General features: G+C 40.0%; 3 protein-coding genes across 3 annotated transcripts; 2 read left to right on the forward strand and 1 right to left on the reverse strand.

The window, feature by feature from the left end:
- Window positions 1–1,767: 1,767 nt before the first annotated feature.
- On the forward strand, window positions 1,768–36,309 carry LOC131428540 (uncharacterized). The gene is made up of 15 exons (XM_058592554.1): window positions 1,768–1,942; window positions 28,578–28,715; window positions 28,783–29,077; window positions 29,133–29,216; window positions 29,274–29,472; window positions 29,540–29,707; window positions 30,099–30,193; window positions 30,256–30,410; window positions 30,464–30,647; window positions 30,700–30,851; window positions 34,295–34,401; window positions 34,458–34,723; window positions 34,790–35,433; window positions 35,494–35,800; window positions 35,868–36,309. Exons 3-15 carry the CDS (start codon window positions 29,014–29,016, stop codon window positions 36,176–36,178), a joined length of 2,736 nt encoding a protein of 911 aa, XP_058448537.1. The 5' UTR covers window positions 1,768–1,942; window positions 28,578–28,715; window positions 28,783–29,013; the 3' UTR covers window positions 36,179–36,309.
- Window positions 36,310–45,809: 9,500 nt separating this feature from the next.
- LOC131428542 (protein PRRC1-like) lies at window positions 45,810–47,586 on the reverse strand. Its single transcript, XM_058592557.1, has 5 exons — window positions 47,012–47,586; window positions 46,856–46,958; window positions 46,626–46,796; window positions 46,378–46,567; window positions 45,810–46,306 (listed from the first exon to the last, which is right to left on the reverse strand). The coding sequence occupies exons 1-5, from the start codon at window positions 47,484–47,486 to the stop codon at window positions 46,154–46,156; spliced, it is 1,092 nt and encodes a 363-aa protein (XP_058448540.1). The 5' UTR covers window positions 47,487–47,586; the 3' UTR covers window positions 45,810–46,153.
- A 1,463-nt stretch (window positions 47,587–49,049) lies between these two features.
- On the forward strand, window positions 49,050–52,634 carry LOC131428543 (sorting nexin-2). The gene is made up of 5 exons (XM_058592558.1): window positions 49,050–49,454; window positions 49,977–50,098; window positions 50,160–51,048; window positions 51,106–51,258; window positions 51,326–52,634. Exons 1-5 carry the CDS (start codon window positions 49,335–49,337, stop codon window positions 51,374–51,376), a joined length of 1,335 nt encoding a protein of 444 aa, XP_058448541.1. The 5' UTR covers window positions 49,050–49,334; the 3' UTR covers window positions 51,377–52,634.
- Window positions 52,635–64,584: the final 11,950 nt, after the last annotated feature.

Below are 64,584 nucleotides of genomic sequence, written 5' to 3' on the forward strand. Positions count from 1 at the left end.
TTTCAGTTTCCGTTAACTGACGATTATTTGGTTTGAAACTTATCATGATTTCCTTTGACAACGTTAGAAATGTACAAATATAATCGTTGTTTTCATATTTTTGACACATTTCCAAATTTCATTACATACAAAATCTGTTTAAATTTCGCTCTCAATTTCTAAGTTAGCACAAAAGTGTTAAATCAATCACCAATCAAAATACAAATTATTTCTACGGTCGAAAAAAAACTTTATCTTTTCATCCCCTTTTCAACGCTGTATTCAAACGTAATGTGCAAAACTGGGCCAAGAAGTAGTCAAAATGCTAAATCCGATAATGTCAGCTGACTTCGCTTCCGTTTCTTCAAACTTCTGTTGCAAAAGAAGCTATTTTAAAACTAGCTCGCAGAGAAACACTTTCAAACAAGTGCAATAATCCATTTCATACTTATGCGATTATGTCGTCTCGTTTCGTTCGTACTTTTAACTTTGCCGAGCAGTACAAGCAGAAAGCCGCCAGTCCCAAGCCGTGGGAGGTCATATATCCCACCACCTGTTTCCGCTTTGATCTTCTTGATTTCTTATCTAAATAAACTTCCAACTAGTCATCATCTATGCCTCTCGTTTGTTGGTTATGTGCTCGGTGAAAAATTGTTTACATAGTAAAATTTAAATTACAATTTCGTCTACTAACGTGTACCGACGCTTCTAATGCGGTGTTTCGAAGATTATTTCAATGTCATACTGTTTCAAGGTTTAGATTATATATAAAAAATATTATACGTCTACTAAAATAAGAACTTTAAAAATCATATTTTTTTCGAATATTCAAACTACTTTTGACTAAATTTCAAATATAACTAGCGAATCATCCTCTGGCACACTCCGACTTAGCGTACAAGTCGGAGTGTTCGGCATTCACTTTCCATGAGTTGTGAATGTACTTCTTTAACGGAAATTAAAGACCACCTCACCGTGGAATGATTGCCGAAACATTCCGTTGCAATTACCGAAAAAAAATTGCAGCCAGGATGTAGATTTGCCATCGGAAAAAAAACATCTGAGACGAAAAGCAAAATTGATAGAAATATACAATCTCCTGATTAGGTTTTCCACCAGGCGGCTTGCTGGTGTTTTGTGCGAATGCTAGCGAATTTGCAGAAGAAACAGCACACGACATTCTGTAAGTGAATCAAAACTCAACGCTAAAGAAAATTTAATTTGCAAGATTATGCGATTATGGTGATGTATGCGAGTGGCAATCGTTTACTACATTCTTCAACGTTGCGGTATCTTGTAACGCCACGGGCCCGCACGGGATACATTTTTTCATGGTAAATAATGCGAAAAAGGATGTCATTCCGAACGGGAAAGCTGGAAATTCGCGTCTAGCGAATCGTTGAGCTCAGTATTCGCTACAATGTGTGATCATTCAAATGGAAACAGACCAGTGCACAAATGGACAAACTTCTTGAACCGGTAGTGACAAATAAATCTATTTAAATTGAGAACAGAAAAACCAAAATGGATTCTTTTGTACTGTTTTTTTTTGTTTGTTTATTGTGTAAAATACTTTTATTGGAAGGATGGTGATGTGGCCGCGTAGACGTTCATATTTATTGTTCAATACTGCTTCCGAAGGTTCAATTTACGAAGCAAAAGCAGACTCAAATAGCAATTCGTACAAGTTTTTGATGACGTAGATATGGTATAACCTATAATCTTGAGACAAAGATGGAAATGTTCATCCGACAGATAACGAGACAAGATATGAGAGGAACATCAACAGACGGTGACAAGTTCGTATTTTCGAATTCATTGTTCACGGCTAACTATGTGATTCGAAATTAACAGCATATACGATGGTGAAATCAGAATCGACTCGAGAGACGTAGCTGAATACTAAGTACCAGATGTTTCAGCTAATAATGCGAGATGTTTTGAATGGAAATACATGTTGATTGTAAGTAATAAGCTCCAGGTACTTTATTCAAAGTAGTTGTTTTAGAAAACTGTGCATTTTTTTCTACTAACTAACGAATACCACGTCGAAAGAGTCGTTCAGTTTTTGAGCGATCCAGTCGTGAAGCCAACCTTTCACAAGGTGTAACTAGTGAAGTGTTGCTCAGAAAGTTCGTGTGACATCGATAAAAACAAATGATAGTCGGAAAGGGCCTAGTCTGGGGAAACCGGTGGGTGGGGTAAAATTCCCATCTGAGTTCAGGAATGACGTTTTCGACCGTATTCGCATGGGCGAATGTCATACGCCATTCGATTCAATTCATCGAGGTTATAAAGGATGCGTGTATGTGACAAAATTTCTCTGGTATGGCTCATCCGATTTGCACAAACTTAGACTCAATTAAAAGGCTATACTGCTACTGAATTTAATCCGCATCCGACTCCCGGTTCCAGAATTACAGGATGATAAGCACCAATAATGGAAAAAAAATTGCACAGAGAAGACTGCACCCAATTTCTCCTAGTTTTAAATCGAAGGTCTTATGGGAACATAGCTATTGAATTTCATTGAGAACCGACTTCCGGTTCCGGAGTTACAGAGCAATATATGCTCCCCATTTTCTCAGAGTTGTTCTGAGTTGTTGGTCACTATTACCGGTACTGCCGGAACCACAAGCTTGGAACCGGTTTAGTTTTTTTTTTTTTTTCAAATAAAATTTTTATTAGGCTCATTTGCTTTAGCTTAACGTGGCCGATTGTCTTGTTGTTAGGGAGAGAGAAAGGGATGCCGTATTACGGGGCGGCATACTCCCCAGTTAGTAAGGGGACATAGGGAGGGTGGGACCTACACAGTATTGAATTGAAATTTGAATACATCATTGGTTTGTGGCATACATCTTTTAGACACATTTTGCGTTCGATGAATCTTCTTGTTTTTCAGCTTGTAGCAATTAAGAGATTATTCTGGATTGGGATGCTTCGTTGGTGTGTTCTGACGTTGATGTGACGTTTTTGGGTAGCTTCCAGCAACTCAGTCAGTTCAAGGCAGGTGCATGCTCCGAAGCATCGTTTACACAGGCCATACTTCCAGCAACGTAAAGAAGAGTGCGGTAGAGCTGTAGACGAGAAAGAGATAGGGAGAGCACTGAATTTGAGCATTGATAGTTTTCAAGAAGTTATAGATGAGAGTCATATAAGGAAGATTTCGAGTTGCCAAGACGTCGCGGACTGGTACGAAGGGTGGTATACCTCGGGCCCGAAGGGAACCTATGAGTTGGGACCTGGCATCACAATACTCGACACATGTCCAAACAACATGTTCGATGTCATGACAACCCTCACCGCAAACGCAGACACCACTCTCAGCGAGCCCCACACGACGGAGATGCGCGCTGAACATATAATGATTAGACATGAGCCTTGACATTACACGAATAAAGTCTCGGCTCACGTCCAACCCCCGGAACCAAGCTTTCGTCGATACCTGTGGGATTATTGAGTGTAACCATCGTCCCAGAGTTCCACTATTCCATGTATTCTGCCAGCTAGCTAGAATTTTCTGACGACAGCAACTGAAAAATTCATTGAAGCAGATTGGTCTTTCATAGATATCACCTTCTAGTGCGCCCACCTTGGCTAACGAGTCCGCCCTCTCATTGCCCCGTATGGAACAATGTGAGGGGACCCAAACCAAGGTAATCTGGTATGATTTTGCAGATAAAGCACTCAATTGTTCCCGTATTTTCCCCAGGAAATACGGTGAGTGCTTTCCAGGCTTCACTGAACGGAGAGCCTCAATGGAACTGAGACTGTCCGATACAATGAAGTAGTGATCTGTGGGCAGAGTGTCAATGATCTCAAGGGTATACTGAATTGCAGCTAGTTCTGCGACGTAAACTGAAGCTGGATCACTGAGTTTATAGGAAGCGGTGAAATTTACATTGAATATACCGAAGCCAGTGGACCCGTCTAGATATGATCCGTCAGTGTAAAACATTTTATTACAGTCGACTTCTTTAAATTTATTATTAAAAATTTTTGGGATCTCTTGAGGGCGTACAGGATCCGGGATTCCACGAATTTCTTCTTTCATGGATGTGTCGAAAAACACAGTAGAATTAGAAGTATCCACAAAATGAACACGATTGGGAACAAACGAAGAAGGATTTATATTCTGAGCCATGTAGTCAAAATACAAGGACATAAAACGGGTTTGTGAATTAAGCTCGACGAGCTTTTCAAAGTTTTCTATCACCATCGGATTCAAAATGTCGCATCGGATTAGCAGTCGATATGAGAGATCCCAGAACCTGTTTTTCAACGGTAAGACGCCCGCCAGCACTTCAAGACTCATCGTATGGGTTGATTGCATGCAACCCAAGGCAATACGTAAACAACGATACTGAATTCTTTCCAGTTTAATGAAATGAATATTCGTAGCGGAGCGGAAACAGAAACATCCATATTCCATTACTGACAATATCGTCGTTTTGTACAACCTGATCAGGTCTCCTGGGTGAGAGCCCCACCAAGTTCCGGTTATTGTACGAAGGAAATTGATTCTCTGTAGGCATTTTCGTTTCAAATACCTAATGTGACATCTCCAGGTACCTTTGGAATCGAACCAGACCCCGAGATATTTAAATGTGAAAACCTGAGCTATGGTTTCACCCCCTAGTTGAAGCTGTAATTGCGCAGGTTCTCGCTTCCTTGAAAATACAACCAGCTCAGTTTTCTCCGTAGAGAACTCGATACCCATTTGAAAAGCCCATGTCGACAAGTTGTCGAGGGTATCTTGCAATGGTCCTTGGAGATCGGCAGCTTTGGGTCCTATAATAGACACAACACTGTCGTCGGCAAGTTGTCTTAGCGTGCAAGATGTGTTGATACATTCATCAATGTTATTTACGTAAAAGTTGTATAAAAGGGGGCTTAAGCATGAGCCCTGAGGAAGACCCATGTAACTGAATCGCTTTGTCGTCAAATCACCATGCTCAAAATGCATGTGTTTCTCGGACAATAGATTATATAAAAAGTTGTTCAAAACTGGTGAAAGACCATGCTGATGCAACTTCTCAGATAGAACGTTAATGGAAACTGAATCGAATGCCCCCTTGATGTCGAGGAAAACTGATGCCATTTGTTCTTTACGAGCAAATGCCATTTGAATTTCTGTTGAGAGCAACGCTAGACAATCGTTCGTTCCTTTGCCCCTGCGGAACCCAAATTGTGTACCTGAAAGCAATCCATTTGTTTCGACCCAATTGTCTAGACGGAAGAGAATCATTTTCTCCAACAATTTCCGAATACAGGAAAGCATAGCAATCGGCCGATACGAATTGTGATCGGAGGCTGGTTTTCCAGGTTTTTGAATAGTAATAACTCTCACTTCTCTCCATTCGTGTGGGACAATATTACCCTCGAGGAACTTGTTGAATAAATTCAACAAGCGCCTTTTGGCAGAGTCGGGCAGATTTTTCAACAAGTTGAATTTAATTCTGTCTAACCCCGGGGCTCTATTGTTACACGACAAGAGCGCAAGTGAGAACTCTACCATCGAAAACGGTGTTTCGTTTGTATTCAATGTCGCGACGCGGGATATCTTCTGTTCCGGAACAGAATCAGGACATACTTTCTTAGCGAAATCAGATATCCAGCGGTTAGAATATTCCTCGCTTTCGTTCGCGTGATTTCGATTGCGCATGCGACGGGCCGTATTCCAAAGAGTGCTCATTGCTGTTTCTCTCGTTAATCCGTCAACAAACCTTCGCCAGTAACCGCGTTTCTTAGCTTTAATCAGACTTTTCATTTGAAATTCTAACGCCGCGTATTTCCGATAATTATCTGGAGTTCCGTTCCTTCTAAACGAGATGAAGGCTGAAGCTTTTTTCGTTTTCAGCTCTGAGCACTCTTTGTCCCACCATGGGTTGGGAGAACGCATACTAGTTTGCGCGCTAGGTACTCGTTTCGTCTGAGCTTGAATTGCGGTGTCAAGAATCAAGCCAGCCAAAAATGTATACTCTTCCTCCGGAGGAAGCTCCTGTGATGTTTCCAGTTTCTCAGACATCGAGCTCGCGTAACGTTTCCAATCAATGTTTCGTGTGAAATCGTACGAAACATTGATTGTTTCCGATGGTCTTCCACGGTTGGTGATAGAAACTATGATCGGCAAGTGATCGCTACCGTGAGGATCACAGATTACCTTCCACTTGCAATCTAACTGTAGCGAAGTCGAGCAAAGGGATAAATCCAGCGCACTTGGTTGTGCTGGTGGTCTAGGGTTCCGTGTCATTTCTCCCGTGTTTAGAATTGTCAAATTGAAGTTGTCACACAGATCTTGAATTAACGAAGAACGATTATCATCATATAAGCAGCCCCATCCTGTACCATGCGAGTTAAAGTCCCCTAAAACCAGCCGCGGTGAAGGAAGAAGTTCTATGATGTCTGCAAGCCGACGATGCCCTATCGAGACTCTGGGAGGAATGTAGATAGAAGCTATACATAGATCTTTGCCTTTAATATTAATTTGGCAAGCAACAACTTCAATTCCCGGTGTCGAGGGGAGGTTAATACGATAAAATGAATAGCACTTTTTAATCCATAAAAGTACCCCTCCATAAGAGTCTTCTCGGTCCAGGCGGATTATGTTGAAATTATGGAAGTCGAGGTTGATGTTAGAAGTAAGCCAAGTTTCACTCAAAGAGAATACATCGCAATTATGAGTATGTATTAAGTGTTTGAAAGAATCAAGTTTTGGGATGATACTTCTGCAATTCCACTGAAGCACAATGATCATATCTTCGATTCTCAGTGGTAAATTATCCATCAAAAGATACGATCGCTGCAAGGAGGGGCCATTGTTCAGTCAACTGTTTTAAAAATGTCCTTACTGTTGGCAGTAGAGCAGTTAGGAAGCTTTTCAGAGGATCAGTAATATTGAAGGCTGTTAATATCCAGTCCACGATATCAGAAAATTTCAATAATCCAGCGTTTGTTGGATTTTCTGGTTGTGCTTTGGGGTCATTCGGGTTTTTTGATGCCCCAGGAAGTGCTGGGTACTCCTTATCATCCCTAAGTTTTTTGAACCCAGGAGGTGTTTGCTTCGGTTTTGAGTCAGCACTTTTTGTTTCCGTTTGGTTCTTTTGTGACGAAGAGGACAGTCTGAGGCCTTTACGAGGAAGCTTGGGAGAAGCCAGATTTTGTCTTTTCCTGCTTCCTTCAACCTGTGTGTAGGAAGGTCCTTCGCCTGGGTCGTCAGAGGTATCCTCTTCAACTGGCAAGATTGCAAACGGGTTCTCAGGGGTCGATGGAGTGGTTCTTTTTAAGATTTCCGCATAAGAACGTTTGGAACGTTCTTTCACGGATCGCTTCAATTTCTCCGCACGCTGTATGTACGTAGGGCACACCGAGAGATCATGAGGATTCTCCCCGCAGTAGCAACACTTTTCCACTGCTCTTCTGCAGAGATCGTCCTCATGGGCCTCTCCGCATTTGCCGCATCGCAGTTTGTTGCAACAATAGGTTGCCGTATGACCTAGCTGTTTGCAGCTTGTACAATGCATTACCCGCGGTACATACAGCCGAACAGGTAGACGAACTCCACTCACTACCAAATAATTTGGAAGTGCAGATCCGGCAAAAGTCACGCGAAATGAGTCCGATTGGTAAAATTTACCATCTATCGATTTGGAGTGCAATTGCTTGCACTCCAAAATTTTCACTGGTTGAAGGTCGGGGTTTTTGAAACGGCCTACCCCGTCCTTCATCAGATCTTCGATTGTCAGACTTTCGTCACGGACCACACCGTCGATCTCCACCACATGAGACGGGACGTACACGCGGTACTCCTTCGTGAACAACTCGTTGGTAGCAATCCCGTTTGCTTGCTTCAGGTCGGACACAACAACGCGTAACTTGTTTTGCGAAACCTTATCTATTGTTTTTATTGCCGAGTAATGTTTTTCCAGGTCCCGAGCAATATTTAAAACTCTGAGAGACTTTAATTTGGGCCGGAAGTATACCACCCACGGACCCCCCGAGCCATCGTCTTGGTAAACTTTTTGGCGAGCAGGCAATATCTTAAAGGGAGATGGAGGCATCGGAGAGGGAAATGGCATCGGAGAGGGAGATGGTATCGGAGGGGGAGATGGTATCGGAGGGGGAGATGGTATAGGAGGGGTAGATGGCATCTCGGAAGCAAACTCAGCCTCTAATTGTTCTTCGTTCATTCGTTCAGCTTCGCCCTCCTCCGAGACACCCCCACTGTCATCAATATTCATATTTAAAGTGCGGGAGTAAAGAAGTCTCCCGCACTTGAAATGAAAAAGAAAGAAATAAAATGAAAAGAAAATATATGAATAGTAAAAGTTGAAAGAAAAAGTTTGAGAAAATACTTAACAGTATGTCACGGTAAGCTGTTAGGTGAGTTGCTCCTTCACTCCTTCGTTGTGCTTCAGCGTGACCTTGACTCAGGATTTGGCTGCTGTGATGCGGGTAGCAAACAATAGAAATAACTGCTGCCCGAGGATAGCACAATAGCGTCTACTGTCGATACTGATACAAAACCGGTGCACAGACAGAACTCACTTGCGGGGATGCTACTTTTTATCACTTTTATTTAATGCCTATACTACAGCCTCTGCTGTGATAGGCACCTTCGTCTTACCGATGTCGATTGTTAAAAAACGCGTGTGCTCACTTCGAACATTCGGTTACGAATGAACCGGTTTAGTTGAAACCGATTCGTTTGGCCAGCAACTAGTAATACCTATGAATTAAAACAGTTTTTAACCAAATGTAAAAGAACGTTTAAGTTTTTTGCCTTATCGCTCTATATGACAGGTTGCAATTTCATACACACTACTCTGTATTTCCGCAACCAGAGGCCAGATCTGGGTAAAATTCTACATCAACTTATGGAAACATAATATGTTCAATTTGATCAGCTTCTAACAGGGAAAACAGATTCAAAAAATGACATGCGAATGCTACTGTATAATGAAAGCCGCGAAAATTGTTATACCAATTAAACTACCCTGCATATGAAGAGATAGTCCAATTGGCTAGAAGAACCAAACATGCTTCGCTTTACTTGGCCACCACAGCATTTAATTATATAGCCCTATATCTGTGAAAACACATCCAACGGGAAACAATACACACCACATCACATCTATCACATCACTCTATCTTCAATTCTACTTTGGGTACCTCAGTAGCTACATACATTTGTGTTATACGCATGTATTTGTGATGGTTTTCTATGCTCAGATCACAGCATGCTGTGCGTTTGGCTGTCTGCTTTCGTTTGTTTACTTGTTTGTGCGGTTGAAATTCTGCGTTTTCAAAATGTCGCGTATTGACAAGGAAGTGAAAATTAAGGTTCTGGACATATGGCTAAGTGAGAAGGGTATTACTATGCGAAAATTGGCGAAGCGGTTTTGAATTTATCATGCCAGCGTTAAAACCATCATTAATAAGTTTGGGGAACATCATTCTTTGGATGAACTACCAGGAAGAGGCAGAAAACCAGGTTCTTCCAACCAGAAACTGGACCAGAAAGTGGTATCTCTAATCATTTTTTTTTGTTTCAATTATAGAGGCTTTAACATTAATGTCATTCGCCTCTTCGGGCCAGAAAAACTTTCTGACCCTATGTGCGGGGATGGGAATCGAACCCAAGAGGGCGGCGTGAAAGGCATCGACTTACCCATCACGCTATACCCGTACCCCTATCTCTAATCATGAAGATTTGGCCAAAAAAGCAGGAACGAGTATCGGATTGATCCAGCGTATCAAGAGGCGAAACCACCTGAAGACATACAAGCAAAAGCAGAAAATCTCGAAACAAAGTGTAGAACAGAAGAAGCGAGCAGCAACAAGGGCCCGGAAATTGTATTCGCGTCTTTTGCAGTGTCCGGATGCATGCGTTTTGATGGACGATGAGACTTATGTAAAGGAGGACTCAACCCTTCCAGGTCCACAATACTTTACTGTCGTCGTTCGGGAGGATGTGAGCGGTGCGGACAGGTCGATTCAAGTGAAGAAATTCGGTCGAAAGGTACTGGTATGGCAAGCAATATGTTCCTGTGGTTTGAAGTCAACCATTTTTTACACTACCTGAACTATAAATGCAGAAATCTACCGATCTGAGTGTCTCCAGTAGAGATTGCTGCCTCTTTTTTTTTTTTGCAAGGTGAAATGCATTTACGCACGGAGTGTGGGACTCTCCACAGGACTACCCAACTGTTGATTGGAACTACCCACTAAAACACCTTGGATCTCCAACCCTACCTCCCCGGCACCACCGCTAGGTATTACTTCGGGGTGGAAGACTATTGGTGCTCACAGCACCCTCCCCAGATTTATGCAGAATGGGGATCAGCATCCTGCTCTCGAGGGATCGACCAGTTGGATGACGAGGTCGGTCCAGTGATGCCGGCTGGAGGGTAACTTCCGGTTCACTGGCGCCTCGACGACCCAAAACTGATGCTACGTCGCGGAACTACTCGACTAGTCTCCGCCAAATGATCTAGTCTACACCGACGGAGGGTTCCCCGACGAGGGAAGTCCTCCCGAACCGACGCTTACGGTACGCGTCTACGACCCGACCGAAAGGATGCCTAAGTCGATCCAATGGCGCTCAGACGATCCTATCGGTACCACGCGACGATCTACTCATCTAGTCCCCGACAAGAGATCTAGACTACTCCGACGGAGAGTTCCCCGGCGAAGGAGAATCTCCCGACACCGAGTCTCTTACACCACACGGGACACCCGATGGAGTGCCGAGGTCGGTCCCGCGATTCCGGTTGGAGCATGGCTTCCGGTTCGCTGGCGCCTCGAAGACTCGAATCGGTGTTGTGGCGGCTACTCGGCTAGCCCCCGCCGAAGGATCTAGCCTACACCGACGGAGAGTTCCCCGATGAAGGAGGCCCTCCCGAAACCGACGCTTTCGATATCCGTCAACGCCCGACCGAGAGGATGCCTGGGTTGATCCAGTGATTCCGGTTGGATGATAGCTTCCGGTTCACTGGCGCCCCGACGATCTTAGCAGTTTTACGTACTACTCGTCTAGTCCCTGACGATGGATCTAGACTACTCCGACGAAGAGCTTCCCGACGAAGAAGGTTCTCCCGGACCGACGTTTATTCGCTGATCCCTCTTGAGCCTGCTACGGTACGCGGCTGACCTGTTGTTGATCCGCACTCAATTTCCGCTGCAATATGCCCGCAATTTTGGATGCCGCAGTCGACACTGCGTTCCAGTTCTCTATGCAGTGGCACATTCTCTGGATCAGGTTTTCCGGTGTGGTGTCCCTGCCGCATGCCTCCAGTAGCTCACTCCTTTGAGCCGCGAAACGGGAACATGCGAACAAGACGTTTTCAGCCGTCTCGATCTCGTCTGGACAGCCAGGACATACAGGGGATGTCGCGTGGCCGAACCTGTGGAGGTACCATCTGAAGCACCCGTGGCCTGTGAGGAATTGCGTCAGGCCGAAGTTCACTTCTCCGTGAGGTCTATCTAACCAGCTCGAGACCCTAGGTATGAGCCGATGTGTCCACCTACCCTTGGTTGAGCTGTCCCACTCTTGTTGCCATCTGCGTAGAGAAGCGGCTTTGGAGGCCCTACGGGCGTTCCTGTCTCCTCGCATGCTGTAGCGCTCCGCGTCTTCCTTCACTATCAGACCGATAGGCATCATACTTGCAACCACGCAGGTCGCATCCCTCGATACAGTGCGGTATGCACTGATTACGCGAAGACACATCAGTCTATGCGTACTCTCCAGCATCTGTGCGTTGCGTTCCACATTTAGTGCCGACGCCCATACCGGGCTGCCGTACCTGAGGATCGAAACTGCCACTCCTGCCAGTAACCTTCGTTTACTGGAGCGCACAGGCGAGCTGTTGGCCATCAAACGGGAGAGCGCCGCGATCGCTGTTGATGCGCGCTTGCAGGCGTATTCAACGTGCTTGCTGAAACTGAGTTTGTCGTCAAGCATCACACCCAATTGCTTCAGTGATCTCTTGGAGGGGATCACGCAATCTCCGGCATGTACCAGCGCCTCCTGTTCCAATTTGCGGTTGTTTACCACCATCACCTCTGTTTTGTGGTGCGCGAGTTGCACTCAGTTCGACCTCTTCGATGGATTCGCCGTAGACTGTCAGCGTGACGTCGTCCGCGAACCCGACTATCTTGACACCCGGAGGGAGCCTCAACCTCAGTACTCCATCGTACATTATATTCCACAGGATCGGGCCCAAGATAGATCCCTGTGGTACTCCAGCCGTGATTGGAGTGCTACGTGTGCCTTCGTCGGTCTCGTAGAGCAATACTCGGTTCTGGAAGTAGCTTTCCAGAATCTTGTACAGCCCTTCCGGTACTCCTAGTCGAAGTAGGGAATCAGCAATGTCTGCCCAGCAAGCAGTATTGAACGCGTTCTTGACGTCTAGCGTTACTACCGCACAGTAGCGGATCCCTCGTCGTTTGCGCTGTATAGCTACCTCCGCCGTGGTTACCACCGATTTTATGGCGTCCGCCGTCGACCTGCCTCTGCGGAACCCGTACTGTTGACTGGACAGTCCTCCTGCCTCCTCTATGAAGGGGGCTGTTGAGGATGATTTTCTCAAGGAGCTTACCCACAGTGTCTATCAGACAGATTGGTCTATACGCCGAAGGATCCCCTGGGGGTTTCCCAGGTTTCGGTAATAGTACCAACCTTTGTCTTTTCCAAATGTCTGGGAACATACGCTCTTCCAGACAACTCTGTATGACCTCCCTGAACATGTCCGGTTTTGTCATTATAGCCGCCTTAAGAGCCAAATGACGTGGTTTGTGGCCTTCTTCTTGCTCGCGCATAGCATGCAACGTGGCGTTCTTTCGCATGCATACGCCTTGTGCCCCTCGCCGCCGCAACGCTTGCAGAGGTTGCTCCGGTCTGGGCCTTTGCAGTTCCACGACTTGTGGCCAGGTTCGAAACACCTGAAGCACATGTCGACCTCCGGCGGTTGGTAAGCGGTCACTGGGCATACCGACCATCCGACCTTTAGCCTGCCCACTTTGAGGACCTTATTAGCATCCGTGGCCGATAGCTTAAATGTAGCTATCTGGGTGCCCTGTGGTCCTTTCCTCATGCGGATGGATTCCCGTGAGACATCCACACCTCCTTGCTGAGATTGCTGCCTCTATATAAGAAGCATAGTACACCTCTATTGTTTTGGCCGGATTTAGCGTCGGCTCACTATTCCAAAACCACTCTCAATTGGCTTGCGGAAAAAGGTATAAATTTCAATCCACCAAATTGCCCTCAGCTTCGACCCATCGAACGTTACTGGGCAATCGTGAAGAGGGTCTTCAAAAAGACTGGTGAGGCAGCTGGGAACCTGCAAGAGGTAAAAAAAAATTGGGCTCAAGCGTCCAACAAATGCGATGCAACACTTGTCCGGAACTTGATGATGAGCGTTCGTTCAAAAGTTCGAAAATTCGTGAAGAAATAACTAAAATTTCATCCGGTTTTCATTATGCTCAAGTTTAACCTCGTACAATAAAGGATCAATTTGTAGTTTGAATAAAATATCGTTTTTTATCATAATTTGAAAGAAAAATTTATTGGTTTGTCTGATGAAACTACCCTGGGTCAGTTTCAGTTTTCTCAAACGAAAACGACATTAGTTTGACCAAAATCGGCACAGCCATATCTAAGAACTCGACATCTGTCCATATTAAATATATTATCATATAAAAAAAACTCGACCCCTTCGTTATCAACACACTTACAGGCACACACACGAATATTTGCTCAGTTCGTCGAGCTGAATCGAATGGTATATAAAACTCGGGCGTCCGTTTCTCAGTAAATTTGAACAAATTCTAGGTCTATTGTAGTCATCACATTAACAGAGTCGCCATATTATTTTGGGATTACTCGTCTTTCAATCAACGAATTATGATAAAATCGAGTACTTTTTTTTACTCGGCTCTTCGGCTCGGCTCTAAGGCTCTAAGAAGCAATACCACAGAAAAAATAGTTTGAAAATTGTTCAATACTGCTGTTATAGCCGCGCGATAACTCGAAGCAAATGCATCTATTTTCATCTTGCCCGTGAGGTCAATCTATCGAACAGAGACAGCAGATTTCAATCCAACTAATGGTTGTCATTTATGAGATGAGTACTGGACCCGTTGCCCTATATCATATACTTCTCGAAGAGAGAACTGATTTTCCTTCTTTGGGACCCTGGAATAAATTAACTTGAAGACGCACTGGTGTTCCCTGGGCATGTGTCCACAAAAACTACTCGAGCACACGCGATGTGTAAATAAGCACTATTGTTTTTAAGTATTCCTATAATTAGAGATAGTATGACAATTTTTCGCCTTTATCTATAGACTTTCGATCGGAGCTTCGGTGACTCCTATTGTTATATACCATATGACTCAGCTTGGCAAGATCAGAAAATGTTTGCGGGTGCAAATAAGAGTGTATGTATGTGCGTGCACCTTTCATAGATTTTTCTCCGCTTAATTTGCTCAGAGATGGAGAAATCGTTTTTTACAAACTTATGTGCATTTAAAAGCTACTCTTGAGTTGGGAATCAAGTTCGCAGATCACTTGGCCGTCCTTTTTGGTTCCTGAGATATAATGATATAAATGAGGTAACCGACAAAATGATCAATCTGAATAACCACTAGTTGGTTTATGCAGAGGTGTTTTGGCGTTCTCATATAGAAAACATTCTGATATGTCATTCTTTTTAACAAATTCATAGCCATGTTCAGATCTATTTATTTATACGTATGAATGATATCGATAGTATCGATATTCGATTTCAGTCGATATTTCCCACATCTGATGCCAAGAAACCTTTTCTCAATCATCGCAAAATACTTATGAGAATATCTCTATTTAAACAAATAATCAAACGATAACAACATGCAGTAAAAAAAGGTTTTATTGATTGTATATACAATGTATCATGCATAAGGACATGAGTCATGTCATGTAAACTTATAAACAAAAACCTATTCTTAATCCATCTAATGGTGTGATAGTGCGTTTCTGTTTCATCGCCACAGTCTCATTGAAACATGTTTTACCTTTTTATTAAGATAATTTCTGACAATAATTTCAGCTCATTTTAGACACCAATTTCCTCAGATCGATTCGGGTAGTTCACAAAACTATGCCTCAGCGCGTATGTCACAAATTCGGCAGCATTTCTCAGACCAAACGTATCAGCAGCAATACAGTTGAACGTGATCATAGGTCACTATCTCCGGTGAGGTTGAAGGAAATCATAATGGTTCTCTTTCCCCATCACGACACGTCCCCCTGGCAGCCAGCCCCGCTACCAGCGAACGAAGTTGAAAATGTGACGAATGAGGAGTTGCTCACTGCGGCGATATCGCTCGATACAAAGAAAGCCCCGGGGCCAGACGTATTAAGTGTGCCCCAGGGACCGTTGGTACATGCCGGAGATTGCGTGATCCCCTCCAAGAGATCACTGAAACAATTGGGTGTCATGCTTGACGAGAAACTCAGCTTCAGCAAGCACGTTGAATACGCCTGCAAGCGCGCATCAATAGCGATCGCGGCGCTCTCACCATTGATGGCCAACAGCTCGCCTGTGCGCTCCAGTAAACGTAGGTTACTGGCAGGAGTGGCAGTTTCGATCCTCAGGTACGACAGCCGGGTATGGGCGTCGGCACTTAATGTGGAACGCAACACACAGATGCTGGAGAGTACGCATAGACTGATGTGTCTTCGAGAGATCAGTGCATACCGCACTTTATCGAGGGATGATGCCTATCGGTCTGATAGTGAAGGAAGACGCGGAGTGCTACAGCATGCGAGGATACAGGAACGCCCGTAGGGCCTCCAAAGCCGCTTCTCTACGCAGATGGCAACAAGAGTGGGACAGCTCAACCAAGGGTAGGTGGACACATCAGCTCATACCTAGGGTATCGAGTTGGTTAGATAGACCTCACGGAGAAGTGAACTTCGGCCTGACGCAATTCCTCACAGGCCACGGGTGCTTCAGGTGGTACCTCCACAGGTTCGGCCACGTGACATCCCCTGTATGTCCTGGCTGCCCAGACGAGATCGAGGCGGCAGAGCACGTCTTGTTCGCATGTTCCCGTTTCGCGACTCAAAGGAGTGAGCTACTGGAGGCATGCGGCATTAACACCACACCGGAGAACCTGATCCAGAGAATGTGCCACTGCGTAGAGAACTGGAACGTAGTGTCGACCGCGGCATCCCAAATTGCGGGCATATTGCAGCGGAAATGGAGTACGAAGCAACAACAGGCAGCCGCGACCACTAGTCGCGTGCAACCGTAGTAGGCTCAAGAGGGATCAGCAAATAAACGTCGGTCCGGGAGAACCTCCTTCACCGGGGAGCTCTTCGTCGGAGTAGTCTAGATCCTTCGTCGGGGACTAGACGAGTAGTACGTAAAACTGTTAGGATCGTCGGGGCGCCAGTGAACCGTAAGCTATCCTCCAACCGGAATCACTGGATCGACCCAGGCATCCTCTCGGTCGGGCGTTGACGGGTGTCGAAAGCGTCGGTTTCGGGGGAGCCTCCTTCGTCGGGAAACTCTCCGTCGGTGTAGGCTAGATCCTTCGGCGGGGGCTAGTCGAGTAGTCGCCACAACACCGATTCGAGTCGTCGAGGCGCCAGCGAACCGGAAGCCATGCTCCAACCGGAATCGCGGGACCGACCTCGGCACTCTTGCGGGTGTCCCGTGTAGTGTAAGAGAGGACTCAGTGTCGGAAGAATCTCCTTCGCCAGGAAACTCTCCGTCGGAGTAGTCTAGATCCTTTGTCGGGGACTAGATGAGTAGATCGTCGCGTAGTACCGCTAGGATCGTCTGAGCGCCAGTGAACCGGAAGTCACGCTCCAAACGGAATCATTGGATCGACTTAGGCATCCTTTCGGTCGGGTCGTAGACGAGTACCGTAAGCGTCGCACAGTGGTTCGAATCAATAAAAACGTGGACATAAATCAGTAGCTGCCAAACCGTTCTTTTAATGCATATAGTTGCTTTGAAGAAATTATTTACAAATATATACTGCGTAATTTGATCATATCATTAATTGTTCATGGCCTACTTTGACAACAAATGTAACCATAACTTTTTTATCTGAAGAGATAGAATTTTTTTTTCTTCTACAAAGTTTTAGAACTATTAAAAATAATTTACTTTGTCAAATATACCAAAAGTATAGGTCGCACCGTTTCGGATATACAAAGCGTTTTTATGGCAACCCCCTTAAAATCAGTTTTTTATTCATAAATTGTTTCGAGTTATTTTGTTATGCATACTTTGTTTGGAATAATTGTAGAAATTGTAAAATCGCATATTTTTGTTCAAGATAGTGCATAGGTTTGTTCTTTCCTGGCAAAGTTATGCAACATTTTACCATTTTTTTTACCTAGGATAAAACCTTGCACCGAAGCGAAATATGCAACTTTATGCAGCTGATTTTTACAAAATTTGTAGGAAAAGATGTGCCCAATATCATATAAAAAAATCTAAGTGGAACTCGGTGGAACTTTTTTTTTAGGTCTTTTCAAAGTTAGTTTTAATTACTGAATTAGGGCAACCCCCTTAAAACTACTTTTCTAGTCATAACTTGTTTCGTGTTATTTTTTATGCATACTTCGTTTGGAATAATTGTAGAAAATATAGAATTTCATAATTTTGTAGAAGCTAATGCATAAGTTTATTCTTTTCTGGAAAATTTATGCATAATTTTACCTTTTTTACCTAGGAAACCTTGTGCCGAAGCGAAATATGCAGCTTAATGCAGCAAACTTTAATAATACTTATAGGAGAACATGTACCTTATCCAATTTATTTTCCAATGAGTATATCTTGAGTACTCTTCGTGTGACTCATTTTCACTATGGTCATGCTGAAACCATGAATGGTTAAGAAACAGAGGGTGTCGAAAAAAAATAATTTTGTTTTTGACGAAAAATTTTTTTTTCTATCTCATTTCAAAGAAAAAAACATTTCAAGTATTTTTGCTGAAGATATGAATAATGTAAAAAAAAAACTTTTTTGAGATATTTGCTTTATTTTAAAAACAGTTTTTTTGGATTTACCTACGTAGAATTTATCTCTATTACCTAAGTATCTACTACAAAGTTAGCATTTAAATGAGTAACTTTTCCCAACACTTTTCACAACCTAATCAATCAACTAGGTAGTTAATGTTACCTAATAAATCATTACAATATGTCACTTAGTCGCATTGCATTCGATCAATAAGCATCAGTCACGCTATCGTCCGAGTTTTCCGTATCGCTAATTTCTTGTTCTGTTGTAAGTTCTAGCATATCAATTGCTTCCAGTGACAATTTCTTTCTAGTTTTGATAGGATAGTTATAAATATTCAAAATCAGTGGGTCAGACGCTACTAGGAGTGCCCAAGTTTGGATTTTTTTTATTTGTTTATTAATTTTTAACTATTTTCATTCAATAAACTATAAAGGTTGTTTTATGGAATCGCTTATTTGAAACCTAAGAAAAAACCGTACATTCATGCTTTGGACGAATTTTTGTATCTTTGTTATATTTTACAGGCTGTTGGAAAAGAGCTTTGTGTGTAATACCCCATGAATTATTACTATACATGCTATGCACGTATGCAAATATATGAAAGATATTTCTATCCTATTTCCGACTACCAGTCTGGACGCGCGTAAACACGTATAAACAAGTTCATGCTTGCACGCGCAACTTAAGCAAATTGTTGCGATTTTTATTTTGTTACTTTTTACAATTGACAATATTAGAATAAATCTAAGTGGAACTAGATGCAATTTTAGGCCTTTTCAAATTTAGTTTTAATTATTGAAAATCCGAAAAATTATCAAAACTTCAACACATATTTAAAAAATGGAAAAATGTTTTCTAGACAAAATATGATAAAGTATTGTTAAAGTACAAGCCTTTACGAAGAGATTTCATGTTTAAACGTGTAAATAAATTGAGTTATCGCGAAGCAACACGATTTTTAAGACGAGATGTTGATCGGGCGACGCTCACTGCAAAAGTGAGTTACAGAAATAGCAGACGCGTGACGCCCTCTGTTTCTTAACCATTCATGGTTTCAGCATGACCATAGTGAAAATGAGTCACACGAAGGGTACTCAAGATATACTCATTGGAAAATAAATTGGATAAGGTACATGTTCTCCTATAAGTATTATTTAAGTTTGCTGCATTAAGCTGCATATTTCGCTTCAGCACAAGGTTTCCTAGGTAAAAAAGGTAAAATTAAGCATAAATTTTCCAGAAAAGAATAAACTTATGCATTAGCTTCTACAAAATTATGAAATTCTATATTTTCTACAATTATTCCAAACGAAGTATGCATAAAAAATAACACGAAACAAGTTATGACTAGAAAACTAGTTTTAAGGGGGTTGCCATAATTCAGTAATTAAAACTAACTTTGAAAAGACCTAAAAAAAAGTTCCACCGAGTTCCACTTAGATTTTTTTTTATGATATTGGGCACATCTTTTCCTACAAATTTTGTAAAAATCAGCTGCATAAAGTTGCATATTTCGCTTCGGTGCAAGGTTTTATCCTAGGTAAAAAAGGTAAAATGTTGCATAACTTTGCCAGGAAAGAACAAACCTATGCACTATATTCAACAAAAATATGCGATTTTATAAATTCTACAATTATTCCAAACAAAGTATGCATAACAAAATAACTCGAAACAATTTATGAATAAAAAACTGATTTTAAGGGGGTTGCCATAAAACGCTTTGTATATCCGAAACGGTGCGACCTAGACTTTTGGTATATTTGACAAAGTAAATTATTTTTAATAGTTCTAAAACTTTGTAGAAAAAAAATTTCTATCTCTTCAGATAAAAAAGTTATGGTTACATTTTTTGTCAAAGTAGGCCATGATATGATATGATTAAATTACGCGGTATATATTTGTAAATAATTTCTTCAAAGCAACTATATGCATTAAAAGAACGGTTTGGCAGCTACTGATTTATGTCCACGTTTTTATTGATTCGAACCACTGTGCGTCGGTTCGGGAGGACTTCCCTCGTCGGGGAACCCTCCGTCGGTGTAGACTAGATCTTTTGGCGGAGACTAGTCGAGTAGTTCCGCGACGTAGCATCAGTTCTGGGTCGTCGAGGCGCCAGTAAACCGGAAGCTACCCTCCTACCGGCATCACTGAACCGACCTCGTCATCCAACTGGTCGATCCCTCGAGAGCAGGATGCTGATCCCCATTCTGCATAAACCTGGGGAGGGTGCTGTGATCACCAATAGCCTTCCACCCCGAAGTAATACCTAGCGGTGGTACCGGGGAGGTAGGGTTGGAGATCCAAGGTGTTTTAGTGGGTAGTTCCAATCAACAGTCGGGTAGTCCTGTGGAGAGTCCCTCATTCCGTGCATAAATGCATTTCACCTTGTAAAAAAAACAATTATGATGCGGATGTAAAAACAATGTCGATTACGTCACTTGTACGATTATATCTCCGGAACTTGCGCGGTAATGAGTTTTGACGTTTACAGAACCCTAAGTAACAGTCATCTGATCTTCAAACCTGTTCAATGAATCAATAGCAGTTTCCAACCAAGCCTATATTTGTTGAAATTGGCTCAGCCATCTTCGAGAAAATTGAGCGGTAAGAAATAGAGCGCAAATATAAATATCCAGAATCATAAATAACAGTCATTTCATCTTCGAACTTGATCAATAGTAATTTTCTAACGAGTTTGTTGAAATCGGTTCAGCCATCTTCGAGAAAATTGAGAGGTAATTCGTTGGCAAGTGCGCACACAAACATATACACGTTCACACATAAATTCTCCGATCTCGTCGTATATAACACTATAGGTCTCCGAGGATTCGTTCGAATGTCGGTTTTCCATGCAATTCAATAACCTTTTATTAGGCAAAAAGGGTCGAAAGTTTAAAAAAGAGTCCGCCATGTCCGCAGAATGTGAAACTGTTTTGCGTTTAAAACGTTTAGGGGGAAAATGATGTTGCGAGCCCTGGACAAATACATCACCAACATAAACACTTCAGCACTCGAGTTTCTAATTCAAACGGGCGATACTTTTTATCGCCCTGAATTCAATAGAGACAGAAACCATTGAACTTATCTTTCACTCTAGTCCTGCAAAGTCTTTTTCTGTGCAAGGAAAACGTTTCCAATTTACTTCTGCACGGACTTCTCACCGACCACTCAAGACAACAATACTGCTTAAGTTACAATCCATTTAATTTTCATTACTCGCTGAAGTTATGAAGAAACCATTTCTTGATGTATTTCATCGTAGAAATAAAAACAGGTAGCTAAATAGATATCAGAAGGTCAAAGTATTCAGCCTTACACTGCAGCCCCGTTCCAGAAGTAAGTCATATACTAGAATTAACTTTTTAAAACTCTTTCAAGTTTTTTCATTCATTACACCGAAATGCCGAAATTTATACAATCACTAAAAGCAACGTTCTGCACCAGAGAAAGCCGTCTGCTACATCGATACACTGTTTTTCTGTTCATTCAACATGCGCAACGTCCGACTGACCGACCGACCGTTCAAACCCAACCCTATACAATCATCCACTATCTCGTTGGGAAATTGCATGCGGCGCATTCCAGCTGCAATAAAGCATGAATGTTTATTGATTTGACAAGCATCCAAATGGGTTTTTAAGGGCAGCGAATGCTGATCGTAAACAAGGGTAATTTTTACTATCATACGGCACGATATGACCGAAGGAACAAGTGCATCCCAGAGGTCAGGGAACTTCCGACCGGCAGCGAATTTCAGTAGGGTAAAATTTATCTGCTTTTTTGCTGTTGCCTAGCTGCTTTTAGTTTGAATCGTGAAACCATTCTGAGATTGTTACACGAAACTAGTAATTACAGTCACAGTCAGGTCAACTCTAGAAGAGAGTATTTGCTGTCTGACGAATTAAAGATTCTCGTACTAATTTGTACCCAACTGAAAGTTATTTAGATTTCCGTTTTAGTTGTGGAGGTATACAGGATCATACATACATACAACACTTTCTTTTGTATGTATATTATTTTTATTGCTTTACTAATAATTAAAGAACTTTAAAGTAAAACAAATTCAGAGGGTAGTATTTACATCTGCGGAATTCCGTCTGAATTTGTCAAGTAGTGTCATGTCAACAAAAAAAGCTTCGACAAAAACCTATGGTCGCTGTCATGGAAAATCCAAGCCACTGAACATCTGGAAATCGACAATTCGACCATGTTCCGCGTGGTAAAATCGCTCAAAGAGACTCAAAAGACCCAGCGACGAAGAAATGCAACCCCTGAACACAGGGATGGTGTTTGATTACTTCAAGCGCAACCTCGACACGGTACAACCAATAAGCTCAATTTTTCCGCCTGATTTGTCAAACAGAAATTGAAGCGGATCGGATATTACATCTTCAAGATAAGAAAGGCGTCTAACTGAACCTATGAAAATAATACGCTAGACAAACCCCGGCGGAAAGTTGTACCGCGAGTGAATGCATTGTAATAGATAATGAGACGAAGCTTTTGGCAAGAAATATTTGGTATGGCAAGCGATCTGTTGATATCGCAAGGAAGAATGCATCCAGGAGTACCTCTGGTCCAACGAAATTGACACTCTGTTTAGACTGGATTAGGCAGCGTGTCATTACGCGAAACCGGTGGTAAAATGATACGAAACCGATGATTTGTGTGCCGAAGGAAGCAAATCCGGCAAACTCACAAACATTTTCCTCAGAAGAAAAATTCTAAGCGATTACGGAAGTCTTGAGAAACAACGAAGATTTGAATAAAGAGTGGATGAAAGTGGGTGAGGGCTCAAGTTTTTCATAGAATTTTAGGGATAGCATTAAGTCCAATGAGAATACATTTATCCTGAGAAAGAATATTGAACAAACAAAAAAATCAAACGGTCTACGTCAACGAATGCTCCGCATACATTTTCAAAGGTAGAGTCATTGATTGAACAAAACTTGGAAAATAAATTCCAATCATCCATTGTCAGAACTGAAAACAACGCAATTATTCAAATCAATATGGAAACATGCGGCAATCACTCCGTTCTGCATAAGTCTCGGCTGAAATAAATAGACGTGTTTGTGCAAGAGAAGTGCGGAAGCAACTAGAGAAACGCTTTGTTAAAAGAATTGATTGGAAAACTAAACATACATAGCTTTCAATTTAGCCGTACAAAACTGGGTAGTGTGTTCAAGTTTCGAATCGCTATGGCAATGGCAACACATTTAAAAAAATATAAAATCACAGGCTTATGAGCAATTCCAGAAATGGGTAACAAGTCATCAGATTTCACATCAAAATTTCAACATCCGTTTTCAATGAAACTGAACGAATTCAACAATTCGAACAACATTTTGTAAGTTTTTCGTGGAAAAATATTGAGAAATAAGTCGGTGAAGAGGTATTTTTGAAAACGCTTCTTAAAAATCATGATTTGCGGTATCCACTGTATCTCAGCGCAGACTAATCAGAAGTGAACAAATGAACGCAGCATAGTTAGAGTAGAAGTTTTTCTAGACCCCAACGTTTCTGTTTAATTTTTTTTTAATTTTTTAAATTTTTGGTGGTTGTTCAAATTGAAAACAACGATATTTCACAAAAAAAAATCCGCAATTTTGTAGCTGTTAAACCTCCCCAAAGTAACAAACAACGAAAAGGAAAACGTTGGGGTATGGTTTTTTATATGTAGAAAGTGTGTGCAAAATTTGAAAAAAAATGGTACAGTAGTTTTTGAATGACGAAGGACACGGACTTTCAAAACCTGCTTTCGAGAAAAACGCGTTTAAAGTTTTTTGTCTATAAAATCAATGGAAACAATCTATTACTCCAGGGAGCCCGTAGGACCTAACACTTTCAAAAAATCATATTTTTTCTTTTATAATTTATTATAATGAAACATTTCAAGAATGTTTTGTCAAGTTTTGAAGTCAATCGAAGGAGAAATTTATTGTCTGTGCGCCGAGCTCTTGCTTCTTCGCAGAATGAGATAGCCATAGATAAAGGTTCATAACTTCCAGAGTTTCGTTCCAATAGGCTTGAATATTCCTAAAATGTTTTACTATAAGAAAATATAAAGAAAATAATAAATGATGATTTTTCAAAAGTGTTAGACCCTACCCGTCCCTTAAGAAAGTTCATGCAACAAATACGTTCTCCCTTACAGAAAATTAATCTTGAGTCGAATTGGTCTCGTCACTCGGACAAATTGACATACGGCCACTGGAATAAAAAATGTAATGATACTTTTCTTATATCACTCATATTCTCAAAAAGGTACAGGAAGGTTCTTCAAAAAACTATTATCTGAATAGAAACAGAGAAGTTTGTTTTGGCGTGATTTTTCATAACCTATAAAATGGAAATGTTTTGAGCGGAATTTTGAATAAGCATCGTCGTTCTGAAAGACAGCTTTTCTTCAATAACACATCATCAGATCCGGATATAATTCACTAATTATATATGGGATCACCAGACCATTCATCTGAACCTCTAAGTTTATCTCTATATCAAATCGACAAACCTGATTTAGAGAAACGGGCATAGCGTGATGGGAAACCGAAAACCGGAAATATTGAGGAAAAAACCCACTTCTTATTCCACCTAGTGGTGTGATACTGCCTTTCTTGTGCCACTCAAATAGTGTAATTAGAACATTTTTTTTTTCATTGACACTAATTTTACTAGAATCATTTGGGTCCATTCAGAATGATTTGAATAATTTACATAAGCTAACTACAACGCTCACGTCGCTTATTTGGTAACATTCATGGAACCGAAAGTATTAGTAATAAAAAAATAAAATATAATAAAATGCGGATCGAAAAAGTGCGACTTGTCGGTTACGTCATTCTTATCATTAGATTTCCGGAACCAGAAGTAACAGCCATTTTATCATCGAATATGGTCAATGAATGAATTGTAACTTTCAAACGAACCTAAATTTGATGAAATCTATTGAAGTTTGGAACTGGACGGAGGAAAAACAAGCGTTTTGCTGACTTATACCATTATATCGCTGAAACCAAAAGATATTTGATTTGACCATTTGATATTGAAATGAGATGAATGGCCCAACAGTAGCTTTTAAACGAGCCTAATTTCGGTGAAACGAGTTTACCAAGAACCAAAAATTTAGAACTGTAAAGAAAAATGCGTTTTGTCGGTTACATCACCTATACCATTATATCGATGGATCTGAAAGAGTCCGCTATTTGATCTTCGAACTTGATCAATTAATCAATATTAGCTTTGAAATGAACCCACTAAAATGTTATGATTGTTTTTTCATAAAACACTAGGTAATCCTCAAATATCGATGATGCCAGATCGATTAAAATTAATCCTATACAGTTTCAGAAAAGTCATAAAATAATAAAAGTTTGAAGGAAAATCTGAGAGAGTATTACATTTATAATTCATTTAAATAAGTATTGATTTTTTTTAAATAATGAATGTATGAATAGCAAAATGATGGTCTTAATTGAGCCCTCCAAGTGTCTCATACATCACATTTTCAAAAAATGAAATACAAAAAAACTACCGGCGAAATAAAATTGTTGTTGGAAAATTGTATTAATTCATTACCAAAAATATTGACCGTAGAATACAGCTACAGTGATTGGAGAACGCGAAGCAAAACAAAGCAATCCAATGCGATTTACCGTTACGGCACGCGTTCACACTAACAGATTTACTTTGATAAAAAAAACTAGCTCGCACGTGCGCCTTGACGCTTCGCGTGACGCTTGCACTCTGGCAGCAACCCTACTAACCGCTATTCAGTTGCACAAAAGGGTGGTCTACTCTAGATTGGGTAGAGCCCTATCTAATTAATTGATACGTCAGATATTATTGATTGATACGTCAGTCTCAAAGGTGTTTTATTCAAAGCTTGACAAAATGTGGATACCGAATCAGACAATGTCACGGACAACGACTAAAATATATATATATATATATATATATATATATATATATATATATATATATATATATATATATATATATATATATATATATATATATATATATATATATATATATATATATATATATATATATATATATATATATATATATATATATATATATATATATATATATAATAATAAGTTTTTGACATGGAAGGAAAATGCTGACTATTTGTTATTTACCAGTGGTCGTCCAAATAAAGCGGTAACACCAGAAAACATAAACAAAAATCCACAAAATCGTTTTGAATGATCGAGAAGTGAAGTTGCGTGAGTTAGCTGACGATGAGAACGTGTTGATGATTCTGAGCAGTGTTTGGCCATGTTTAAACGTAAAAACCGGATTTTTTGCGTCGATATGTGACAATGGATGAAACATGGATTCATCACTTCACTCCGGAATCAAAACGGTCGTCATCTGAGTGGACAGCAACTGACGAAAGCATCTGAAAGCACAACAATCGGTAACCTCGGTATTTTGGGATGTGCGTGGTGTAATATTTATCGACTATATTGAGAAAGGAAATACCATTAACGGTGAATATTATATAGCGTCATTGGAGCATTTGAAGGCTGAAATTGCAAAAATCGACCGCATATGACAAAGAAAAAAAATTTGTTTCATCAAGACAACGCACCGTGTCACAAGTCAATCAAAAAATTGTCAAAACTACATGAATTGATCTTCGACTTGCTTCCAAATCCATCGTTTCCGCCAGATTTGGCTCCCAGCAACTACTAGCTATTCGCAAAGCTGACAAAATGCTCGTTGGTAAGAAATTTCGCACGAATGAAGAGATTATCGCCGTAACTGAGGCCTAACACATGGATCAATAAGTCCCGAGATTAACAATGGAAACAACATTTTTTTTGCAAAATTTTTTTTTATTCATCAACATAATCACCTTTTAGTGTGATACAATGGTTCCAACGTTTTTCCAATTTCTCAATACCATGTTTATAAAAAAATTTATCTTTCGCTTCAAAATAAGCTTCAGTTTCAGCGATGACCTCCTCATTTGAGCCAAATCTTTTTCCCTGGAGCATTTTTTTAAGATCAGCAAAAAGCCAGTAGTCACTGGGGCTAAATCTGGCGAGTATGAGGGGTGGGGAAGCAGATCAAAGCCCAATTCGTTCAATTTCGCCATTGTTTTCATCGACTTGTGGCAGGCTGTTTTTGTTCCATCGAAAGCAATCGCGGCACCCACTTGGAAAAAATCTTTTCATGCTCAATTTTCCATGAAGGATAGTAAATACACTTCCATATGATATCTGTGTCATCTCAGCAATCTCACAGAGCTTCACTTTACGATCTTTCATTATAATTTTTGCCACTTCACTCACATTTTCCGGTGTAACGGCTTCCACAGGTCTACCCGAGCGTTCCGCGTCATTTGTGTCGGTACGACCACGTTTAAACTCGGCGAACCACCGACAAATCGTTACTTTTGATGGACAAGAGTTCGGATAACATTTTTCAATCCATTGTTTCGCTTGCACGGTGTTTTTACCCATTAAAAAACAATGTTTTATCAAAACACGAAACTCGGATTTTTTATTTTTTAAACAAACTACAAAATGACTTTACTCCAACCTCGATAACTCAGCTGTTTCTGGTCGGATTGACTTAAAATTTTGACCCGTTTCAAGCAAAGGTTAGTACTCTAGAAAGACGTGATTACTGGTTTACTACTAGCGCCATCTCTGCTTTAGTCTCGGGACTTATTGATCCATGTGTTATTTTGAAACAAAAGATAAATCGTTCTACAAAAGTGGTATTGAAATTTCAGAGCGGCGCTGGAATGATTGCGTTGCTCTTGATGGAGATTACGTTGATGAATAAAGTTAATTTTGAACCCAAAAAAATCCTGTTCTCTTTGTTTGGTCATTCGTCGTTATTCGTCTTCGTCGAGATCAGCATCCACTTCAATTTCACTAGTTCAAGTCACACAACCGTTCAATCACAATGAGCTAGTTCATACTACATATAAAGTCATACAAATAGAGTAAAATTGATGAAAATTTCTTGAGTTCAAGATATCTAATGATATTTGACAGTTCTGATACAATTCTAGCATGGTTCACAAACCAGCCATGACACAATTTTGTGTAAAGTTAAAAACCAAATACTTACAATCTCAATACGGCATAGACCAATACTGAATCGAAATATATAATATAAAACACAGAACAAATATGCATAACACTTACCTTTTCGGTACAAATTCAACCACTTGGAAAGAACTTTTGAAACAATAAAAAAAAATATTCGAGATCAATTGTCAATACCACGTCGGCAGCTGTCACAAGTAATTTGACAGTAAACTTCTGTGTTAGCAGAAAAACTGGCCCATGAACAAAAACAACCTTTCAAAGATACCCGGTCCATAACCTAGCCCTCCACCCTACTATTCTCCTTCAAAACATCACACGAAAAGCAACCACTTGGAAAACCCGTAGTGCAACAGTATAAAAATGTATCAACAAATGAAGTAGTACGTATGAAACCGGTTGAATGGGACTCACAATCATTCATTCATTCATGCAAGCTACGAAAACAATACACTAACTAATTTATACATTATTCTCTTCCAACACAAACCAGTTCATCGCATGCTGATAGAAATATCAAGACACTTAAACTACCGTAAAACAGAACCTTGGTACTACATTCCAATTATGAACATGACCTTCAGTTTCTTCAAACTTCACAGTACAACCTTGCTACAAAGCGTAAACGGAGGTAATTTCAGTTGATTTACTAACATTTCAAACTAAAACTTCAGAATCTTATCGATTATTTTGTGAAGCTATGCAGCGATCATCTCAATATCGGGGAAGAAAGCCGGTTTGTGCATCTGCTTTACCATGGTTGCCGTCAGGGTGGCTGATATGAGAATTAAAGAGATGGAGAGAGAGAGAGAGAGAGAGAGAGAGAGAGAGAGAAGCTAGCCTCCAAAGATCGCGCATTATCGATCAAAGCACTGCTTGAAACAGAAGTGGAAACAAGTAACCGCGATTGTGTTGAAACTCGTAACGACATGGATCTACGAACGAACTACATCAGAATCAGTTTAATTTTTTGTGTTCTGTTGATTTATAAAGGTAAATTTGAAGAAAATACAGAAAAAGCACATTGAAGTTTTTCTTGAAATTGCAGTTCACGGTAGTCTGCGACCTATTAGTCCGTTTAAAGAGGATGTACACTCGGCTATGTTTCCTAATGAAAGGCTTTCATTGGACGGTGAGATGAAACAAACAAAATATACTGGTTAAAGTTCTTACATCTATGATCTTGTAGATTGCCACCTGCGATATTACAAGTATGGCGATCGGAATCTCGTTGCACCTGCATTCGGAAAACCGGCATATCTAAGGGAATTCGCACATATGGCTGCCATCGGTTGGACTCAATCGGATGGCAGTGTTGACTGGAAATGTGGAGGATCTTTGATCCTGGAGAATTACGTTTTAACAGCAGCTCACTGCACGCAGGATAAGTAAGCTTCCCCATGGACTAATCCCGATTTACTATGCAGAGAAATAACAATTCCAATTTGTTTCCAGTGGATCCGCTCCGGATGTGGCACGCTTCGGAGATATCAATTTATTCAGTGACAAGGATGATAAGTATGCTCAACAGCTCAGGATTGTGGAAGTGATCAGACATCCTCAATACAAGTTTGCTTTTTCCTACGACGACATTGCACTACTGAGGCTGGACAAAAACGTGACGTAAGTAGTGTAATCGTACCGAACTTTATCCCCCTCAATTGAAATTTCTTGGGCATAGTAACATCTGCTAAGTCTGTTCAATGTATTTGAATGGTTGAAAGTGTAAAGTCGACTAATGGATCAGTATAACTACAAATGTCGTACCAGTTAACACCTTCAGACTTCAGAATGCCCAAATATGTCACATGGTAATAATGAAAATAAAGTTCGATTCAAAAACCAGTTACGCACAAAGTAGGATTATGCGAGGTGAATGGGTATTTAAAAAAAACCGACACCTTTCGTGTAGCTAAGACCGCTACGTCAGATTCACACTAACATTAATTGTGCTAATCTCTGAACCTGAGAGTATAGAAAAATCAACTAAAGGAATTGGGTTCACTACTTTCAGCTTGCACGATACCGTTGCGCCGGCTTGCCTTTGGATCGATGAAGACGTGCGATTCCCTACGATGGAAGCTACTGGGTGGGGTGACACCGGTTTTGGTAAGACAAGTTCATCTTCTAATGGCATCTCCCGACATTTATACGCAAATTGATTCTTGAAGCATTGGAACGCACTCCATCGCTGCTAAAAGTTACATTGAAACCAATAACGAATGAAAAGTGTAGTGAGTATTATTCTAGCGCCAACCGCAAACTGCGCGACGGTCTCAGGGCTACCCAGATATGCGCAGGAGACGAACGAATGGATACTTGTCCGGTACTGGCATAATTCCGCGAGTTGCAGCTGCTCAAGCAGTATTTCAATTTCAGGGCGATTCCGGTGGACCACTTCAAATGAAATTACTGCACAATGGAAAAATTTCACCGTTTATCGTTGGCATAACTTCATTCGGTGTAGCATGCGGAATATCCACACCCGGAGTGTACACGCGGGTTTCGTCCTATTACCAATGGATTCTGGAAACAATTCAAAGCAAGGAGAACCATGTTCGCTGTGAGAATCGAACTAATAATATATTTCCTAAGTTGATTCGATTGTCATTTAGATTGGAGTCTTGAGCCAATTAGCTGCGCTCTTCGCTATGTTAATCTACGGGAGTATGAGGATGATGTTATAGTCAGCAAAACAGAAGATTACACTACCTATGACTCCAGTAAGGCGCACATGCGAATGGCAGGAGGCGATCTCAACCACAAGGTAAATATAAATTTTAGGAACAGTCAAAATCAGAGATTACCTTTCAAGAATTAGATTATCAAAACACAGTTCGAAAAAATCTTGTGATTTTACATCTTACAAATTTATTTTCAAGAACATGTAATATTGTGTGATTTGAGACTTACATAGCTTGAAATCGTGTGAAATATACAAAAGATCGATACCAACTGCTCGACTTGAACCGAGAAACATTAGATCACAAAGAACGCCAGTTAATCAACTGAGTCACGAAGCACATACCCTATGATCAAAAAAGAACCGGAATTTTCATTTTAAAATTCCCGCGCTTGTCCAATCGGTAAACTTTGATTCTCTCAACGTTGGCAACACTTTTATACACATTCTGTCAAATTTTGACGCATATCGTACGATTAGTTTTTGTTTGACGTCTATACAAAGAAGTTGAAAAATTTTCGTGTGGCGATTTTTTTAATGGATGAAAATATAGAACAACGGCTCGCCTTCGAAGCGCCATTCGGTCGATTGTTGTGCGGTTTCGACGTCATATTCATAGATCCACACCTCATCACCAGTTTTGATGCATTCGATGAATGTGGGGTCACTATCTGCGTTGGAAATCATCTCTTTGGCCACATCAACACGACGCTGTTTTTGAATGAAATTCAGCTTTTTTGGCACCAGCCGAGAAGCGACGCGTTCCAAACCCAAAACATCAGTTAAAATGTGTTCGACTGATCCATAAGAGATGCCCAACAACACAGCAATCTCTCTAATCGGTGCAGAACGATTTTTGATCATAAGGTATTTAGCACTCAGTTATGCCTCCAGCATCAGATATTACAATGTAAGTATGGCATGATTGGTGAAGCAAGAAAGTTAAATAAATAACTTTTTCTAAATTCAATATTTTCCCAAAAAAATTGCTGCCAGACGAAGGATGTAATCGACGTGGTAACCCTAATTCTACAATATTAAAATTTTTGATATACTATTACGCTCAAGCACTGGATAGGAGAATATATTTATAATCACTTGCTGCTGCTGATGTTTGGATATGGGATACCGGTCGGAAGGCGGCTAAAATTTAGACCATGTTCGATGTACGTTTTATCATACCTAGTCGTGTGTTAGAACTGTGTCTATCATAAGGTTTAGGGTGGCGAAATGGTAGCGCGTATGCACGGAATGCATAAAAACGCAGGTTCGAGTACTGTCTATGAGCGTATCTTTTTCCAAAAAATCATCTTTTCTGTGAGTTTCTCATACATTTGGTTTCTCCAATATAATATATGTTTCCACTCAGTCATTGCAGAATTAAGTTTCAGAAGCTAGATTTTGGAACAGAATCCATTTCCCTTATTAAGGTTCGGAATTCAGTAGTTCTAGAATTGGAACCGAATCAGAATTGGTTCTAGAATTCGGAACCTGGATTCTGAAAATGAGTTCAGTTCCATGATTCCAAAGCGGAATTCCTGATCTGGATGCCGGACCAGAATTTTGCAACTGAATTCTGAGCCTGTCCCAGATTTCAAATTTAGTTCTAGAATTCAGTTCCATAATTCAATCTTAGATAAATAAATGATGACAAAAAAGACTCAGCAGTTGTAAACATTGGATAAATTCCACAAATCGATTCATTTTAATTAATTAATTAATTCATTCATTCATTCTTTTTTTTTTTTCATTTTAAAATTCCGAATCGAAATGCTGAATGGAGATTTTTGCATTCGATCGAAATACAAAACAGAGGCATACAAGCGTACAAGACTCAAAACTTCAAATCAAACCGAGATGAATGACAGCAAACTGTTGCAAAGATCCGTTCTAAGATGATTTGAACGGAATGATACATTCAAATTGATCGTTACATAAAAAAAATGTTAAAATTTGCCGAAAAAAATCACGTTTGGTAAGATATTTGCATTTGTGGAAAATAGAGTGAAATTTTCATCACAACCGTCAATCGTACTAAATGCCTCAAAAAACGCCTTTTGCGATTCTGGAGTAGCACAATGAAAACTCAAAATAGCATAATAGCAGGATTTAGCTTCAGATCACTATTCTCCGAGGATGCTGGTATGATATGAGACAAATTCGATGCATTTCGTCCCCTGGAACATGAATCTTCGGAGATACCTGATCTACGTCCAATTGAGGTCTCCCACAAATAATATTTTTGTGGCACAAAATTCGACATTTCGACAACAACATTAATTGTAAGCAATTCATATGAAAGGACACTACGTCAAGTTCACGGAACTTTTTAACGTCGGATACTTGAGCAATATTCGGCTAAATAAAATTAATAAACCAATCTGGACGTCGACCGAAGTTGATTGATCGTCTGAACTGTGTTTAATGCATTCGTTTCCTGATGAAAACAAACCAATCTCATTTGCATTTGTGGTTGTGTGTGAGCTGTCAGAGAGCCTAATAGGGCGTCAAAAATAAAATCAATCCGGTAAATCGTGAAAACTGTCATTTGCTGTTAGGTCCTTTAGTCGTGGGACTGTCAATTTTCAAAAATAGAAATCGATACTTCTATAGACACCGAAAATGGGATAAGTAAAAATACGAAGTCAGCTGATACTGCTTGGACCTGTATTTACATATCAAACAGCTGACGCAGACTAACACTATCTTCTAGTTTACATTCCTCGAGAGGAGTAATTATCAATCCAAAAATTTAAAAAATTCGAACCCAAATAGGCAGCATGAAAGGCGATGGTCAAATGTTTAGCACAGTGACGATCACGGCGACATCTGCAAGAGTTTACCAAACTGCTCACTCAAAATTTTATTCATCATTGGGAGTTTGAATATCTGGTTTGGGTGGCTCGCTTCCATTATCAGAAATTTAACTTAATTTTTAGTTACTTTGACAACTGTTTCAATTGTAATAAAATTAAAAGAAACATTCCAGAAATAAAACCAATATCATTTAGATGTACTCAAGGGGTAAATCATTCTAAACTCGGGACTATCTGCGACTAGTAAACTCAAACTATCATAAACCTGCTGATCCCTCTCAAACTTTCATAAACTTGCTAAACCCGCATTATCCCTTCTAAACTTCCACGAATCTGACGCGTTTATTTATTTTTGTTTTTGTAAGAATCGGGATTGAACATAGTTTAGAGTGATACTGATACTGAGTGATACTGATTTTAGGTTGTACTAAACATAAACCAATCGCATTTAGAAAAATAATTACCTTTTTCGTAATTTTTAAAATGTAGAAATTTTCCTGTGAAAGCCTTACGATTACTCTCATATTTAATGAATCTTTATTCTTTCGTTTAATTTGGAACATCAGAGGTATATATTCTATTGAATATTGAACAATAAAAAACCTGTTTCTCATGAAGAGAGGATAGTTGAACCACATTCATTATTGTTCCACTTGACTGCGAATAGTGATCGTTGTTGTCCGTTGAATTCTCTTCTTTTTATTCTTTTAGGTTGATATTGGCTGGAAGGATGGATACATCCGCCGAGAGAATTGTAGTGGAACGATAATTGACGATGATACCGTGCTAACATTAGCTGAATGTACTTCTCATTACGGGTATAAAAATGAAATGCACAAACCCAAACGCTTACTATATGAATACTTTTTAATAGAGTTCCACCATCGCATGTAGTCTTCAACGCTTATCAGGAGAACTTCGAAATTTCAGAGATTCACGTACATCCACAATACAGAGAAAACTCACTGTATAACAATATAGCCGTTCTAAAGCTGAAATATCGAGCGATTTTCACGCGCGCTGTTAAGCCAGCCTGCATTTGGCATTCGCAAGACATTCCCGATCCTCAGGTCGAAGTGCCTGGCATCGGTCGTACCGACATAAACGAATTTTATCAATACGGAAGCTATGATGCGTTTAGTTTGTTTTGAATAAAATTTTTGAAAGTCAATATAATCCTTATCTGAAATTGTTTTTTTTTTGCAGAACCGATGGATATTGATCTCCTACCTAGATTAAGTGTAAACTCGCCTCAAAACTGCACTATTCCGAAGGAATTCCATACACGCCTTTCACGTGGTTTAGCCCCAGAGCATCTTTGTGTGGGAGATCGTTTGTTTATAATTCCCCAGACCTGTCGACTGCTCTATGGAGCACCAATACAACGCCAAATATACCGAAACGACCGATACTTCCATTACGCTTATGGATTAAATGCATTCGGTAGGGATTGTGGCTTTGGGGAAGCAGCTGTTGCAGTACGACTCGTCAGCCACGTGGATTGGCTAAAAACTGTTCTACTTCCCAACACTCGAGACGGCGAGGCTGCAGTGCAATTTATTAACCACGATTTGAAAGAAAATGATTCCTGTGAGTACGATTATGACGACACAGAAGAACCGGGAGTTTGTACTCACTATGAAAGGTGTCCTAAAGTTTGGAATGACTTCAAAGCTAAACGACGAGTGACCTTCTGTTCGTCTACCAATGTGATTTGCTGTCCTCAGGTATTCATTCGAAGAACCGGGTCCAGCGTTCAAAAAAACGAACTTGATACCTGTCAAACTACTTACAAACAATATCATCCAAACCTTTTCAACATCAGAGATACGAATGGATTCGCACATATAGTAAGACGGTTTCGGCAGTCATCATTTACGTTTCAAATCAGCAATTTCTATTATTCACAGGTAACACTCATAGGCCAGGATTCGTCCCGTTGTTTGGCATCACTTATCTCCAAACGGATGGCAGTCACATCTGCGAGTTGTGCAGCAGTAGTATCGAATGGTCCATCACGAGCTATTTTAAAAAGTAATGAATCTATTCCGATTGAAAAAACCATCGTCCATCAAAAATATCGTACAGATGACAAAGCGAACGACATTGCCTTAGTCAAACTGAGCCGTGACATCACCCCAAGTACAACCGTGTTCCCAGCTTGCATTTGGACGAATCTTACTCACACTCCGCTGTATTTACGATTAGTCAACGTAGGTATGTAATGAAAACGGTTTAGTTTTAATTTAAAAAAAAATTTCTACTTATTCATCATCTGATACAGGTGATATCGCGAACGTCGACCAGCAGGTCGCCCCCATGTATAACACTGATTGCCAACGGGATTATGTGAGCAGAATATCCAATGATCGGATATGCATTGAAGACACATTTCTGGGAGCCAATAATACATGCTACCGGTCTGGTGACCAGCTCGTCTGGGCAAGTCCCGACAACATTGAAATAAACCAATCTACCTCAGTGACACCACACGTTATCGGATTCTACAGTTACGGAGAATTATGCGAAGAAGTGTACCCAGCGGTTTTCACTAGGATTGCGTTATATGTTCAATGGATTCGAAGCAATTTATAAATCGAAATGTCTCAAATATTATTATATTTCCGCTCAATGAAAGAGTATTCACTTATTCTTGTTGAGTGAATGTGGACTTCTATGTGTATTCTACCAAGTATATTTTTCGAAGTACATGGATTATTACAATACGTATGTTTCCTCCTTTTTAAGTATTTTATAGTAAAAACTGACTAAAAGTAAAATGGTACCGACAGAAAAAACTGTAATTCGTGATTCGATAAATTCAAAGAGTCCATTTATGTTTGCTTTACAGTACTTTTATTGAAACTTTAAAGTTACAGCGTAACAAATGTAACTATTTATTAACGCCATAGCACAGAGAACAGACATGCAAGCTAGTCCAATTTATTTCAAAAAAGCTGTGTAAAACATACAAGTGAAAATCCGTTAAAAATCACCACTGAGTACGACTTTGCACTCATTAATTATCATTGTATGGAAGCTCGAACGCAAGAGCTCATAAGCAACTGCTGGGCTGCTCGAGGCGCCTCTACAGGAGAATTGCTACTTACTTACTTACTCTTTCAGTCGTAGACCACGCGGGTCTCTGCTGTATACAGGAGGCGTCTCCATTCAACTCGGTTCATTGCTGTTCGCCGCCAGCCTCGGTAGCTGCGAAGGGTCCGCAGGTCGTCCTCAATTTGATCGATCCATCTTGCCCGCTGTGCGCCTCTTCTTCTTATACCGGTCGGATCATTGTCGAGGATCATTTTAACCGGGTTGTTCTCCGACATTCTAACAACATGCCCGGCCCACCGTAACCGCCCGACCTTGGCCGTTTGGACGAGGGTTGGTCCTCCCAGCAACTGGTGCAGTTCATGGTTCATTCGCCTTCTCCACGTACCGTCTTCCATCCGCACTCCGCCGAAGATGGTTCGCAACACCTTCCGTTCAAAAACACCTAGTGCGCGTTGATCCTCCGCAAGCATTGTCCAGGACTCGTGCCCGTAGAGGATAACCGGTCTAATCAGCGTTTTGTAGATAGTTAACTTCGTACGACGGCGAATTTTGCTCGATCGAAGCGTCCTGCGCAGTCCAAAGTAAGCACGATTTCCTGACAATATGCGTCTCTGAATTTCTCTGCTGGTGTCATTATCGGCAGTCACCAGTGAGCCCAAGTACACGAACTCGTCGACCATTTCGATTTCATCACCACCAATCAGAACTCGTAATGGGTGGCTGACGTTATCTTCTCTCGAGCCCCTGCCTTTCATGTACTTTGTCTTTGACACATTGATGTCTAATCCGATCCGCTTGGCCTCAGCTTTTAGTCCGATGTACGTATCTTCCATCTTCTCAAAGTTGCGTGCTATAATATCAATATCATCAGCGAAACCAAGTAGCTGGACGAACTTTCTGAAAATCGTGCCACTCGTGTCTATCCTCGCTCTTCTCATCACACCCTCCAAAGCAATGTTGAATAGCAGCCACGAAAGGCCATCACCTTGCCGTAGCCCTCTGCGAGTTTCGAAGGGACTCGAGTTTATCCCCGATACTCGAACAACGCACATCACTCGATCCATCGTAGCCTTGACCAATCGTATCAGTTTGTCCGGGAATCCGTAGTCGTGCATGATTTTCCATAGCTGTTCTCGATCGATTGTGTCGTAGGCTGATTTGAAATCGATGAATAAGTGATGTGTGGGCACATTGTATTCGCTGCACTTTTGCAACACCTGGCGGATGGCGAACACTTGGTCCGTGGTAGCGCGTTCGCCCATAAATCCTGCCTGATATTGTCCCACGAATTCGTTTGCAATCGGTGAAAGTCGACGGCATAATATTTGGGAGAGTACCTTGTAGGCGGCGTTCAGCAGAGTTATCGCGCGGTAATTGCAGCAATCCAGCTTATCGCCCTTTTTGTAGATGGGACACACGATTCCTTCCATCCATTCCTCCGGTAAAATCTCGTCCTCCCAGATCTTGGTAACGACCCAGTGCAGTGCTTTCACTAGTGCATTACCACCGTGTTTTAGTAGCTCGCTTGGTAGTTGGTCAAGGCCAGCGGCCTTATTATTTTTCAACCGGCTTACCACCTCCTCCACTTCTTGGAGGTCTGGGACCGGCAGTCTATCGTCCTCCGCACGCGTTCCCAAGTTCGTTACCGTGCCGCTACTTTCGTATTCCGCCACATCGCCATTGAGGTGCTCGTCGAAATACTGCCGCCACCTCTCGATCACCTCACAGTCGTTCGTGAGAAGATCCCCGTTGGTGTCCTTGCACATATCGGCCTGTGGCACATGGCCTCTGCGCGAACGGTTCACCTTCTCATAGAACTTTCTTGTGTCATTAGCACGGAACAGCTGTTCCATCGCTTCGCGATCTCGGTCTTCCTGTTCGCGCTTTTTTCTACGGGATACCGAGTTTAGTCTGTTCCGCGCCTGTCTGTATCGCTCCTCGTTTGCTCTCGTCAGGTGTTGCAGCTTGCTCGCCCAAGCTGCATTCTTCTCGGCCACTAACTGTTCACATTCGTCGTCGAACCAGTCGTTCCTCACGTTCGGAGCCGCCGTACCTAGCATTGCTGATGCAGTGCTACATATGGCAGAACGGATGTCTCTCCAGCCATCTTCAAGAGTAGCTGCACCAAGCTGCTCTTCCGTTGGTAGTGCCACTGCCAACTGCTGCGCGTAATCTTGGGCTACTCCAGTATCCCGGAGCCGCGCGATGTTAAACCGCGACGTTCGGTTTCGACGTTGGGTAGCCACCGTCGAAAGTTTTGAGCGCATGCATACAGCAACCAAGTAGTGGTCCGAATCTATATTCGCACTGCGGTAGGTGCGAACATTGTTGATGTCCGAGAAAATTTTTCCGTCGATCAAAACGTGGTCGATTTGGTTTTCGGTCTGTTGGTCAGGTGATCTCCAGGTGGCTTTGTGGATATCCTTGCGGGGAAAGAAGGTGCTTCTGACTACCATTCCTCGGGAGGCCGCAAAGTTGACACACCGTTGGCCGTTGTTATTCGATGCGGCATGCAGGCTGTTCGGCCCGATTACCGGTCGGTACATTGCCTCCATTCCTACCTGGGCATTCATGTCCCCGATGACAATTTTTACGTCTCTGCGTGGGCAGCCGTCATAGGCTTGTTCCAGCTGCACGTAGAACGCTTCTTTCTCGTCCTCGGGTCTCCCTTCATGTGGGCAGTGCACGTTGATGATGCTGTAATTGAAAAAACGGCCTTTAATTCTCAACTTACACATCCTAGCGTTGATCGGCTGCCACCCAATCACTCGCTGACGCATCTTGCCCAGCACTATAAAGCCAGTTCCCAGCTCGTTCGTTGTGCCACAGCTTTGGTAGAAGGTAGCCGCTCGATGCCCGCTTTTCCACACCTTCTGTCCCATCCAACAAAGCTCCTGCAGCGCTACGACGTCGAAGCTGCGAGGATTTAGTTCGTCGTATATTATCCTGTCGCAGCCTGCGAAACCTAGCGACTTGCAGTTCCATGTTCCAAGTTTCCAATCGTAGTCCTTTTTTCGTTGCGTGGGTCTATGCCGATTGTTCCGGGTCGTATTCTCTCCTGTATCATTCGTAATAGGTGTTTTACGGGCGGCTTATTAGGCCTGCGCCAACCCCCTGTCTCACCGGAGGATCATCGTGCTTGCTCTGTTTAACGTCCCAACTAGCACTAGGACGATCCCGTTGGTGGGGTTGCCACCTTGGATTTAGCTGGACGGGATACAGCATTTCATACTCAGCCGCTGGATACCAGAACAGACGCTGTTTGAAGCCGCTCCTAACATGGAGTACAGACGCTCCGACATCCTCTAAAGAGGACCCCCTTCCCTGTCAGCATACGACCAAGGTCCCACCGGGGTTGGTTACCCGATCTTTCCTATGGTTGCTCGTACCCCAGCCGGCACCGCGGGGAGGTAGGGATAGGAGTTACTGGACAAGAGGCTAAGAACCACATTGGGGCCTGAATTGCGCATTGTCCAGTCGTTTACCAACTAGAATTGCTACTTGATTATTGCTTTTTTAAACCAACCGTTAAATTACTTACACACATTGAAATCTCTACTTGGATGGTATAAGAATTAAATTTTGAGGTTAAAACTAGTTTTATAGTTCAATTCCACTTTTCGTATACATATGTTACAAACAGGGCTGGGAATAATGTCAAAAATTAAAAATCATCTGTAATCTAAGATTTCTACTGATTTCAAGATTACAGATCTGGAACATAAAAATATCACTACTAATTTCATAACAAGTGATCGTTGATCATAATCGTAATCACAACTCTGATCTGATCTCTATGTGATTATGATTCTTGTAAGATCATGATCATGAAAAAATAAGATCAGTTCAAACAAAATTGTTACTGATCTGATCGAAAGTGATTGGGGTCGAAAAGCATTGTTGATGGTGATCAGCCACAATCACAGAGAGGAGATTGTCAATGTTATGAATTTTTAGACTCTTGAGCTAAAAATTTTGACAGGGACTTTTTGCTCACACACTAGTACAAATGCTAAATGCTGTACACACCAGGAATATCAGGTTAAAGATCAAGAGTAAACCAAGTTAACTTGTGTTGGTAATTTGTGTATTACGTACATTTTATTTTGTATGTATGCCATAGATCTGTGTATTCATATATGCTGTGCACCGAGTTTATCAAAGTGGATTGCACGATTGAGATTCAAACAATCTTTTTTCATAATAATTTATTCTCAAATGAATGTTAAGCCTTACATCTTGGATGAAACATCAATTTTGATCAATTTTTCACCAACGTTTGATGGAAAATTGCTTACATTCTATGAATGTAGATTTTAATTCCCTAATAGAAAAGTTAGCAACACTGCTTCAATGCATTTGTATTAGATTGCGCTACACAAAATAAACAAAACTATATATTTTCTGTTACAAAAGCTGAACTGAAATAATTTTTCTCGAGCAGTTTTAAGGAAAACGGAAGAGTTTTAGACTAAGATTTTCGCTTTTCTTGAATTGCAATTTTAAGCAGTATGAACCGATTGGTAATACCTTATCGAAAATTTATTGAGTAAAATCAGGAAAAGAAGCACCGGAATTTGTTTTTACGCACACATTGTTGGCATTACTCATACGCTTGCAAAGAGTCTTGCTCCTTAAATTTTTAGGCAGGTTTTAAAAAGTTTGTGCAATCAAATTGTTGCAGTGACAGTGGAGACAATATCGCATTTTATCGTGCAAAAATGAAATTTGAATGCTCTAAAGATGTAAATTTAAAAAATGTCCATTTAACATTTGATAATAAGTACAAACCTTAAACATCCGTGGCATTAATAAGAAATCTGTAAATTCAGGTATAAATCTGCATAAGGTATCACTAGTTTTCATATACTGGACTTATTTGTATGTGTGTACTGCGGGAAACAGACTGTGCAAATATTTTTTTCGCAGAAGTCTAACCAAGTATAAAATGCTCAATAGAAATTTGCATATTTAATATGAGTATTGAGAGATGACACATCCAGACGCTTGAACCAGACCCTATCAGCTTGGAGCAAAATCAATCATCAGTTCAGCAACGCCATCGCACGGCATCACATTCAACACATCATATCAGTTCGCTTTCACATCCCATCCAAGTCTGTCGATAAAACAAAACCGCTTACCTTCGGGGCAGAAGAAACCAAGTACAATATTGTGTAGTGAACAATAGAACGACCTCGAAATGAGTAAACCAAACGAACAAAAGCTACCGCCGACACGAGAGAATACAATTGTTGTTGACTTCAGGCAGTGCAAAATTCGACCTTCGATACGAGAACTTGAAGGTTTGCTTAAGGAGTAAATGCATCTTAACATTAAACGTGTGCATTTACTTCAATGCAATAAGAGGAATAATGTCGTTTACATTCAGTTTTATAAAGAGTTGGATGCAATTCAATTCGCAATAACAATGACAATAACAATGTGCACTATGTGGAGCACGAGAACATTAAGCTATAGAAGTGCGTATGCATGATCTTCACTCAAGCGTCACCGATTCTTATATTCGCAAAACTATGTCCCAACACGGAGAGATTCTCTTTATCGAAAAAGAAAAGTTGAAGAATTTTTTCCCCGGTATTCTAAATAGTGTACGTTTATAACGCATACACTTGAAGAAGGCTATACCTTCTTATGTGATTTTCGATCAAGATACAAGAATTCCGTGCAAATCACTTGTTACCTATAACAATCAGATGGCCACATATCAATATTGCCAAAAAGCTGTTTACTACGGTAAGCCATGTGATAAACTGGACAAGGAGACAACTACACCAAAAGACAAGGGTGCTTCCTTCACACCAACTCCAATCAACCCCAGTACATCTGTGACAGCCCCCAACAAAAATTAAGCATCCCCTTCAACGAATCCATCATAATCCCCTATAGAACCAAGTACACCAGCTGCAGTTAACAACTTACCTTCCAACCAACCAGCAATTGCAACGAATGTACAATAAGGTGCATCTACAGCAACTAGCAACGAAAAGAAGACGGAAATCGACAACAATACCATCGATGCGGCAATGGATGACGAGACGAACCACGAACGAAGTGCCCCTCAATCCTCGCAGGAGGGAAATGGAAGCTCCTCTCCCCCTAGAAAAAGGGTGACAACGAGATCCAACTCAAAAAAAAATTATTTAAAAAATCGGCTCATTCGGCCACGTAAAGCTTGTACGCAAATAGGTCTGAATAAAAATATCTTTTAAATAAAAAAAACATATCATATCAATTTTATGGGTACGCAGTGTTACTATTTTGACGCGCACGAATTTGACATTTCTCTCCCCTATATGTACTTCTATTTACGAGATTCGATGCGGACTCGCCTAAAGGCGTCATGCTCGCAAAAAAGGATGCTGCCAATGATTTGTTCGGGAAATGAGAGAGCTGGATATCTTGCTAATATGATGTCTTTACTTGAACTGAAGTTATGCATTGATAGTCTATTTATATACGTGGGGGTGTTTTTCGGGAATCTAATTACGGGTGATAAGAAGTGATAAACGAGTATATAAATTGATGATTTTCTGCATTTTTATGCGTGAGGATGTTCAAATCAGAGAAAATTGTTCATTATGTATAATTCGGGAATAAAATGATGGATGAGGTATCAATCCCAAGCAACCAGAAGTTCCACAATTACTTAAAAAGTCCACTTTCTTGCTGCTTAAAAGTACACACGGAACTTTTGAGAACTTGAAAGTACAGATCAAGTTCCGCATGAACTTTCTAGCTGCTTAAGAAAACACGTGACAATTTTTGACAGTTTGAAGTACAGAACAAGTTCCGCGTGAACTTTCTCGCTGCTTAAGAGTGCACGTGGTACTTTTAGCAACTTGAAAGTACAGAACAAGTTCCGCGTGAACTTTTTCGCTGCATAGAAGCTGAACAATGTATTCTAGAAGCAGCTTAGAAGTTCGTTCCACTGCGTCGCGCGAACTTTCAAGTGTGGATAATTACTTAAAAAATAGGCTGCTTAGAATGCTATTGATTAACTTTGAGAGCTGCTTGAGCCAAATCAGTCCCTTTTATCCGAACTTTTGATTAGTTGGGAATTAAACCACAACCGATTTTGGGCGACGGAAGATAATAGGTGATTTTGATCCATGTTATTTACAGATCACTGATCAACTGATATTGGAAAGATCAGATCAGTTGTGATCTTTATTGGAAAAAATCAAAAGCAATCTTCTTCGGCGGTGATTTTGAATTGACGATTTTTTATCTTGATTTTCCCATCCCTGATTACAAAAACGTCAGAAATGATAAAAACACATTACGCAGGGGCAGCGTTTGAATGGTGCGTTTGAATTTGCGTAGCGATAGCCTGCGCTCCTGTTACTTCTGCTTATTGGCTAAATTGGCTAATATTTTTAATGACATCCTTTTTGATTGGTTCTTTATTAATATTTTTTGTTATTATTAATCACAACACTTGCTGTTTCTATTGATGATATTACTTCACCACCACGGTATTGCCGAATTAATTTCGAATTGATATTGACTTATGTACTTTATTTCATTAGTATGTTTTTAAAAAATGTTACACATTGATTCACCTGTTAGTCTTACGACCGAACTGTTTCACTTCTCAAATCGAACTGACTATCTTGTCCTGCTTGAATGTTCGTCGAAAATTCATTTCTTAAAAATTTTCTGCTCGGAAACCGTATCAAATATATTCAATGTGTGAAATTTTTTATTAAATATCATCGAGGAGAAAGTTCGCTAGGGAACTTTTCACAACTGATTTATTGCCATGTGAAATCAGTTTCAGTGAGAATCGCGTTTGCAAAAATCAGTACTGAACTTTTCTGCAGTGAGTTTTCTGATCGGTGATTAGTTCATCATGAGAAAGTGTTGTAGATAGGTCGAGGAAGAGGATAAGTTTGAAGAAAGGGAAGTGAAAAAAACGCATTTCCAGGTGTGTCATTTCACACCCTGACATTTTCCAGGTGTAGAGTTCAGTATACTCCCAATAGAGCTTCCGTCGCCCCTGCATTCAGATACCATAGAATTGTTATTTAAAATATTGGTTGAAGTCGCATGGAAATTTTCTAAGATTTTCATATAAATCAATAGGATTCGTACCATAAAAAAATAAACATTTATTTCAGAAAAAATCATAGAAGTTGACTGGAAAACCAACCAGTAACCGATAGCATCAGGGGAGCGTTTCTGTAAGGGTGACAAAACCGGCATAGTTGACATATAAATTTAAATCAAAATCGCAATTCATTTTGCTTTGTTGTAAAAATGGTAATAAAAACAAGTTTCTCGCGAATTTTCAAACTACTTACACTTTGAAGACTAACTGTTTGCCATTTTCAAAATCGAAATTCTCACACAAAAACTCACGTAGATTATTTGACGTTTCATCAATTCACAATTCGCTTCAAAGTTATTGATTTATTTTCAGAATCTCTATGAGAATAATTGTTGCACATGTTTGCCTCAGAATCAAATTTATTTATGTTATAAACATCGATCGAATGGACGTGGCAAATAGCCCAAGGAAATCTAATGTATCAGCAGTAAGTGAAAACATCATTCTTTCAGACGCTTTATGTGCAGAATCCACTCAGACTAAGTATTGCGTATTTCCCCACACAATGAACCCTATACTGAGCAAATCACTAACTTATCATATACACACTAAACAAAGCAAAAAAAACCATCAGATCAATGTTATTATAAATTTTACATCGACATGTTTGACCTGCTTGTAGGTTTTGATCCGTGTCTCTAGACGTTCAATTTTCGGATTATAGGACTGATTCTTGTACAGTATAGAACCTGCAAATTGTTCAATATCTGAACAACATTATTTGAGTCTACATTTCGTGCAATCTCACTTTACCTAAGCTATTACGCAACTTCTTCCCAGAATGTTTCCATTCCATTAGACAAAAGTGATATTCTAGCGGTATTTTCGGTAGTTGACATCTTTCCGTGCATTTTCAGACCACCGTGTTTAAAAAAACGATTTTTTGGGTCACTGGGTAAAAAATTTTTCAAATTGATTAAATGGATAAACGGGTGATAGGCATAACCAAAATTGTAACAGCTTCAGTAAATTAAAATTCCAGTAAGATTAATTTGCGTATATTTTTCGATTAATCGGAAATAAGATTAACAATAATAAAAGACAAAAAATACTCTATATTAATGCAACTTTGAGATACAAAGGAGTTCTAAATAAGTAATTTTGTACAGCCTTATGATGCATAACGATGGATTTATTTACTAAACGAATTCAGATTAGTATTATCATTCAGTAAAATCAATACGCCGTTTTGCAAAATAACACTGAGCTAAGAATAATATACAAACATTAACGTTATTTGCCTGTAACTATTAAATGTGTATTCTTGTGCCGTCTGCTACACGATGCACACAATATAACGCATTACGAGGAGAACTAGCAACCAGCATCTAGTAGTGCCCACATCTACACCCTGATGAAACGCTGGCATGTAGTAAACTTTATTCACTTGAACTTATCGAAGTTCCGAAGGTGCTCGCGAAATATTCCGTCACAGCTTGCTTGTATAAGGTAGCAATAGTTTTGGCCGCACTTAGAATCATTTCCGATCGGCTCACCGAGGTATATGTTTTGTGCCATTCTGTATGGTTTGTCTATCAAATGAAAATCGATATATTTATAACTTTGACTGTAATCGAAAACAACACACCAATCCAATACTTACATTCAAATTTTTCGCCATCACACTACCGACAGTTACAGCGAAACCTGTGTCCTTCAGCTGATAATCGTCTGATGTGTCTGCTTGAATGGATGCAATCACAGGTAATGGAATCGGTGTCATTTGAGTTACAGTCTTAAGCAAAATATTCTTAGCGTAGTCGAACAACACAATAACTCCAGCATCAAACCATCTGCATCATTACGGGTACAGTTAAAAAACAAGAATATATCCTAACATTTTGAACTTACTGCTCAGGAAACAGCTCCACCAAAAAATTCTCAACGGCAACTACTGGTAAATGGTCATCCACACGAGGATTTTCCGCTCGAATAAAATTGATCCTATGTTCAGCTCCCTTCAATCCAGCTGAAAATCCAACAGGCTGCGCTGCAATTCCTGCTGCTTGTGTTGGAAGGCCACTGAAAAAAATAGCATGATCAGACTAATTACATAAAAAGCGCTACCTTTTACAACATACATAACAGTTGCTTTACCAAAAACCGTTTGAAAAGCTTCTCTTATCGGACGAACTTTGTCGTCTTTGTCGGATGCAACAATCACTTCCGTGTCTCCTCCAGAGTCTAAAAAGTACATGGAAGTGATATCGGGTACTTCAAAATGCTCACCCACTTACTAATATACTCTTTCATTTGAGGATCTAAAGTCGTCACAATCGTATCCACCGAACTCTTGGCTTTTTCGGCCACTTTCTGCAAAATACCGTTCTGGCTAACAGCTCCTTTCATCCAACCGAATAGGGCTGAACCACTCTGCGTGATAGGACTCAGGGCCTCAGCTAACGGTTCCGGATGTAGCACCATGCTAGCGAAATCTCGGCTAGTCTTACCGCTAACTGCAGCTGCTTCGGGATCTCCTTGTGCATTATAATTGGTATCCTTGTTAGCAGGAATCGCAGGGCTAAAAGTGGTCGGAATAAACGGATCCGTTTCAGTTCCCTTTTTGGAAGACTCTTCATTCTGTTGATCAACACTAGCGACGGAAGGCTGCTGGTCTACTGGAGGTGCTACTGCAGTTATAAAACTTGGTAATTCTGAAGGCGGGTTAATATTTGATAGTATATTTCCTGTCTTCTTTTGGTTCTCTGACATCTTTTACACAGCAAGAAAAAACGAATACTAGTAAAATTTCTCTTAAATTTAACGAAATTTGCTTCCAATGTTTCTTTATTATTGTTTTGATATCATTGACTGATTAGTACTAATTTTAGAACGAGAGTCAATCTTAGAGTCACGCAAGTCGTAGAGGAGTCTCGCAGAGTCACGCTGTAGTAGAGTGACGACATTTCATCCGTAATGTTTACAATAACTCGAAATATTTAAACATTGGTAGTTCCGTATAAGCTTTCTGTTGGATTTGACAGATCATTTGCCCGCTTGGAACGTTAATGAGAAATGTTTTTTTATTAACGAACCGCTGTCGTCCTCCTCAAACTGCTACCCCGGCCACTGAACTACAGACTATCGTAGTAACAAACCAGCGAATACTTCTTAGGAAGCCAAACGAACCGTCAAATTCCTATGCTAGAGCATAGGAATTTGACGGTTTGTTTGGCTCCTTATAGAAAGTATTCGCCAGTCTGTTACTATGATAGTCTGTACACTCAAAGATGTTTTTTTCTGTTTACTCTGTAAAGTAGACATTTTTTTAGAGAAACTCAACGACGACGATTTGCAATTCGAAAACTTTGATTTGTTGGTTCTGAATACATTCTCCTTCATGCATGCTTATTAGTATGAAAATAATACATTAATTGCCATTTGATTCTTAAAACAATTAATAATGGATCTAATTCAACAAAATCATGTACTCCATGATTTTTTGAAATCCTTGATAATTTTTTAAACATATGTAAATATTGTAACAAATAATTACTACGTAAATACAAAATCTGAACACAATAAATAATTGCGTGTATTGGGTTAATATGATTCACTAATGAACATATTTTTTTTTATTTTAGTTGCAATTACGTGTATTTAAAAATTGGAACGTTTTGTCTGACCCTGTTGTAAGATTTACTCAAGTCGAAAATATTCCAAGGTTAGTGCTCATATTCGCGAAACGAGAACATATCAATTTCAACAGCTCACGAAAATATCGATTCAAATTGTTTTGCAGTCATGATTCTATTTGTGCTTTTCAACCATAAATAGTTGATGATATAGGTTCTTCAATTATGCCAAATAGAAAAAGTCGTATAACAGATCATACAACTTGCTGTCGTTTCGGATTATTTGTAATATTGAGGTGAAAAGTCAACTAGGTGACATTAGTAAGTCCATTTTTCAACATTTTTAACATATTTTTGAAAGATCCACTGTCGTTTGTTTGTTTGGAAGGATACCGACAAAAAATTTTTGTTTCGAATAAACAACTGTTTTCACTCTACTTACAGGAACCGAAAAACAACTTGACTCATTAGCTGAATTTCACTTAACCACTTTGAAATTGTAGATGTATCGTCTGAATTTCCATTGAACATGCAACTTTGTATCACTATGAAAAATCATAATGTTATAGGCACTCTAATAACTAGACTTGACAAAATATTATGTATTTTTCACGCAGCGTGCAGGTTGTGCTAAATTCATATGACAACTATCTGGCAACTTTGATTATTAGATTGTCAAAAAGTTTGATTTGTCATTGCTCTTGTTAGTCTTGTTAATCCGTTCTCGTTTTTCACTTATCTGACAGCATCAGCACAAACCACTGTATTTTGCTGACGAAGAGTGGCTTTCAACATTTTTATGTAGTGATAACATTTCAGTTCCCTGTTATTATTGGAATTGTTATTAAAGAGAAACTGCATAATAGATTTCAATTCTCTTTCCGCCATCGCTTATTGCATGTCGTAGCTCGAAAATCGTAATTGGCGTATTCACCATTCACAGGCGTTTCAATACTGCTATCTAGCTTAAGTGGCACGTGAAAAAATGGAGAACAACGGAACAGGCGACGAGCAACAAACTGGACAACCTCCTCTTTTCGACAATGTAGATATCACTTCTCCGGATGATGAGAATGAGAACGACATCTTCGAGTCCGCCATTCAGGTTTGAGTATTTTTCTTGTAGTTGGAATAATTTTAGCCAATCAAAATGTAATGCCTATACCCACATTATTGTATTGTTTCCGGAGTGGTCTATTCAGAAACAGAATGCAATAATGTCGAGCTTTCTTCGTCCCACTTTTGCGGCAATCTTATAAATTGGATTAATTTATCCTTTGAAGTATGAATAGTGATTCGCTGGGTATTCGATACAGATGATTCATCGCGTTAAAAAAGAAAACATTGACATGTTGATATTCGAGTTTCTTTCAAATAATGCTTATCAGTCGGTTTCTCGATAAGCTTTACCAGAATGGGCGTTGTTGGAGTAAAATGAATGATCAAGTTATACGGCTTATTGAAGATTATGAGTTTCTACTAATTCAGAGCTTAAGCTTGCCTCATATGTTTTGGAAAATATCAAATTAGTTTAACGGTATATCAGCTTAACAGGGCATTGATTTTAAATATTATTCAGCATACTCACAACACTTGAACCTCTCCATTTATGTAATTTTTTCTACAGGAACCACTCTCCCCGGTGTTGGAAGATATTCCAACCACCGAATCAGGAGACGTTTTCATTGAAATATCGGTATCCGAGCCGCAAAAAGTCGGTGATGGTATAGGCTCCTATTTGGCGTTCAAGTAAGTTGCAACCGGTTAAAGCACATTTGTTCTGAGTAATGTATCATTTTTTTTTTTGCAGAGTATCAACCAAAACCAACATACTTAAGTTCAAAAAGCGCCAATTTTACACGCTGCGTCGCTTCAGCGACTTCCTGGGTTTACATGATTTATTAGTAAGTAAGTACCTTCGGCTCGGGCGAATCATTCCGCCTGCGCCTAAGAAAAACCTAATCGGATCAACCAAGGTAAAGATGGGTAGTCAACCACAAAACGAACCGGGAACAATAGTCAATCTGGAGTGGGTAGAGCATAGACGTGCCTCATTAGAACGATTCCTTAATCGGGTCGCCCAACATCCTTATCTGTGTCAGGATAGTGATTTTGTAAATTTTTTGGAAAGCGATCAAGAGCTCCCGCGTGCAGTCAACACGGCCGCTCTCAGCGGAGCCGGTGTCATGAGACTGTTCAATAAAGTCGGTGAGACGGTCAATAAAATTACATATAAAATGGACGAAACTGACCCTTGGTTCAATGATAAAATTAACGAAGTAGAGACTATCGATGCCCACATGCAAAAATTGCATTCAGCCATCAAGGCACTCGTAACCCATCGCCGTGAGTTGGCCATTCTAACCGGAGGTGTGGCTAAATCGGCAGCTTTGTTAAGCACCTGTGAAGAACATACCGGACTTTCGCAAGCGCTCTCTCAGTTAGCCGACGTGGAGGAGAAAGTTGAACTTCTCCGTTCCGAACAAGCTAATTCGGATCGTTTCATTCTGTCGGAAACGATCAAGGATTACATCGGCCTGTTTGGGGCAATAAAAGATGTGTTTCACGAACGTGTGAAGGTGTTTCAAAATTGGCAGCATGCCCAAATGCAACTTACCAAAAAGCGTGAGAATAAAGCCAAGTTGGAGCTCCAAGAACGAAGAGATAAGTTGGATCTGGCACAGAAAGAAGTTGAAGAGGTAAGTTTAGGAAATACCTTATGGTGTAAGGATATGTAGAAATTCATCTGATTTCAGTGGGAAGCTAAGGTGCAACGTTGCCAGAAGGAATTTGACAATATTTCAAGTGAAATTAAAAAGGAAATGGAACGCTTCGAACTGAATCGTGCACGTGATTTCAAATTGACCATTGTAAAGTATTTGGAAGACCAGATGGCGCACCAGCAACAGGTACTTGTTTATTTTGTTGTTGGTAGAAATCAACATTAATTCATTGCTCATTTTTTCTTTTGCTTAGCAAATGAAATACTGGGAAGCAATCGTACCGGTGGCTAAAGAAATTGCTTGAGACGAACTGAACGCGACGACGAGCACGATTAGCATCGACGACGAAAATAGCAGCAGCTGGAAGCTATCCAACACGTTGCGTCTGTCCATCAATCTCGCCGACGCCAACGCTAGAATTTCTTAACTTCGTCATTCGTCTGGTTAGAGTACAGCAAAAAATCAGACATTACCTATTCGCAATCAGAGCATGCATTTTGTTATTCTTCTATTTGTTATTAAGGAAGATGATCCTAAAGTGTATTATGGACATACGTTTGATTCCAATTAGCAACACCGATACTAGCAAAGCTATGTACTAAAGCTTGATTATTTTTCCTTTGAAAAAAATGTTCATAAATTTGATTCGTTGTTTCGCCTCGAATAGCATAGAGCTCCAAGTATAGAAATACGAAGGGACATATCAAGCAACTGCTGATATTAATCCGAATGTTTAAATGTGTCGAATTGAATAGTGAAAAATCCTTCGGATTTGTAGCAAGATCAAAACAAAGTCTGTAGAATTCTAGGTCGAATAAATCTTTTGTCAAGTGTGCATGTATTGTAGAATAAGGCATTGTAATAGTGTACAGATGAGCTCTAATTGAATTCTGTTTAATGGGTACTTTATGGACATATAATAAGGCAATTTTCGAGAGAATATTTTTTTTGACTTAGTCGAATTTTACACATCATTTCATACGGAAAAAAAGCGACGAAGGTCTAGAATAAGCGCATTTCTAAAAATACACAATATCGAAACTGACTAGATTATTCGCGATAAAAAAAATATAGTTAAACATTTTCTTTTTTTTTAATTTTGCTACGCCTAGATGATCTGCCTAATTGCTAAGCTTGTAGTTCTATATATCTCTTAATACCTACTCAGTTGAGAGCGAATCACAAAACTTCACATTCATGCGAAACAATCAATCACAAACAGTTGATAATAGTTGAATCATTCCACAAACTGATATTTGTTAAGGTCGTATGTGTAAACATGCTAACGGCTACCAGTCGCATTAAATTTCGCATTCTACTCTGTTTTATTACAAAAGTTATGATAAAGAGAGTCGACCGTCAATAAACGATGGTAGCGATCTACTAAGGAAACTGTCAATCGCGTGAAATTTTCTATCGTTAATATTCAGTCGCTTACGATTATGTTCGATGTGCTATGTACACTTGCGTGATACTGGATAATTGTCTGTGTTTCATATGAAAGAAAAAAGAAACTTATAAATTATTGTTAACTAATTCTCTTTGGAATATATATATCTGAATGCTATTGAAAAAATAAAAAAATTAAGTATTCAACAAAAAGCTTCGTCAATTTTAATGGACTTATCTGTCAACAAAAATTCGATCGCTAAGATCACATAACAACCCGGGGATGACGGTCCAATGCGTAGGGTTACTGATCTTACTAGCCACTTGTCTAGCCCAGGACTGGAAGGATTCTTAGTGTCAATAGGATCGTATCACTAACCATGGCATGATCCTGTACGCTATAAATCATTAGCATTAGAGACCGTTCCGTTATTGAGCAGAACCAATTGTGCTTGCAAAATGTTTTTTATGAAACGTTGGAAAGCGTCGGAATTTTCGTGTTTCGTGTTAGTATGTGCTGCCGTTCTACGCATAATAGTCTCATATTCTACGGGATTTCCTAGTTTCTATGGGACTTATAACACGATGCATAAAACGATTATTTTCCGTATCTCGCAAAACTCCGGACAGACGGCCGTCATACATTCAATCTTTCGCATTCTGTTTTTACAAAAATACAAAATATGAACCGAACAAACACAAGTTTCACGATGTGTAGATATCCACATCCTAACAAAAATTATAAAATATCAAACGAATTATCCTAGTAGTTTGACATTCTTCTCCTCCGAATAATGACAATTAGTAGTTGCTTAGAAAATAGTATTGGGAATTGATACCATTTCAACTCAAACTGAACATCTCAACAGGATGATTGCCATAATTGCCGGCCGCCTTCATCTCTATCGTTCACAGAGAAAGATAAGGAGGAGAGGAAATGTTTTACCCAATTTTCGGAAGGACGACGATTCGTCCTTCTCTTCCGAAGGTGTCGCGGAGTTGGAGATTTGGATAAGTATAAGGTTCTAAGCTAGCGATACGACCATGGTATTAACACATGGGCTGAAAGTCCCGGGTCTAACACATAGATGGCGCTAGTTTTATTGCAGTCACCTTTTTACATTTTTTTATAAATATAAAAAATAGGTATAGAATTCGCTCAAACTTTAGAAAATTTTTCCGAGGCCCGGAGGGCCGAGTGTCATATACCAATCGATTCAGCTCGACGAACTGAGCAAATGTCCGTGTATGTGTGTATGTGTATGTCTGTATGTGTGTTGTCAACTAAGAGGTCGAGATCTCAGAGATGGCTGGACCGTTTTTGATCAAACTAGTCGCAAATGAAAGGTCTCCCCGTCACCCAGAACGCTATTGAATGGTTTTGGGATCGGATGTTTACTTTTTTAGTTATACGAAGTTTTATGTCAAAATTTTCAGTTTTTTTACAATATCTGTCACAATTGACCTTGAAAACAAAATATGTTTTGCCTTTCTCATATAGAAAGGTTATGCAATCACTGTGAAAACCGACTTTTGAACCGAGGCCCGGAGGGCCGAGTGTCATATACCATTCGACTCAGTTCGTCGAGTACGCAAAATGTCTGTGTGTGTATGTGTGTGTGTGTGTGTGTGTGTGTGTGTGTGTGTGTGTGTGTGTGTGTGTGTGTATGTGCGTATGTGTGTATGTAACGTTTTTTTGCACTAACTTTTCTCGGAGATGGCTGAACCGATTTTCACAAACTTAGATTCAAATGAAAGGTCTTGTGATCCCATACAAAATTCCTGAATATTATTTGGATCCGACTTCCGGTTCCGGAATTATGGGGTAAAATGTGCAAAAAATTGTGAAAATAAGTGCACTAACTTTTCTCAGAGATGGCTGAATCGATTTTCACAAACTTAGATTCAAATGAAAGGTCTTGAGGTTCCATACAAAATTCCAGAATATTATTTGGATCCGACTTCCGGTTCGAGAGTTATGGGGTAAAATGTGCAAAAATAAGAAAATATGTATTTTAACTTTTCTCATAGATGGCGTGACCGATTTTCACAAACTTAGGTTCAAATGAAAGGTCCTGTGGTCCCATGCGTTATTCCTGAATTTCATGCGGATCCGACTTCCGGATCCGGAAATATAGGGTAAAGTGTGTTAAAAATTGTACACCAACACTGAAAATGGGGAAAAACCTTAAAAAAAATTCTAAATCGACCTCAAATCTTTTCCAATTTGATGGTTTTTATCAGTAGACGGTCAAGCAAACCGATTTCGGTTATTCTTTTAAGAATCTAAGACAATTTTTTTTTGCCTTTCTCATATAGAAAGGTTATGCAATCACTGTGAAAACCGACGATTGAACCGAGGCCCGGAGGGCCGAGTGTCATATACCTTTCGACTCAGTTCGTCGAGTACGCAAAATGTCTGTGTGTGTGTGTGTGTGTGTGTGTGTGTGTGTGTGTGTGTGTGTGTGTGTGTGTGTGTGTGTGTGTGTGTGTGTGTGTGTGTGCGTATGTGTGTATGTAACGTTTTTTGCACTAACTTTATGGGGTAAAATATGCAAAAAAATCAAAATATGTGTTCTAACTTTTCTCATAGATGGCGCGGCCGATTTTCACCAGCTTAGGTTGAAATGAAAGGTCCTGTGGTCCCATACGTAATTCCTGAATTTCATCCGGATCCGACATCCGGATCCGGAAATATAGGGTAAAGTGTGTTAAACATTTTATACCATCACTGAAAAGAGCGAAAAACCGTAAAAAGTTTTCTAAATCGACCTCAAATCTTTTCCAATTGATAGTTTTTATCAGTAGACGATCAAACAAATCTATTTCGATTATTCTTTTAAGAATCGAAGAAAAATTATTTTGAAGAATACCACAATATTATATATGATAGTTTGATTGATATGAGAAAGGCATCATTACACCACTAGGTGGATTAAAACAGGTTTTTAGACTTAGATTCCACACGGTAATAGCTATTCAACAAGCCATAGATTGTTAAAATCCGTCCATTTTTAACGGAAATATCGATATTTTTGTGTAAGCGACTTTTCACCTTATTCCAGTAGTAGAAATTTTGAGCGCTATATGATAATGCAATGCTTGGGAGCAACGTGAAACTTTTTTTTTATACTGTTACATACGATTGTTTCTAAGTACCACTAAGACTGTGTACAACATCCTTTTTCATGACAGTTTGCCTCGGACCGATTTCAGCACGGTTCGTTTTTGGCAACATAATCGTTCGAATACGACATATATAAATCAGATGATGGCCAATTGCATAATTATATTGATTTAAACTGACAGTAATGAATGCTGGAAGAACATGACACCCATATACAATTCGAATCAGTTCGTCGAGATCAGCAAATGCTTGTGTGAAAAATAATTACACTCAATTTTCTTGGAGATGACTCAACCATTTTCTACAAACTCAGATTCATACGAGAAGTGCTTCCAAACAAAGCTCCTGAATTACGTCTGGATCCGACTTCTGGTTCCTGAGCTACAGGATGATATGTCAAACGAAATTAAAAAAGTGTAACTCATTTATCTCATAGATGGCTGAACCGATCTAAGATTCAAATGAAGGGTCTTAAGATTCTATAAAACATCTTGCTTTTTAGTCAGTCTGCACTGATTTTCAAACATTTTGAATCAAATGTAAACTATACAACTCTTCAGGTGAATTTAACTGACTTCGGCTACACTGATTATAAATTCCGGTTCCAGTATCCAATCATTTTCTCAAAAAATTGAATTTCAAAAACAAAAAAAAAACAAATTAAAGGATTTATGGTCCCATGCAAAATTAATTAATTTTATCCGATTCTGATTTCCGATTCTGGAATTACAGGGTGATGAGTTTTTTAAAAATTCAAGCCGATGTAGAAGATGACAATTCTAAAAAGCTTCAAAGTTGGACTGAAAATTATTGCAATTTCGTCATATTTTTTTTTGTGCCGTACGAATCGTTTTGGGTTATGCTGGTTCCTGAATACCGGCTCTGGAAGTACCGTAAATAACCAAAAACTCTAAACTGAAACTTTCTTCGACATCTCGTGGAATGTTCAATCGATTGTCACAGGTTTAGATTCAAATTCGATCCGATTTGCAGCTTCGACATTACTGGGTATTGAGTGATTAAAATCACAAATTGCAGCTTAAAACGACGGTCATTAAAAAAATGTCATGAGAACTAAAACACCGAAGAATATTCATGCAAAAAACTCATGGGGATTGATAAAAAAAATGGTATCATCTCACGTTTCTCAGTTAATAAAAACCTTTACAAGACAGCTGTTAAAATTTCATGATATTTTATTCATTAGTTTGTGAGTTATTCTGCTAATAGCGACGATACTTTTGGTATTTTCAGACCAATGGATCAAAAATAATTTCGTGTTTTAATTTTACACTACTTCTTGATGAGAAAAAATCCCGTTCAAACGAATGACTTGAAAAGTATTATGGAGACTCCGTTCCATCAGAAACTACAAAAAAACGTTGGTTTACTGACTTCAAATTTGGTCGTAGAGACACCGATGGAGCAGAACGCAGTCGAAGTCCAAAATGAGGCGATAACAGCAGAAAACATTTGAAAAATCCACAAAATCGTTTTGAATGATCGACAAATTAAGTGCCGCGTTTGCTCACTGTTGACCAAAAACGAGAACGTGTTGATGATTTTGAGCAGTGTTTGGCCATGTTTAAACGTAACAAACCGGAATTTTTGTGTCGATATGTGACAATGGATGACACATGGATTAATCACTTCACTCAGAAATCAAAACGATCGTCATCTGAGTCAACAGCAACTGGTGAACTTCGTCCAAAGCGCCCGAAAGCACAACAATCGGCTGGAAAGGCTATGGGCTTGGTATTTTGGGATGTGTGTTGTGTAATATTTATCGATGTTCTTGAGAAAGGAAATACCATTAACAGTGAATATTATAAAGACTGTCCCAGAAAGTATGACTAAGCCTTGGCATTACATTCCTTTTGTGGAATTTGGCCTTTCTGTTTCAACAGACTTCGCAACCGATTCTTTGTGTACAGAATCATTGCATGGCTAGTACTATGGATCCTACTGACACTAAGAATCCTTCCAGGTCGGGGCTCGAACATACGACAACTGGCTTGTAAGACCAGCGTCCTATGCATTGAACCGCCAACCCGAGGTATGGAAGCACTTTGATTTCGCTGTAAATAATTCACAAGTGTTAGATATTCAAATTTTATTCGATATACTGATAATATTAGACTACAACAACAGAATATTATTCTCAACATTTGCTACTTAGCCATTGTAGACTAGCAGGCAAACCTTCTTGCGAACGTTCCTCATTAAATTCCGTACAGACTTCTTGGCGACAAGTTTTGACACTTTTTTCCAATCTTTTTCGAACTGTTGAATGGTTTCGGCTGTCGAGACATATTTCCTAAGATGTGCCTTCGTTAATGCCCAAAATTCCTCAATTGGTCGAAGTTGTGGGCAATTTGGTGGATTCATGCCTTTTGGGACGAAAGTGACATTTTTGGTAGTATACCATTCTACCGTTGATTTCGAGTAGTGGCAAGATCTGGCCAGAACACAACAGGATCCTTGTGGCTTCGAATTATGGGTAGAAGTCGTTTTTGTAAACATTTTTTGATGTATATTTCGCTGTTCATTGAAGTAGTGGTGATGAAGGGTTTCAAAATCTTACCGCAGCTACAAATTGCTTGCCAGACCATAGCTTTCTTACTAAATTTTTAGACTTCAATCGATGTTTCGGACTGGTTTAACACTTGCCCTTCTTGCACCGTATAATATTGTGGTCCCGGCAAGGATTTGCAATCGAGTTTCACGTAGGTTTCGTCGTCCATGATTATGCAGTTCATATTTTCAGTAAGAATCGTATTGTACAGCCTTCGAACCCTCGGCCTGATCGATGCTTCATGTTTCGGACTAGGCTTTGGTTGTTTCTACTTCTTATAGATTCGAAGATTCAAACGTTCTTTAGCACGAAGAACATTTGACTTCGAAGTGTCCACTTTTTTGACCACATCCCGAACTGAAACCTCCTTCTTTTGCTCGAACGCCTTCAGTATACGTTTATCAAACTGAGGGTTAGGGTCACCGAACTTCCTGATTGTATTTCGCACGGCTCTCTTAGTGATAGTCCTATCCTATCACGCTATCTCTCTTAGTGACAGTCCGCGTTCTGTGCACCATTTGTACACAATTTTTCGACGTTGTTCTGCTGAAAGTCCACGCATTTCGAAACAAACTAATGAAAATGAATAAACAACTGCACAAGTGGTTAGAGAAGAGTGTAAACAATAGGACGCAGCCAAAAAAATTGACAGATTTTGAACCATTGCGAAATGACAGCGGATTTCTGTTGCGTCCATACTTTCTGGGACAGTCTTTAAAGCGTTTCTGGAGCGTTTGAAGGCTGAAATTGCAAAGAAACGACCGCATATGGCAGAGAAAAAAAATTTTGTTTCATCAAGACAACGCACCATGTCACAAGTCAATTAAAACAATGGCAACCCGGGGGCGGCCCGTTTGGCATAAGGTCATTTGGCATAATACCGTTTGGCATAACGCTATTTGGCATAATGGTTATTTGGCATAACGGTTATTTGGCATAATGGTCTTTTGGCATAATGGTCATTTGGCATAATGCCATTTGTCATAATAATAATTGGATTTGTGAATTTTCGTTTGCGTTTCGATCGAGTTATGTTGTGCAAAGAAAACTCGAACGAAATATGTGAATTTTATATTCGGTCCAAATAGTTCGATAATATTAGGTGAAATTACATTATTACATATTTTTTTATATTTAAAATTCTCACTTAGTGCTAGCACAATATTTTGTTCGTCATAGATGATTCAGGTCGAGACGGCCGAAGGCCTCGAGTGCGCCGGCGAACCGCCGTCGGAAGCGCCGGCCACTGCGGGGGGCCGCGCCCCCCGCAGAAATCACCTCTGTCTAGTTGCGGGCGTTTGCCCGGATTACCCAAAGCTAGAAGCTATCCCTTAGTTAAGTCCGAACGAGCGGCAGCGAGGTCGGACAGCAGGTCATTAAAAACGATGAGGCGTAGCCGCATTAGACCTTGCAAAATTGCAGTAAATTAGAACAATTTCTATTAAGCAGCATGTTCATCTGTTATGCCAAATGATTGTTATGCCAAATGACCATTATGCCAAATAACACCATAATGGTCATGATTGCGTTACTTTTAATGGAGATTACGTTCTTGAATAAAGTCAATTTTGAGCCATAAAAATCGTGAAAAGAATGAAAATTGACTCTCATAATAAAAAATGGAAATTAACAATCTCAACATCTACACATAACTGCCAAATCGAATCTCCATGATCACTACTTCCACGTAATCACCAATTTAACATACAGAAGATCGGTAATGATGCCTTGAAGACTTATGACTTCATATGCTTACAACATAGGTTTCGTAAATAGAATCACACCGCACACGTCTCCACACGAAAATAACTAAAACTCACTTTTATTAAACATGGATTCACAACTATAAAGACTTCATTGATTACATCGCTACCAAAATTTTATAGTAATCTGTTGTTATGGCGGACTTTCAGTTTCATTAAAATTTTAGTGAATAAAATTGGTAACTTTTGAGAAAAGCAAAAGGTGCATTATGCCTCGGGGGTACGTTTTACCCCTAACTAATCTATGGCCCTTGTTCTGCGAATCAATCAAGGTTACTCGACCAATGCAATCTCACTTCTCTGTTTCATGACTCTTGGCACTCTATAATGTTTCCCAACCTGACACGCTTTACTCCAATATAGACTCAAAAATATGCTATACGTGGCCGATTTAGCCACGATTTATTTTGTTAGATAAAAATAATGTTTTGCTATTGGATCTCGTAGTCACCCTTTTGCTTGGGGAAGAGGAGCTTCCATTTACATCTAGCGAAGAATTGAGGGGCACTTTGTCCGTGGCGCATCTTATCATCCATTGCTTCATTGTCGGTGTTGTGGGTGGTTTCCGTTTTCTTTTCGTTTTCCTTGATGTTCGCAGTCTTGAGCTCGTTTCTATAGATGCGCCTTGTTGTACATTGATTGAAGTTGCTAGTTGATTTGATGGTGAAATCGTTTTTAAAACATGAGTCCTGCGTTCCCTAGTTACCGTTGTTGAACAGTTGTCCTTGTCTTTGATAGATGTCTTTTTCGCTGTTTCAGTGCAGAGTTCACCGTAGTGAGCAGGGTGATCACAAAACTGACAAGTAATCAACTGATTCTTATTGGTAACCAGCAATTAACAAGGACGGCTCCCGCCTTGTCCTCCAATTACAGAATTGCCTTATATAGTCGCATACGTACCGCTCGCGCGCCATTCCGAATATCGGGAAAAAAATCCGCCATGCTTTCCTTTCCGTACTACGAGGTCATGTACACGCACTTCTATAGCACTGTCCACCACGCACACAGGGATTTTGTGTTTGGCTTTGTTATACTCGTCACACTGTGCATCTCGTTGTTAACCAAAACGAATGCAATTACATCCCGTTCACGTTTAAACTTAACATACACTGAGTTTGTAGCCTTGTTGAATTGTATTTCACATACATCGTTTACGTCTTGATGCATTCGTTTTTAAAATTTCCCAATGCAAACCATTTTTAAAATACCGAATCGTGACAATGCCTAATTCTGAAGTATTTTAAATTATAAGATGTAATATATATTACATTATATTTCATCTATAATGAATATGCGGCATGCAAATTTTACATTCTCAAAAGGCTGGTATCTCTATTATCTTTCTCCGGAGAGAACCAATCTAAAGACTGTGCGAAGTCCGGCATCCATATCATAAAACACCACAATTGCAGGAGCTCCGCTTTCCCACCTTTCTAATAAAAGATTTTTTCAATGTTTCACGTATAGTTGTTATACTTTACTATCCCTTCGTTCTACAATTAGTTTTAGAACTTTTTTTTCAGAAATCATATAGAAACCCCTGGAAACCTCTAGTGTTATATGTCTTTCGACTCAGCTCAACAAGATTGGAGAACGTCTGTGTGTGAGCAAGTCTCAAACATATGGCTGTTTGGAACGGTTAAGACGAGATTTTCTGGTAGGAAAGATGTAGGTGTCGTAATCGACAAATCGCAGTATTTTTCTATATATAATGTTTATTTAGACTACACTCTTGTTCGTAGTCTTCCCCTGCATGTCTCTCTCTTTATCGGACAGATCTCTAGCTGGTCATATAAATGTGAAACAAGACACCGATATTGCTTTATGCCTTTCTCATATAGAAATATGAGTACATTATAAGTATTTTTTAACATGTTATGGCGGAACGAGGTGTGAATTTTTATAAAACTTACTGGTAATTTCATCTAGTTTGCAGACCTTGTTAGACAGGCGATATAGAAATCTACTTTGAGACTACAGGGTCCGCCATTTAACTTTTTTTTTTTTGAACTAGCTGTTATTTCGACATTGTTAACCTTAATGTCACTTCTGATTTGACAGAAACTTATACCATTTTCGTGTATTGATCAGAGCAGCCCGAAAGCTGGACCAGAGTCGCTCAAACAACGTTTGATATGTTTGTTTTAGCAACCTGTGGTCGCTCTAGATCGGACTGCAATCGCGTTGTTTTACTCTGAAAATTTTCTCGGGTCGCACCACGCATCCATGCAAGTTTGTTTATTTTTTCTTTTTTTCATGAGTTGTTGTTTAGGGAGCGTACCACGTGTTCGTTTTACTCGGAGTCATAGTCACCCGCGTCAAGGTTCAAAAACGAAAACGGTATTAGTATTATCCTTCCGCTGAACGAAAATGGTTGTGTATACGCCTGAGGAACGCGTGAAAGTAGTGCAGTTTTATTTTGAAAGTAGGCTTGCGATCAGCTTGAAGATGACGCCGATTTTTGCAAAAAAAAATCATCTTCTCGGATGAGGCACATTTTCATCCCGGTGGGTATGTTAATAAGCAAAATTGTCGCATCTGGGGAACGGAAAACCCGCACGTTATCATGGAGAAGCCGATGCATCCTCAGAGAGTGACGGTTTGGTGCGGATTTTGGTCTGGCTGCATCGTTGAGCCATTTTTCTTCGAAAATGAGTCAGGAGCCGCTGCCACGGTCAATGCAAGCGCTACCGCGCCATGATTAGCGATTGGTTCTTCCCGTTACAGGAAGAGGAAGACTTGGACACCATTTGGTTCCAACAAGTCTTTGAAGATCGAATTATCAGTCGAAATTCGGATGTCGTTTGGCCGCCCCGGAGCTGTGATTTGACGCCGTTAGACTATTATCTTTGGGGGGCTGTCAGAGATAAGTGTTATGTGGACAAGCCGGAGACAATTCAAGTCTTGAAGGACAACATTCGTGCAGCCATAGCTGAAATAAAGCTGCATACAATCGAAAATGTACTAAAAAACTGGACCGGCGTTCTGCAAGGCCAGCCGAGGCAGCCATTTGAATGAAATTTTATTCCACAATTAACCGGAAGGATTGTACTTTAACATGAAAAAATAAATTGCATGTTTAAAAAAAAAGCTACATGGCGGACCCTGTATTAGTCCTCGGTTTCGGTTTCCGAAAGCACCGGTAATAGTGAAGAAAACCTACAAAAACGGAACTTACTTCGATTTTTCAGCAACGGTTAAATCGATTGTCACAAATCATTGCTCAAATTAAAGCTTTTATTGTCCTAAAAAACACTGTGAAATTTCATCCAGATCCGACTTCTGGTTCCGAAATTAGATGGCAATGAGTACCAAAACTTTCAAACTGTCATACAAAGTAATGAAAACCCGGTTCGTGCTGGTACGAAAGAAGAAGGGTTGCCAAATTAAAATCTATATTAACTTGACATAACTGTTTACACATTGAAAAGTTTACGGTAGTTTATATCCAAAAAAAGTTTTTCGTTTTATTCAAATTTGAAAGAAAAAACTTCTAGCGATGTTTTTGAAAATATTAGTAATATGAGAAAGGCATCATTACACCACTAGGTGGATTACAAAACTTTTTTGGAGACATGTGATCTCGATTAGCGACTGCCGGCGGATACGTGTTCCTTTACAGAGAAATAACCCAACCAACCAAAAATTCCACAATTACTGCAAAACATCAGCTTTCTTGCTGCTTAAAAGAGCACGCGGAATTTGAAAGTACCAAACAAGAACCGAGTGAACTTTCTTGCTGATAAGAAAACACGTGGTTATTTTTGACAAAGAATTGCAAGGATATTTACAGAGCCAGAACATTACTACGTAAAGCAAAGCAAGTCATCAGGCTTCTTCTACTTGATAGAATTGTGGAATCAAAAACGATGATTTTCCGCATCGAAATAATGACTGATAACAAAATGTTACTAAGCAACGCTGCATTCAATTTCCGCTTATATGACCCGAACGGTTTTCTAATCCGCGAATTCAATCGAGCCAACAAAAAACAGAACGAAAATTGCCCAACGAATTCTCTTGTGACTTTCTATGAAAGGCGCTGGCCCAGCAATGTGCTACTTTTCAGTCAGCTTTCGTAACAACGAACGACTGTGCAAGTGCTCGATTCAATGTGCTAACGCGATATTGAGATTACAACAATTACACGTTCGTTTGATGTATGATGCATCAATGCTATGCGTACTGAAAAACCAAGCGTCTCCACCATCATTACTGAAATGGGGACGCTCAACGGGGTGTTACCAATTAACGGGGTGTTAATCACCCCGTGCGATTTGTCCCTTGTTTTCGAGGATCACATGATTAAAATTAATAAATATATCCATTGTTGCTATTCATCACTTGCATAACATGTCGGACGGAAGGTGTGAATGAACAACAACTGAACACTAGACAGTTAAAATAATGTTCAAGCGAACGGAAGCGTCCTCACTATATCAAGCAAATACCGTTTGTGCTCTATTTTCTCCTAAACTGAAATGACGCTCCCCCTTTTATTCCCCACGGCAAAATGACATCCACCGAATCAATAAAAGCATGAACAGTGTTTCCAGAGTAAATCATATTATGTTCAACCGATAGTAGATGTCCCCAACGATGTTGGTCGTACTCTCGACGCTTAATCTACACACACACACATAACCGGCTACTAAATC

Source organism: Malaya genurostris, chromosome 2, assembly GCF_030247185.1.
Source record: "Malaya genurostris strain Urasoe2022 chromosome 2, Malgen_1.1, whole genome shotgun sequence".
NCBI classification, from domain to species: Eukaryota; Metazoa; Arthropoda; class Insecta; order Diptera; family Culicidae; genus Malaya; species Malaya genurostris.

Coding starts and splice junctions, on each gene's coding strand:
- LOC131428540 (XM_058592554.1), top strand. CDS start 29,014: ATGGATCTACGAACGAACTACATCAGAATCAGTTTAATTTTTTGTGTT. Junction 30,194..30,255: donor GTGGGGTGACACCGGTTTTG/GTAAGACAAGTT, acceptor TGATTCTTGAAG/CATTGGAACGCACTCCATCG. Junction 30,411..30,463: donor AACGAATGGATACTTGTCCG/GTACTGGCATAA, acceptor TTTCAATTTCAG/GGCGATTCCGGTGGACCACT.
- LOC131428542 (XM_058592557.1), bottom strand. CDS start 47,486: ATGTCAGAGAACCAAAAGAAGACAGGAAATATACTATCAAATATTAAC. Junction 46,568..46,625: donor GTGGAGCTGTTTCCTGAGCA/GTAAGTTCAAAA, acceptor GTAATGATGCAG/ATGGTTTGATGCTGGAGTTA. Junction 46,307..46,377: donor TGATGGCGAAAAATTTGAAT/GTAAGTATTGGA, acceptor TTCATTTGATAG/ACAAACCATACAGAATGGCA.
- LOC131428543 (XM_058592558.1), top strand. CDS start 49,335: ATGGAGAACAACGGAACAGGCGACGAGCAACAAACTGGACAACCTCCT. Junction 50,099..50,159: donor GGCTCCTATTTGGCGTTCAA/GTAAGTTGCAAC, acceptor TTTTTTTTGCAG/AGTATCAACCAAAACCAACA. Junction 51,049..51,105: donor CACAGAAAGAAGTTGAAGAG/GTAAGTTTAGGA, acceptor ATCTGATTTCAG/TGGGAAGCTAAGGTGCAACG.